This window comes from Sorghum bicolor, chromosome 9 (assembly GCF_000003195.3).
Source record: "Sorghum bicolor cultivar BTx623 chromosome 9, Sorghum_bicolor_NCBIv3, whole genome shotgun sequence".
NCBI lineage: Eukaryota > Viridiplantae > Streptophyta > Magnoliopsida > Poales > Poaceae > Sorghum > Sorghum bicolor.
This window is the reverse complement of record NC_012878.2, coordinates 3,674,595-3,746,683: the sequence shown is the minus strand read 5'-3', so window position 1 is coordinate 3,746,683 and position 72,089 is coordinate 3,674,595. Positions and strand designations below refer to the sequence as shown.

Below are 72,089 nucleotides of genomic sequence, written 5' to 3'. Positions count from 1 at the left end.
TTTATGTGTCATGAGTCCTCAGTCATTTATCTGAGCAATTGAGGTATGTCAACTACAAAATTAGTGTATCACCGAGAATACAGATGCTAAATATCTATAACATTATAACTAAAATTCTTGTTTGACTATATATAAAACTGTATTGTACAATAAATTGAAACTAATACGAAAAGATTCACCATAAGGCCTATAAATACTTGGCCTTGTGATTGCCATTTTTTCCATGCAAGCATCGTGTTTCATACATTAACTTGTTGTTTAGTACTCAACCCTCCCTACCCATGGATCCCAACTTGAATGGTGTGTGGAGCGGTTCTGAAATAGATATGGTGAGATCATTCATCGCTAGTCACAACACCAACAACACCTACACAAGTGACACAAACAAGAAGCATAATGACATTGTTGATGAGCTCCAAGCAAGGCTCCTAGGCAAAGAGAAACAACATCAGGTAACACAATTGTATGTTTATCTAGTATTTAAGATGAATACAATGTAGAACAACAACCAACAAGTTGTGGTAAGCAATGTTGTTGTGAATGATAACTTTGGTATGCCAACGCAGGATACAAATATGGAGAACATGGACATGTTTCATGGCTATATACTGGATGATGTGGTTTCCATGAATATGGTAGAGGAACCACCACGCAAGCTGAATTCTGTTCCAAAGAAAAAGAGGAAACACCCAGTGATAGCTTGGACTCATGACGAGCACAAGTAATTCATTTCTACTTTGTTCTTTTCAAATGTTCGTTACATCTTTATTTTGTACAAGTAATGAGCTAGTGGTGTATAGTATTTCATACCATGAGTCATTAAGATTTTGTTTTCACCGATACTGAGTGTACCAACAAGACATATGTTATCATCTAACATGTTAGTTATAAACCATATATATGCAGGAATTTCCTCCGCGGCCTTGAAGTGTATGGCCGTGGTAGCTGGAAGAACATATCTAGGTACTTCGTCCCCACAAGGACGCCAATCCAGATCTGCAGCCATGCACAAAAGTATTTCCAAAGGAAGGAGTGCACCACTAGGAAACAACGCTTCAGCATCAATGATGTTGGCCTCTATGACACAGAGCCATGGGTGCAAAAGAACTCTTCTAGTTTGGAGGCTCTTGCCTTTGGTCACAGTGCTTACAACACAAATAATTATGACATTGAGGGACAACATGCTGTCTTGAACAAACTCACACATGCTAGCGAGGTGAGCACGACTAGAGGTCAACACATAATAGGTAGTTCATCCAAAGATCCAATGATGGTGCAAAGTAACTCTCCTGGATGGGTGGGGCCCACCTTCCCTAACGGTGCTAACAACACAAACTACTTTGGGTTACAACATGATGCCATGAACAACCTTACATGTGTTGACCAGGTGAGCAATAACCAAGTAGCCACTTGGACTAGAGGTGAACAAGAAACAACTAGTCTTGTACCTCCAATGACGGTGCAAAATACTTCACATAGATGGGAGGTGTTTCCCATTGATGGCAGTGCTTGCAACAAAAATTACTATGTCTTTGATGGACAACAAGTTCCCATGAACAACATCACCGGGGGGCAACCATGGTGAGCAACAACCAAATAGTTACCTAGACAACAAATCAGTCTAGTTCTTCTATGGTTTAAGTGTTGGAGAGCGTTAGGAGCCACTAGACAACTAGTATTGTTAATCAATAATGGAGGTTGTCTATGATTTAGTATCAAAAGGTGGATGTAAAACTAGCTAGTTGAAGGAAATATATGGTGTTAAGTGCTAGTACTATTTCTATATGGGCTACAAAAAATTTTACTACTAGAATATTGCAATGAAATACTATCATGTGTTCTTGCCATATCTATGTGTTTGTTTGTATGTGCTAACTATATTTTGGATGTCCTCATGTTCTTTATTCTATCTATCAACTATATCTAAATGAATAGTTCTTTATTCTATATATCAACTATATCTAAATGAATAGCACAATAATAAGTTTGTCATGTGTTCGCTTGAGCTTATTAGACAAATCTGTCAGCCATTCAATAGTGTTTTTCTCTCACAACAATCATCGAATAATACTTTCTACCATGGCTTATTAGCCAAACAAACAAGGCATCAATTTCTTTGTTATAGATAAGTTTTTTTTGTATTTTTTCATAAAAGTTTGATTGCTTCATTAAAGATAAGGTTTCCAAAGAAATATTCTATAACTAAATAGGAGATACTCATTAGCTTATTTTACTGGCTTCTCTTTAAGCCACACCATGCTCTTTTGTTGCATCCAGCATCCAACCAACACTACTATAGAAAGTTATTCACTGTCGGCTCCAAAAACCCAATACCAACAGTTTTGGGCCCCATTGGAGTATGTCGGCCCTGATGGGTGACCATTACCACCAACGGTAGTAGTGAGCCAACGTTGATAGTATTTTACCACCATCGGACCAGCGTACCATACGGTGGTGACGATATCTTACCACCACCGGTTCGGCATACCAATCGGCATTGGTGATGTGACTTTCTTTGCTAGTTCGACATACTATCCGGCAGTGACAACATCTTAGCTCCACCGGTCCAGTGTACCATACGGTGATAACAACGCATCCTATAAGGTAAGCACGGGGCGACAACGTTGACCTATAAGCTGGCGGTAATGGAGGCTGATATATACTATCGGCGGCCAGACCAGAGCACTGCGCAAGAAGTGTTGTGGAAACAGATCTAAGGAGAAAAGATAAGAAGTTTTCTCGACTTTGGAAATTTATGAGGTGAGGAGGATATTTGACAACTTTCTATTTTTAATAAGCTCTTTTACCAAACAGTTGCTAAAATATTAAGAGAGGAAGTTATTTTACCAAACTCCTGGAGATTCCTCACCAGCATGGAGATGAAATTGCTTGCTCTTCTCTTTTGTGCTCTACTGCTGCGTCTGCCAACACCTTTGGAATTCATTCATGTACATAATGGTGGCGCTCTGCTGCCTTCACATGAACAAATCGACGCCATCTGAGAATTTAAAAAGAGGCCTCGATCCTCCAAACCCGGAAGACCGAGAGGGATGGGATGGTATGATGGGAGCTCGCTGCTCCTCAGAGTAGTATAAACAGAGCTAGAACATAGATCCTTCACCTGCACGTACAACAACCGCGATCAAGCTGAAGTTGAGCACCACTGGCACTAGGAAAATTTTTTCGGCACCTGCCGATAAATAAGAAATTTTGGACATTTCGAAAATTTCGGATGAAATTTAAATAAATTAAAATTGATTTTTTTAAAAAATTTGACATCATTTTACTAAAAAAGCTTTCTAATATATCACTCATCATAAATTTATATAATATTAATGAAATAACACAATATATTATTGCGGTAGTATAGCGGGCTGACGGTGGGCGAGCTGTATATGCTAGTGTCACGGAATATGTGAGTGAGAAAATTAAATAATTTTGAAGAAATTTAGGGCTTTGATAAGACTAGAAGATATGGTGGGTCATTTTATTGTTGTTTGGAGTAATTTTGAAGCGAAACATGAATTTAACCGAAAAATTTGACCGATACAAAAAAAATTTCGGACCTCACTGAAAAATGCGAAATTTCGGATATTTCGACGAAATTTCACCGAAAAAGAAAACCCTAGCTAGTCGTCTTGGTCGATCGATCTCTTTGTGCGGCAGACAGGCTAGCAAATGGAGGTGCTCGTCAAGGTTGGGCCGTGGGGTGGCCGCGGGGGCCACGAGCGGGACACCGTGGCCACCGCTGGCGTCGCGCCGCATCCGCTGCGAGGGGGCCGTCGACGCCATCTCCTTCACCTTCGTCACCAACGTCGGCAAGCACGGGCCGTTTGGTGAGCCGCGGCAGGGCACGCCCTTCAGCGTCCCACTGCAGAACGGCGCTCGCGTCGTTGGGGTTCTTTGGGAGGTCAGGATCCCTGCTCGATGCCTTGGGTGTCTACGTGCATCCGTAGTGACCAACCATTAGCGCGATCGAACAAGCTTTGTGTTGCGACTTGCATAAGGTTTCAGAACAATCACATGCCACTACTCATTTGCAGTCATCTGTATGAATTATGAAGTGTGCTTGAACTGGAGGAACGACGACTCTCCATGCGAAATATGGAATGCTATGTTATTTATTATTATAATATATGTATGGTGCATGATGGACTCAAAACAGAGCAAATGTGTTGAGAACAAGAACATATATTGCAATAATATAATACAGTTGTCCATGAAATTTCAGTATATATGTCGGAGACCACAAACCGTAATCTTTCAGAAGCATTAGAAATTTTGGGGTTTAGTTACGCTTGTAGAAATTTCAGAAGCATTAGAAATCTACTGTTATGATTATTAATGAATCGAACAATTGTGCAGCAGTGTCGACCTGACATACTCTGAAACTTTCGCAATGGACTAATAGTTTAATTATCCAAAAATCTGAACTAGGGAGCATCCTGGAGTGTGCGTGTAGTGTGGTTCAGGGCTTTAGTGCACTGGGGCCTTGCTGCTCTTGCACCTCCACCGGATCTCGACTTCCTGGAGCGGTGGCTCCAAACCCGCTCTTCACTCACGCCGGTGCTACGCAAGGGATTCGACTCCCTCGTCATCCTCATGGCCTGATGCCTCTGGAAAGAGCGCAATCGGAGGGTCTTCCATGGTGAGTCTCGCACCGCTATGCAGATCGCTGTCGTGGTCGCGGAGGAGGCCGACCGGTGGTTGCAGGCAGGGTTCCGCCACCTCGCCGCGCTTTCGGCGTCAGGGGCTGCTAGCTTTTCGTCGCATCGCGCCATCGTTTTGTAATCCTAGTTTTCTCTTCTTTGTTTGGACGGGGTAAAGACTGCTCGCAATAGTGTGCCGCTTGCTGTCTAGGCCGTTCGTCGTTTACCTTTGTCCTCTGTATCCAAACTCCCTTTCATTCTTAATGATATACATGCAGTGCATGGTCACGAAAAAAAAAATAGGGAACATCAGTATTGGTCTGAATGGTCTGAAGTTCTCTAAAAGCTAAAGATGTTGGAAAGACGAAGAAAGTATATATAGCATAAATGTTGCAATTTTTCTTTTGCAAAAGGAATAAGCCACTACCAGATAATTTTGTTTCTTAAAACCTAATTTTGTTTTCTTAAAACCTAATTACATCAGTTTGGATTTACCAGGTCATGGGATTAGCACTAACTATTTAATCCCTCAACTCTGAAATAGGACTAGCAGCTCGTCTGTTTGAGTCTCTAGCTATCTGCAGGTGACAGTGGCAGCAAATAGATTCATTAGTTCAGCAGCAGGCAACCTCTGCCATCACCATGCGAGGTATGTAGAAGTAGAACAGGAGCAGGGAGGTTTCAGTCATCAGTAGCTGGCTGCATCTTTGTTCAAAACTTCAGTTAGTTAGTAGCCCGTAGTTTGATTGAATGTAGTCCAGTCCTGGCAAAATCAGTTCCTTCACAGGGAAGTATTTAAGCCCTCCGCTGTGTACAACAAGACTAGGAAAGGTGGAATTCCAACCACTCATCGATAAAATTAGAGGGAGACGAACCATGGGCCAAGCCCAAATAATCCAACAAATCCTTGTTTTTGGATTTTCTTTTTCTCAACAGGGAAACAAACATGTAAAATATAGGAAACGGTGCCAGTCGGGACTAAGGATGAAAACGGAACGGAAATATTCCGTACCGACCGCTTTCGTTTTCTACATTATGATATCATTTTCTATATTATAAAACTGTTTTCGAATTTTGTTAAACATAAAACTTTGTCAGTTTCAGTTGGTTTCACAACCCTTTTTGTTTATTTTTTATACTCTTTAATTGCTAAAATATAGAAATATTCCGTACCGACCGCATTCGTTTTCTACATTGTAATTCCGTTTTCGACCGTTTCCGACCGTTTTCATCCTTAGTCGGGACATGATTTAATACATCCGTTTTCATCTCTAGTAGTAGACAACAAACGAGCCGGCAACCAAAATAGTTGTTATGTTCATCCTGTGTAATATCTGATTTTAAGAACAAAACCAGATATGCACCATATATGAGTCTTAGAAGCCAAATCTCTCATATAGCTACAAATAAGGGGTAATATCAAAAGACAATGCATAAAATATATAACATACATAATATAAAAAGATAACTTTTGATAGCAAATAGCGGATAGACAACTCCAAACTCCGGGTATTAACTTTTCTCTATAGGATCCAACTGACTGGTTGATCACAAGCCTAAACTTCTCCTGAGGTTTGGGGGAAATAGCAAGAGTGAGTCCATGTCGAACTCCACAAGTATAGCAACTAGACTGTATAGATCCCACAATCTCATGATCAATGTGACATAAATAATGTAGAGCATTAAACAATAAATAATGAGCATATTAACACACAAGAATCATCACCCTTAATGTAGATGTCCCCAAGGCCGCTTCTGACCGTGAGCTCGGCTAGTATACTAGTTTTAAACACTCTGCAGAGGTTGTACATCTTTACCCATGAGTCATGATTTACCCTTTCGCCCGAGGCCCGTCGACCTTTTAACCCACTACCAAGGAAGGTCGGCAGGAATCACTATGAAGCCTTTCAAAAGTTCGTCTAACATGTTAGGGCCGCAAGGTTTCCTTCGCGAGCAGATATAGATACCCCTTCCGAATGGCACAATGACGCGCAGCCTATACACATAGGGACAGGGGCTTGCACTATACCCGTGTCGGTTCAGCCCCTCCGCCCTTTCGGGTAACCTCTAACAAGCTAGAAAAGGTCTTCATACTGAGCTAAAGCCAGAGCCATTATAGCCCTCATGGTTGCACTGTTGTCCCGGGTGATCACGTACAGATAAATCCTCAAGTTGTTAAAAAGTCATTTTTATTGTTTATTACTTAACATTAATCTAGCCACAGGATCATGGTCACAGAAATAAAATCCAAATGCTATACTTGCCTTAATCCAAATGCTCTTGTTGATCTTGCTAGTTGTCTAAGATTCCAATCTTGATCACTGAAGCACTCTTGATCACCACGAATTGCTCACCGGCTAAACTCGATCATCGCTAACACAAACAAACGGAGAAAACATACACGAAGCAAACAAGGCTACAATTAGAACAGTACACCAATCATATAAAAACAGTAGGAAAAGTTTATAAAAAGATTTTACGCATCGCTACGATTCCACGAACGTAAAGATCACGAAAATCGGAGCTAAAACGGAGAAGTTATGAATTTTCTAAGATTTTATATAGAAAAGTAATTAATTAATTAGGGTCACGAAAATAAAAAGTTTCAAACTGAGAAAACAATGTTACTAACATGTAGAGCTCATTAAAACAAACCTAACGCAATTTGAATGGGTCAAATCGGAGTTAAAATGAATATTTTATGGCCAAAAGAAAGTCAGTGGCAATTCTGTAAATAGTGAAAACGTATTTTTAATCTAAAATCGAGCTGTTTGTATTTTCCAAACAGAAAGATAAAGTGATTGGGGCTTACGTTGGTGGACAGGGAGTAGGTTCACCGGTAGTGACGCTTTCTTGGAGCTACAGCAACGCCGGAGCAGCCGACCGTTCGTAGATGTCGTGTATAGGCGAGACGATGGCGATCACGTTGTAGAGAAGAAAATATAAATTTTATTTTACTACCTTAGGAATTCTTAAATTAGAGGCTTCCTATATGATAGTCTTTGATGTGCTTTGCCTAAGGGTTGGTACATATATATATAGGGAGAAAAACTCCCCACCTCCACATCAACTAGCGATATGGTACTAATTGATTTGCAACCTTCATCTTTACTAATAAGCCTAATTAATTATTAAAGCCCATTAGTAAATAACTACATGGTTTTTGGGATTTATTATGGGCTTTGACGTTGGAAAAATAATAAGAGATTTATTATTTTTCGGAATTAATTATTTTTTTTGATAAAATAATTCTAGAAAAGTTTAGAATTAGTAGTTAAGCCACGAAAAATACTCCAAAAGCTCCAAAAATTCGGGAAAAATTCTCAGATATATTATAGAACATGGGGAACCCGAATAAAGTTTTTGGAGCTCATGATAAGATTATTTAGAGCATCTAAAAATTAGATCATGCTCAGAGAAAACTGAGAACAGAAGATGGAAAAATTCCCGAAAAGTTTGTAGAGAGTGCTTGATGGACGAGGAACTAAAAGAAGTGCTTTGAGTGACAAAGAAAATATTTTAGGAGGCTCCTAATAAAAATTTGAGCTTAGAAACAAGGAATTTGGTTGTAAATAAAAGATAAATACGTGCCGAATAAGGAAGATCGATCTACTAAATGTATTTTAAATATTTTTCTTCCTATCAACACATAAAGGAGCAACAAGCATCACATCAAAACATATGCACCAGCATGTATGCATAATAATATTGCTAAGCCTTATGATAAATTTTAATTTAATGAAAAATATTATTTTTTCTATATTTTCATGAGCACAAAAATACAAAATTAAATAATTTTATCTATATTTCAAAAGGAGTAAATTTTAGAGTGTTACAATTCTACCCCCCTTAAGATGAATTTCGTCCTCGAGATTCGGAAGACGGTTATCAAAGAGACGTAGATTTTGAATCTTGTTCACTTTCTTGAGTAGTTATATCTTCATAGCAATGATTCCACTCTCTTACTTCAAGTAGCCTCTCAAGTATTCCTAAAATATTGACGAGACACCTAGTGTAGTAGGTACGATCCTTCTTTAACTTATTTCTCCTATTGTTTTTAGACGCTACACATCATATAGTCTTTTAAATTCGCTGTACCGAGTCTCTTGATCCAAGGTTAGTTTCATCACTAAGTTCCAATTATCGGTACCTTTATCACAGTTAAGTTGCTTCACTCTCACACTATACATACAACTCTGTAGACTTTGGTGTCATCTGATCCTCATACACAACTCTTAATCCATGAGTATCAGTAATGGCATAAACCTCCATTGGTATTAGCACACTCCAAATAGAATGATATCTTGAAACAAACCAACATACCAAGCACTTGATGTCCTTGTAGATGTTCCAGTTATTAACCACTTCTCCTTGTAGTTCTTTAATTGGGCTACCCCCCTTAAGAAAAGTCAACTAGGGGAGCAAGAAAGGTAGTTTGCATACTTTCCAGACAAGTTAAAATTGAGAACTTATGACATCCCAAAGAACTTATGTGCAGTGGAGCAAACAGGTATCCTGAAATTTCCTCGCGATATGAAAAATACCAGCGTAGTAAAATAGGTATAACTCTTATTCTGTTAATCCAATAGAGTTGCAGATTATATCGTTAGAAAACTTATAAAATTCCCTACAACTTTCATGTAGAAGTCCTCCTTAGGTTCTGTCTTTAAGCATAGGTAAAGTAACCAAACATAATATCCTTCCTGATAATATCTCAGCAAAGGTGCAGTAAATTCCAGAAATTATATCTCGACCTACTTAACTCATCTGGAGATGATTCTTACATTTTTGAAAAGCTTAGGAAATTCTCTACAACTTTCGTATACCATGTTTTCCCAGATTCTGTCTTTAACTTGGCCGAAAATAGGGAATACCAAAACTGTCCAGACTTTGATACAGAACATAAACATCCAATTGTAAATATCATATCTCCGGTTCTACTTAGCCAAATAAGTTCTAGCTTATACCGTTGGAAAGCTTAGCAAGTCATCTATAACTTTTCTATAGAACACTTTTCCAAATTCTATAGTTATATTTATCTCAAACAGCAAGTTCCCGAAACTGGTCCAGATTCTGGACAACACATCTGTATCATCTTGTGATTTTTGTAACTTCCAAACCATAATAGTTATGAGGGTGATTCTTGCGGTCAAAGAAAGATCTTGAAGTCTAGTTGTTCCCAGAAAAATATGATAAACTTTGCATGATCGGACCTTTAGATACACCAGCATTATTGCAAACTGCTCCAGAAATCAGCAAGGGATAGAAACCAGAGATATCCAAACCCAACTACTTATTTCATTAATCCTTATGCCTTAGGTCTATAAACTAATGAAATTGTGAAGTAATTCCACAAGATCATTGCAATCATTACAAAGATCTAAATCAAACATAAGCATAATAACAAACCAACTAAGCACACTTCACTCAACTTACGATATTATCGTTCTCTTCATTAAGGGCAAAGATCCTAAAACTTATGTTTCAAAGACGCAAGAAGGGGGTAAGAAAAGGTTCTAATAGCATACTGAATCAAAGAGTAAAGGTGAGAACATATACTTTTAAAATAAGCAACAAGGTGGAGACAAATAACAAGGATAGGGATATAGTATGGATGAAAATACCAAGGTTTATAGAGCAAGGATTTTATGACAATTCCAAAACCTTAAGACGACAAATTTCTAACTAGGCTTGCGTCCTACAGTCAGCATTGCTCTGATACCACTTTGTAATACCCGATTTTAAGAACAAAACCAGATATGCACCATATGTGAGTCTTAGAAGCCAAATCTCACATATAGCTACAAATAAAGGTAATATCAAAAGACAATGCATAAAATATATAACGTACATAATATAAAAAGATAACCTTTGATAGCAAACAGCGGATAGACAACTCCAAACTCTGGGTATTAACTTTTCTCTATAGGATCCAACTGACTGGTTGATCACAAGCCTAAACTTCTCCTGAGATTTGGGGGAAATAGCAAGAGTGAGTCCATGTCGAACTCCACAATTATAGCAACTAGATTGTATAGATCCCACAATCTCATGATCAATGTGACATAAATAATGTAGAGCATTAAACAATAAATAATGAGCATATTAACACACAAGAATCATCACCCTTAATGTAGATGTCCTCAAGGCCGCTCCTGACCGTGAGCTCGGCTAGTATACTAGTTTTAAACACTCTGCAGAGGTTGTACATCTTTACCCATGAGTCATGATTTACCCTTTCGCCCGAGGCCCGTCGACCTCTTAACCCACTACCAAGGAAGGTCGGCAGGGATCACTATGAAGCCTTTCAAAAGTTCGTCTAACATGTTAGGGCCACAAGGTTTTCTTCGCGAGCAGATATAGATACCCCCTTTCGAATGGCACAATGACGCGCAGCCTATACACATAGGGACAGGGGCTCGCACTATACCCGTGTCGGTTCAGCCCCTCCGCCCTTTCGGGTAACCTCTAACAAACTAGAAAAGGTCTTCATACTGAGCTAAAGCCAGAGCCATTATAGCCCTCATGGTTGCACTGTTGTCCCGGGTCATCACGTACAGATAAATCCTCAAGTTGTTAAAAAGTCATTTTTATTGTTTATTACTTAACATTAATCTAGCCACAGGATCATGGTCACAGAAATAAAATCCAAATGCTATACTTGCCTTAATCCAAATGCTCTTGTTGATCTTGCTAGTTGTCTAAGATTCCAATCTTGATCACTGAAGCACTCTTGATCACCACGAATTGCTCACCGGCTAAACTCGATCATCGCTAACACAAACAAACGGAGAAAACATACACGAAGCAAACAAGGCTACAGTTAGAACAGTACACCAATCATATAAAAACAGTAGGAAAAGTTTATAAAAAGATTTTACGCATCGCTACGATTCCACGAACGTAAAGATCACGAAAATCGGAGCTAAAACGGAGAAGTTATGAATTTTCTAAGATTTTATATAGAAAAGTAATTAATTAATTAGGGTCACGAAAATAAAAAGTTTCAAACTGAGAAAACAATGTTACTAACATGTAGAGCTCATTAAAACGAACCTAACGCAATTTGAATGGGTCAAATCGGAGTTAAAATGAATATTTTATGGCCAAAAGAAAGTCAGTGGCAATTCTGTAAATAGTGAAAACGTATTTTTAATCTAAAATCGAGCTGTTTGTATTTTCCAAACAGAAAGATAAAGTGATTGGGGCTTACGTTGGTGGACAGGGAGTAGGTTCACCGACAGTGACGCTTTCTTGGAGCTACAGCAACGCCGGAGTAGCCGACCGTTCGTAGATGTCGTGTATAGGCGAGACGATGGCGATCACGTTGTAGAGAAGAAAATATAAATTTTATTTTACTACCTTAGGAATTCTCAAATTAGAGGCTTCCCATATGATAGTCTTTGATGTGCTTTGCCTAAGGGGTTGGTACATATATATATAGGGAGAAAAACTCCCCACCTCCACATCAACTAGCGATATGGTACTAATTGATTTGCAACTTTCATCTTTACTAATAGGCCTAATTAATTATTAAAGCCCATTAGTAAATAACTACATGGTTTTTGGGATTTATTATGGGCTTTGATGTTGGAAAAATAATAAGAGATTTATTATTTTTCGGAATTAATTATTTTTATTGATAAAATAATTCTAGAAAAGTTTAGAATTAGTAGTTAAGCCACGAAAAATACTCCGAAAGCTCCAAAAATTCGGGAAAAATTCTCAGAGATATTATAGAACATGGGGAACCCGAATAAAGTTTTTGGAGCTCATGTATAGATTATTTAGAGCATCTAAAAATTAGATCATGCTCAGAGAAAAGTGAGAACAGAAGATGGAAAAATTCCCGAAAAGTTTGTAGAGAGTGCTTGATGGACGAGTAACTAAAAGAAGTGCTTTGAGTGACAAAGAAAATATTTTAGGAGGGTCCTAATAAAAATTTGAGCTTAGAAACAAGGAATTTGGTTGTAAATAAAAGATAAATACGTGCCGAATAAGGAAGATCGATCTACTAAACGTATTTTAAATATTTTCTTCCTATCAACACATAAAGGAGCAACAAGCATCACATCAAAACATATGCACCAGCATGTATGCATAATAATATTGCTAAGCCTTATGATAAATTTTAATTTAATGAAAAATATTATTTTTTCTATATTTTCATGAGCACAAAAATACAAAATTAAATAATTTTATCTATATTTCAAAAGAAGTAAATTTTAGGGTGTTACATCCTGCATGTATTCATTGACTCAAAGATTACGGTCCTACATGCAGTAAGTCTGCCCAGCTTGGTTTGGCTGGTAGAGAGAGCCATGCTCTCCTCGTCATCGAACCAATCACACCCCATAGTGCATGGTTTGGCACCCACCTTCATAATATTGGCTTTGGAATATTATAGGTATCTTTGTTTTTTATGCTTAATTCACTTTTAGCTAATCTTGATAGAAGCTTATAATTACTAATATTTGCTTTCTTAGCCACTATTTCCAGGCTGCTAATCCTTACTCTTTTGTCACCTCTTTCATTTTTACGATGCGTTTCTAGAGTTGCTTTTAGATATGTACACAAGATTTGAATGGATTGCTTTGATAGAAAGATCAGAGAGCATGATTGAAAAAAAGAGGGTAGGATGTCGATAGGGGTGACCTCATCATCCTTTGTGAACCGTCAGCGAGATGGATCCCGGAGTCCCCCATGAGAGATCTCGGGACTCCCCCGCATCGGAGAGAGTTCGAATCCAACCAAGGTCCCATGTCAGCCTCTCAAAGGGGAGAGAATGACGTGGAGGGGCGAGACCACACCAATTGGCTCATTGTCATCCACGAAAATTTCGAAGCTAGGTCAGGGATGAGAGAGCTTCGAGATACAGAATCCAAAATTCGAGCGAGGGAGAAGAAAGGATTTAGGATTTCTAGGGACAATTGTGGTTCTTTCCCAACTCAAAGTAAACTTCAAGCGAATCTAGGGGTCTTGAGCGACATGCGACGACGATGATAGCGGTTAGAATAGGTGCATAGCTAGCGATAGAGTGTGGCTCTTGGTGGTACGGGGCAACGTTAATTGGTTGGGGTGGGCGACAACACTAGGCTAGTTAGGCTGCCTATTGGGCCTTGGACGATGGTGTGCATTGTTTGTTGGGCTAACCAAAAAACTAGATTCGCACTTGCCATTATGAAATGGATGTGAGCCACTAGAATGCATTTTGGGGAGTTTGGGAGTCATTTAATTCCTAGGAAAAGAGCCGACCCTGTTTCCACTTGTGCCCATGCCTCTGTTTTCTTTTGCCCGCAGGTTCGATTAGAGGAATAGAATGCACTTGAAAACAGATTGTCCTGGGGTCTTCTTTCTCCTCCTATCATTCCATCCTCCCTCCCAACGTAGCCAAGAGCAGCCTCATCCCTAGCACCAACAGCCTTTCCTTCCACGCCTCAACCTCCCCCCGCGTTCGCTAGTGGCACCACCCCATGCCTCGTCCTCTCCCGCGTCGGTGCGGCACCACGCCCAACCTAGGCATCACGGTATGCGCCGCCACCACCCAAGCACCTCCCTTCAACCATCAAGGTGCCTGCCACATCGCCGCATGTCGCCTATGGCATCTTGGTGAGGAGGTCCACTGGTGCAAGCTGTCAATACCGGGAAGGAGCAGTTCGATGGGGGCCATCCATAGAACTGGTAATGAAGCTCTTCTCCCTCTTGTTCTTTGTAAATACCGACTTTAGCCATAGCGGTGTGGGGTTGTGGGGCGGCGCTAGCCTAGGGTGGCCTAGGCACTGGTAGAGTTCCCAAGTAGCCAGGCACCTGGCCGGTGCATAGTCTTCCCTTTTGACATGGAAGTGAGAACTAGGCCGAGTTGGGCACCCGTCAGTTGGATCTCTTCTTGTTCCTTCTCCATGATCGGAGTGGATAACATAAGTCTTGAGACCACTGTCTAGTAAACAGAGGTGGTGTTGCTAACCCTAAGAGGGAGTAGTGCTAGGATAGGACTGTAGTTGAACCATGGTCATGTCTAAGTAGGACTAAAAATCAAAAAAATTGCCAAATTTCTTAGCGAGATCCTCAAGCGCGTTGTAGTTGGAGGAGCTTGATCCATGGAAGTCTCCATGAGGCGACCTTGGAGCATGCTGGAGTCTTCTTCCATGAAGGTCTAGGAACCAAAGGTGTGGTTGATCCCACCGACAACGTGTTGTTGATCTTTCGGTCCATCGAGCTTTTGATCATCTTTTTACCAAAGCCCCTACCTAGCATGCTAGCTTTTAGTGTCTGATGACTAATAACCTTGTTATGAGGTTACTCGGAACAAGGATTGGTGGGCTTTAGTGTAAGAAAAAATTAATGGTGTATGCGAGACAAAGATTTATATTGCTTCAAGCCGCTAAATAGCATAATATTGTCAAATAGAGAATTTGATTGTTTGTTTTACCAATTCCCATGTCACCCTTGTTTCTACATCCACATAGTCACCAAAACTTGTGAAATTGATTAGAATTAATCATTATGATTATGGTGGATATCATTTATATTCCCATTTAACCATACTTGATGGTATGAAAAAAGGAGTTCTCAGGACCATCAACAACACATTTAGGTATCACACTATCTTTAAAATAATTGTATGAAGAATAAATTCCAGGAACACATGAATGTAATTACTCTACTCAAAAGCATTTTATTTGCTAGGCAAAATATAAGCAATAATATGGAAATATCGAACACACTATAGATTAGTTTAGTTTCTTCCTCAAATGTACCAACCTATAGCCATTTGAACACAAGATGTGTGGAATAATGTGAGTGCCTGTCATGATGAGTGTAGGATAAAACATACATTGGTCAAACCTTTCTTCCTAACTCACTTTTCACATTAACATTATTTATGTGGTACAACACACCTGATAGATTGGTATTCATACATGTAAAATATCATGGGGTTCAATCCATATAGATATAGATATAGATATAGATATAGATATAGATATAGATATAGATATAGATATAGATATAGATATAGATATAGATATAGATATAGATATAGATATAGATATAGATATAGATATAGATATAGATATAGATATAGATATAGATATAGATATAGAGGGAGAGGGAGAGAGAAAGAGGCTTGTACCTAGTGTAAAAAGTTGACTTCCAGTCTCAAGCTTCTAGTATATTTGGACATCAGATAGAAATCAAAACTAATAAATGTCAATCACAAGGAAAGATATGCATATATGATTTGATCAATTCAGATTCATTTATTTATTAGAAACACATTAATAAAGCATTTGGTTAGACATAAAGTAACGTGATTAAAAATTACAGACACACCACTTTATAACCACTAACAATGGAGTCAACTGATAGTAGAAAATTGAGACATTAGTGTCCTTCCAAACCTGTGTGCTCCAAAATAGTGGTATGGCCTATGCATATCGTAGGTGTTGGATTCATTTGATTAAACAAGAGAGAAAAGTGTGTGATGTGCAAACATTGTTTGATATAGATATAGATATAGATATAGATATAGATATAGATATAGATATAGATATAGATATAGATATAGATATAGATATAGATATAGATATAGATATAGATATAGATATAGATATAGATATAGAGGGAGAGGGCAAGAGGCTTGTACCTAAATTTAAAAGTTGACTTCCAGTCTCAAGCTTCTAGTATATTTGGACATAAGATAAAAACAAAACTAGTAAATGTCAATCAGAAGGAAAGATATGCATATATGATTTGATCAATTCACATTCATTTATCTATTAGAAACACATTAGTTAGACATAAATTAATGTGATTAAAGTTGCAGACATAATGCTTTATAACCACTAAATATGGAGTCAACTGATAGTAGCAAATTGAGACATTAGTATCCTTCCAACTTGTGTGCTTGAGAATAGTGGTATGGCCTACGCACATCCTAGCTGTTCCATTCGTTTTATCAAACGTGAGAGAAAAACGTGTGATGCGCAAATATTGTCTCCTTATGAACAAGAGTTCCTCTCTGAAGCACGGCCTCGAGATCAAGTTGGCTTTCCAAAATTAAGCAACTAACCAACCAACCTAAATTGCACACCCGTATCAAATCACAATTAGTGTATCAAATCAGATTTCTTTAGTGAAACTAGATATTATGTTACAATGAGTTAGTTTTGCATGTCATGTATCCTTGGTCTTTGATCTTAGAAATTGAAGTATGTCAACTAAAAAAATAGTGTATCACAAAGAGATGAATATAGATGCTAAATATCTTTAGTATTATGGTTAAAAAAATCTTGTTTGACTATATATATAATACTTTATTATACAACAAATTGAAACCAATACTAAAAGATTCATCATAAGGCCTATAAATACTTGGCCTTGTGCTTACAATTTTCTCCACCAAAGCATCGTGTTTCATCATACATTAACTTGTTGTGTAGTACTCAACCCTCACTACCCATGGATCCCAACTTCAATGGTGTGTGGAGTGCTTCTGAAATAGATATGGTGAAGTCATTCATCACTAGTGACAACATCAACAACACCTACACACATGACGCAAACAAGAGGCAAAATGAGATCGTTGATGAGCTCCAAGCAAGTTTTATAGGCAAAGAGAAGCATCAGGTAATTCAGTTGTATGTTCAACATGTAGTTGAGATGAATACAACCTAGAGCAACAACCAACAAGTTGCGGCACGCAATGCTCTTGTGAATGATAACTTTTGTATGCCAACATAGGATACAAACATGGAGAACATGGACATGCTCCATGGTTATATATTGGATGATGTGGAGGTCACGAAGATGACAGAGGAACCACCACACAAGCTGAATACTATTCCAAACAAAAAGAGGCAAAATGCTTGGTCCCAAGACGAGCACAAGTAATTCTTTTTTCTTTAATATTTTTGAAATGTTTTTATACAAGGAATAAGCTAGTGGTGTATTGTATTTCATACCATGAGGCATTGAGATTTTATTTTCAGCAATATTGAGTGTATGAACAAGATATATGTCATCATCTGACTTGTTAAATCTAAACCATATATATGCAGGAATTTCCTTCGTGGCCTAGAAGCATACGGACGTGGTAGTTGGAAGAACATATCTAGGTACTTTGTCCCCACAAGGACGCCAGTCCAGATCTGCAGCCATGCACAGAAGTATTTCCATAGAAAGGAGTGCACTAGGAAACAACGCTTCAGCATCAATGATGTTAGCCTCTATGACACAAAGCCATGGGTGCAAAAGAATTCTTCAAGTTTGGAGGCTCTTGCCTTAGATCACAATGCTCACAACACAAATTATTATGGCTTTGAGGGACAACACACTACCTTGAACAAAGTGGCACATGCAAGTCAAGTGAGTAGTAGACAAGTTGCTACCTGGACTAGGGGTCAGCACATAATAGGCAGTTCATCCATAGATCCAACGATGGTGCAGAGTGACTCTCTTGGATGGGAGGCATTCACCTTCACTAGCGGTGCTAACAACATGAACTACGATCAATATGACTTTGATGGACAACATGGTGACATGAACAACCTTGTATATGCTGACCAGGTGAGCAATAACCAAGTAGCCACTTGGACTAGAGGTCAAGAGACAACTATTCCTTCTGTAGCTCCCATGACGGTGCAGAATAGTTTGCCTAGCTGGGAAGTGCTTTCCTTCACCAACAGTGATTACAACACAAACTACTGTGACTTTGATGAACAACAAGTTGCCATGAACAACATCGCCAGGGGGCAACCATGGTGGTCAACAACAAAGTAGTTACCTAGACAAGAGATCAATTGTCAACAACCGGTTTATTCTGTTGTTTTAGAGATGGACTAGGAGACACTAGACAAATTGTCCATCAGTAGGGGAGGCTTCCTTCATAACCACTAGATGAAAGTGGACTATATATATGTTTGCTAGTTATCTATGATTTAGTATCAAAAGGTGGATGTAAAACTAGCTGGTTGAAGACAATATATGGTGTTAAGTGCTAGCACTATTTATGTATGGGCTACAAACAATTTCATTACCAGAACATTGCAATGAAATACTATCATATATTCTTGTCGTATTTGTTTGTTTCTTTGTATGCATTAACTACATTATGGATGTCCTCGTGTTCTTTATTCTTTATATCAACTACATCTAAATCAACAGTACAATTATAAGTTGGATTTATTCACCAGAGATAAGATTTGTTGTATTTTTTCATAAAAGTTTGATTGCTTCATTGGAGATAAGGTTTGTTTCCAAATAAATTAACAAAGATAATAAGTTATCATGATTTCCATTATGCATGTTATATATATGCATGTCCTATTTGGATTGTGAACAAATTGAGTACCACATACGATTGAATCAAGATTTAGGAACCAGGAAGATGAGGTAATTCACAAAGATTGATAAAATAGATATACATAAATGCTTGATAATCGAGCTTACACGATGCACAGATGATTATTCTAAGGGGTCTATAACATAAACAACCTCCTTGTTTCTATATAGTTCATGAACAAGAATTGTTTTCAATACATAGTTTATACAATTGACTTTATTGATTTTCGAAAATGTGTAATACCACCTAATTTCTGTTCAACATTCTACTTTCAATATTATTTTATGTTGTGGCATTGCAATGCGAGAACTAGAACAAATTGTGTTAAATCCACCTTCCAAATGCACAAAAACATTAGTAGTCAATAAGGGAATAGATCCCTCATTCATTCTAAGAGAAAAAGTACCATTTATTTTCCTTCCTAGAATAGACATTGCCCAAAAGAACTAGCTACACAACAAGTGATGGTTGCCACATATTGGCAATTTAAGTGCCAAGTTTAAGTCATTCTCTCAGACGTGTTAGTTGCAAAAAGATTCTAGATGAACCAGCACCATGTATAGAAGTGATCAATTTTGTAACAGGAATTATGTTCATTGAAGTTGTGTATTATTTTTTTCTATGTCTGACCGATAAAAGATCAAACCAAAGACTATATTGGTCTGGTTCACTTACCAGAATAGCATACCAATAAGGATAAGTTATATATCACTTACCAGAATCATATATCAATTACCATAAAGAATCTCAAATGTTTACTTATAAGAAGATTGCACGCGCCAAGGTACAACTTGGAGAAGACACTGATAGATTTGGGCCTTTCTCCACAGTCCCCTCACTCTCTCCCTATATTTTGTATACTACTACTAGAGGAGGGCTTCACCCATGAGTGAAATTTGTAGCTTTTCCTTTGTTGTCATGACTTGAGAGTGAGGGGTAGGGGGTATTTATAGCACTTTTTGTGTGGGCTCACGGATCTTGGTGCTCTACACTACCTTCACTAGATCAAATTGCCATCAATCAATGGTGGAGATTAAACCAAGTTGTGTTTCTTTGAATGTTGACTTGAGGAGAGGTAGTGGAAGTGAACAATAGAAAAAGGGTGGTTGGGCAACGTCCTTTGGGGGTCGGTGACCCCCACTTGCATGTGGCCCCTCCTCACTTGGTTGGGAGGCTTCCTTCTTCCTTCTAGTGTGTGTAGAATATGGTGGGCCACTTGGATATCTTCACCAACACATCACACACGCACGATTGTTGCTCACCTACTTAGACCATACAATTGCTTGCTCGTGTGCTTGCATAGAGCGACAAAGCGGAGTGGCTACTTGTAATACCCGATTTTAAGGATAAAACCAGATATGCACCATATGTGAGTCTTAGAAGTCAAATCTCTCAAATAGCTACAAATAAGGGGTAATATCAAAAGACAATGCATAAATATATGACGTACTTAGTATAAAAGAGATAACCTTTAGCAGCAAACAACGGAAGATAACGTAGAGGCTTGGCTTTTAATCCAATACACAACGTGATGGTATGTAGAGCTTGATATGGGTCCAAATTTCCTTGCGAGCCACGAGAACAACCGTTGCGGTGGCCCGCTGGAGATAATTAAACAAGAGCTGATCTTGGCCTGGTTATTGGCTTCTTGGATCATGACATCAAAGACTCTAGCCTAGGGAACAAAAGAAATAAATAAAAAGAATAAGATATATCAAGTGTCAATGAGAGAATGGTAGCGGGCCTTGATCCATTGGTAAAAGAGTAGATTGGTTGGGACAAAGAAGCTCGTCGGAGAGTTTGTCAGAAACCTAATTCGTCAAAACTTCGGCGTCGAGGACAAGATGGGCATATATATAATTATAGGGTTCGTGGTCTGTAGAAAAATGAGATATTTTATTATTATCATAATTAATGAATTATGAGATTAAAATAAATTCCAGAAAAATGCTAACATAATTCTTGAGAAATTTTAATAGATCGGTTGATGGAAGATGAACTCAAAGGAATGATTTGGAGCTGAATTTGAGGATGTTGTAAAACTCCATATGAAAAGATTAATATCGAGAAGGTCAGAACTTGATTTAAAAAAACGACAGAGATACACAGAAGATAGACTAATGACATACTCAAAACGTTTACTCACTCACCACACAAAGTTATGCAACAAGCAAGCATCACATCACATCAACAAAAGCCCATCAAGTTAATTCGGAACAATTTGGAAATTCACATTTTTTCTATAACTAATTTGCACTAACTCAACTAAACTAGACAAATCTTATACAAATATTAAATTCATTTTTTTGTATTCATTTAGTATTTTCTATGCACAACCCAAAATTGAAAATTTTAGAGTGTGACAATTCTACCCCACTTAACAGGAATCTCGTCCCGAGATTCTAAGAGACTAGGAAGAAGGATTAAACAGATCATCAAGATTGTTATGAGAATTTTGATGAGATATGATTTAGGAATTTTGGATTAACAAAAGTTGATAAAGATGTCTAAGATTAGTTTTCAAGATTAATTCGGGATGTATGACATGAGACTAAAAGATTGAAGATCAGCATAAGTGAACAAGAAAGATCAACGAAGGTTAGAAAGACAAACAAAGGTTGATCACCGCGTCTTCACATTATGAGGTTTAAAGTCAAAGAGTAAAGATCAATAAGAGATAATAAAAGATAAAGATACATCTTATAGTGGTTGGAATTTTATAATTCAAGACTTATGAAGTTTATGATAAAAGATTATAAACTAGCGAGGATTGATATGGAGAATGAAGATTGATTTTTCAAGATTATTTCGAGCTCTATGATGAGAGATGATAAGATGACTGTAGACTAACAAGGGTTAAATAGAAAATACTTGTGGGTCACAAGAAACACAAAGATCGTTGACAAGAAAAGTATACCAGAAAGGTGAAGTTGACCTTTAGGTTGTCAAATTATAAGGTAAATGATAAGGGGCAAAAACTAAATAGAGTATAAGATAATGATTGATGATAGAAAAGATGAAGTTTGCTGTATAAGAAAGATGTACAAGAAGGATAAGATTGATCATTAGATCAACCTAAGATAGATGACAATTGCGGACGCTACCCCACTTAACAAGATTGAGCTACTTCTCAAGACAGTACCTTCCAGATCTCCTTCGAACCACAAGAACAGAGACGACACACATGCATCACACAAACAAGACAAGCACACAACACATCATCGATTCTATACGGGTTTCTTCAATAATGGTGGTCATCCTAAACGGCAGATTAGAGATGATGAAAGGTTCATACTTTTAAATGAGGTAGGATCAGAAAACCTTTAGTAAAATTACATAAAAAACAAAGGAGTTAGCAGTAATAGCTCAAAGGAAGCTAGCAAGGAGGGGATACAACGAGACAAGGATTGAGAAATAATCAAAGTCAAAGAGTCAAGGGATAATAAAATAGTTTAATACCAAATTAGACTTTTCTAATCGGCCTGTACTACCTAGGCATACGTCCTACAGTCAACACTGCTTTGATACCACTCTGTAATACCCGATTTTATGGATAAAACCAGATATGCACCATATGTGAGTCTTAGAAGTCAAATCAAACATATAGCTACAAATAAGGGGTAATATCAAAAGGCAATGCATAAATATATAACGCATTTAGTATAAAAGAGATAACCTTTAGCAGCAAACAACGGAAAATAATGTAGAGGCTTGGCTTTTAATCCAATACACAATGTGATGGTATGTAGAGCTTGATATGGGTCCAAATTTCCTTGTGAGCCACGAGAACAATCGCTGTGGTGGCCCACTGGAGATAATTAAACAAGAGCTGATCTTGGCCTGGTTATTGGCTTCCTAGATCATGACATCAAAGACTCTAGCCCAGGGAACAAAAGAAATAAATAAAAAGAATAAGATATATCAAGTGCCAATGAGAGAATGGTGGCGGGTCTTGATCCATTGGTAAAAGAGTAGATTGGTTGGGACAAAGAAGCTCGTCGGAGAGTTTGTCAGAAACCTAATTCGTCAAAACTTCGGCGTCGAGGACAAGATGGGCATATATATAATTATAGGGTTCGTGGTCGGTAGAAAAATGAGATATTTTATTATTATCATAATTAATGAATTATGAGATTAAAATAAATTCCAGAAAAATGCTAACATAATTCTTGAGAAATTTTAATAGATCGGTTGATGGAAGATGAACTCAAAGGAATGATTTGGAGCTGAATTTGAGGATGTTGTAAAACTCCATATGAAAAGATTAATATCGAGAAGGTCAGAACTTGATTTAAAAAAACGACAGAGATACACCGAAGATAGACTAATGACATACTCAAAATGTTTACTCACTCACCACACAAAGTTATGCAACAAGCAAGCATCACATCACATCAACAAAAGCCCATCAAGTTAATTCGGAACAATTTGGAAATTCACATTTTTTTCTATAACTAATTTGCACTAACAAAACTAAAAATCTTATACAAATATTAAATTCATTTTTTTGTATTGATTTAGTATTTTCTATGCACAACCCAAAATTGAAAATTTTAGAGTGTGACACTACTCACACTTGCCTGCCTCGGGGATGATGGTCCAATGTGATGGCATCTTGTCTCTATGCATGTGTGGCAGCATGCCATAGAGAAGGAAAGGGGATTGAATTGCATGCCATAGGAAGAATTATGTTGCACTATACTAGGAGAACTTATGTAGGAGAATTAATACTACTATCTAACAATAGTGCTTTGTCATAGAATTTGATCGATAAATTTAAATAAACATAGTAGTGTGAATATGTTAGGTTCGTGGCATAGGGGGTGGCATTGGGCAAGGGCGACAACAGCGCTAGGGCTGCAGCGACATGTAGGAAGGAGGGGGCGGCAGCAAGAGAGAGAGAGAGATAGGGAAAGAGCTTTCGCTCGTCTAATACTTGATTCATTTGGTTACATATCCCAAAGTATTTATAGTCCTCATGGGATTTGACTTCCAAGCAAACTAGGAGATCCTTATCGAACACAAATTCTCCTTTCCATCTAACAAACTTGACTCCCTAACTTAACCAACTCTTTCAGAAAACCAACTAGGACTCGATATGCTTGTTGTAGATAATGATGGAAGGGTCAGCGACGGCGGCGGTGGTCATGGTTGTGGTGCCCCTCCCCTTCCTTGGTCACACGCCCCTAGGGCAGACCATGTGGCCAAGCTACAACAGTAGCTATGGCGGAGACTCCCCCTCCTTAGGCCCTAGTTGGTATGTTTTCTCCGCCAATGAGTATGGCCCGTGTTGGCCATGTGATAGTACTCCCTCCTTCTCCACTCGACACGTTCTCATGCCAAAATAGGACCCACTCATTGATGTTATCTAGTGGTAGATCTCCTAGCGATGGAATGGACTCTAAGTAGCATGCCATGTGGCAATCAAGGAGGATGGTGAGGATGATGCTCTCGTGTGCCCACAGGGGTGCAAACTCGAACCAGTACTAGAGGTTGCCGATGTATCTCAAGAGGTAGTAGATGATGTCACTGGTAGATCAAGTCTATGTGTCTCCTCATGCTACATAAGAAGACAACATGGTAATGGTGCTAGGAAGTGAAAGCAAAGCGTCACCTGTCAAGGGTGATGAATTCACGTATGTGGTTGTTGATTATCATTGACAAACACATTAGTGGTGATGTCATGAGATCTAGCATGGAGTCAATGACGAAGGCCCTAGAGTTGCATTTGTCTGGTGAGATGCGGTGATCGACAGAGCCTAGGAGATGGTTGATGTTGACATTGTCCACGTGGATAAGTAGACAACCGAATGTGTTGAAGAAGACCACCATTGCCGCCGCTATGGGGTACCATAGCAACCAGGGATGACCCAAAAGGATGTGTGAGGTCACTCTAGTGAATTGTCTTCCCTGTGTCAGTGGTACTTGTGCTCCTAATGCCAACAACTCCATGTTGGTGGAACCATCGTGTTGTAGAACCTAGAAAAGGTTAGGGAGCAAAGTCGATGTTGCTGGTAAGTAGAAGCGCCCATTGAAGAAGATGAGGCCTTGATCCATGGACCAAGCCTGTATGGCCTGACCCTCCATGATGGCCATGGTGATAGCATGAAGCTTTGCTCTTTGATAGCCTAGCACATGTGCATAAAGATGATGTTGTCTGGATCATCGATGTGGTTGAGGGAGTTGGGAAGGCAAGCTCTCTGTGACCTATTCATCACATTATGGGGATGATGTGGTGGGGAAGTCCATGCTTCATGTACCATTGCCGGGGGCAGCAGGAGTGCAAGCACTATTGTTGGCACCCAACGATGAAGAGAGGCGTGGAAGTTGTGTGTGTGTGCGCATTGTAGAAGTAGAGTAGCTCCATGTTGGTGAAGTTCTAGGTAATATGCCTAAGGCTACCTAGCCAAGGCATGCCAAGTATGATTTTGACATCATTGCCAATGTGTATTGGTACGTGGAAGGATGCTTCGTAACATGGAACCTCGTTCTCGCTTCCAATGACTATGGTTGTGTTGATGTGTTGCTCTTAGAGACCAATGGAGCAGGCGATGTTGATGTCGATGATGTTGTGTGTCGATCTTGAATCAACCAACACAAGGATGCTTGTGCCATCACTACAAGAAACCTATGGTTTTCTGACATACTTTTTATGTCAAAATATATAGAACTTAAGGTTTTTGACATTCGGTTGACAAAAATTCAAACGTCAAAAAACCCGCGTCACAATGTGATTATGTGACATTTGTTCATTCATTGTCACAAGTTTATGACATTGGATTTTAGTGTCATATAGGTTTATGACTTTGGTTTATCATCATAAAATCTTAAGCCTTGCCACATGGGCAAATGCCACAAGGATCAAAAGCTATCATGGCAGGAAAAAAACATCACAAAATAAGTCTTGGCATGCTAAACGCCACATAGCAGGCAGCCTCTTCATGGGCCACAAGATTTTTTGGGATGATATTTCCTAGCCCATTGTTTCATTTTTGTTTTTTATTTGGCCCATTTTTTCAGCCATTACAATTTTTTTCACCCCACACAATTGAACCCATATATTTTTTCAGCACAAATATTTTAGCCCGTATAATTTTTTCAGTGTGCATATTTCAGCCCATATATTTATTCCAGCCCACTCAATTCAGCCCATACAATTTTTTTCAGCCACCAAAATTGCAGCCCATAAAGTATGCAAATCATACAATTGCATTCATATAATTTTCTGCTCGTACAAAAATCAGATTCAAATGAATCATCTCCACATGATTGCTATGTCGCAAGCACTCCACAAGTCCTAAAATGCAATACATTACATCCATCCACTAATTCAACATACATAGTCTCAATGTCTTAAATTATAACTTGCTACTATAGCAGCAATAGCATAGTAGCAACAGCGGTAGCAGCACAGAGTAGTGATAGCACCAATAGCGCAGCGGCCACCAAAATAGCATCCTTTGCCTCCCAAACACATATGTTGCCAAAATGAGCCTAATTCAGTTAGACAGCTGAGGATTAGGTGATGCAAACTTACTGCCAAACAAGGTCTGGAGGAAACCTTGGATTTGAAGGTCTTGCTGCTTTGGCTTCTTAGTTTCTTCTTCGTTCTTCCTTGCTGCTTCTTCATTCTTCCTTGTTGCCTCTTTCTGATCCTCTAATTGCTTCTGCACGTCAGTATTGGACTGTAGACTAAAGCCTATCGATCATCATCATGAGGCTGTTGTCAGCCTCCTCCAGGTCATAGTCATTGATGGCAGTCATGTCAAAGAGCAGTTTGCACTTGTTGGCACATGCAAACGGCTCATCACAGTTGAAGCAGAGGCCACCGTGACGTAGTTCTGCCATCTCTTTAGCGGTTGTGTGAGAAGTTGGTGCCACAACACCCGTCATTTCATAGCCGATTGGTCGCTGTAGTTGTGGTCATGGCTGCCTTTGGTGGAGGAAAGCACCTGGACTTCAGAGCTGACGCCTTGTTGGCCTTGGCGACGACCGCCAAGCGCTGCGTATATGCTCGTGCGAGTGACATGGTCATCTCCATGTCCTCTAGATCAAGCACCTCGATGTCTGTCTTTAGTGGTTCTAGCAGTCCGGTGGTGTAGATGTTGAATTGTTGGTGCTCATTAAGGTTGTCGGCATGAGCCACATGCACCAAGAAGCACTCCATGTAGTAGTCGATAGTGCTCGTCTTCCTCAAGGAGGCAAGCTTGCCTAAGGGTTGCACCTGGTGGGAGGATGTAACATCCCTGATGTTACGGTTACTAAAACTGGATCATGTCATCACGAGCATTGCATTGCATATTTGTTAAGCACATTATTATGCATCAAATTAAAACAAGTTTATTTTGAATGCTTGTGCTTAGGAAAGTAAAGAGTGCTTATGTTGTGAAGTGATGCTTGTGTTGGTTGTTTAATCCCTAGGGTGGTAGATTTCCGAGAAAATGGGGGGAAAACCTTGATTTTAAAACCCTGGATTTGCCCCCTTTTGTGCAATTCAAAAACCAAGCAAAATTTGAGGTGGAGTTCAAAAGCAAAGTTGTAGATCTTGTCAAGATGTACAACTTTGGTGTTTTGAGTTTTTGAAGTTTCAATACAAAATTCAAAGTAATTTTGAAAATACAGATTTCCAAAAAGTGTCCCCTTTTCCAATTTGAATCTCCAATTCAAAATCTATTTGGAATTTTGAAATGTGACCAACATGAAAGTTGTAGAGCTCAAAAAGTTGAACAACTTTCATGTTGGGAGTTTTTCAAGTTGTTATGGAAAATCAAAAGTAATTTTGGAAATTCTGATCTGCCCCAATTCAAAATTTTGAATTTCCTTGAATTGAGTTTTGAATTTCAAACTGTTTTGTTAAAATCACCAATTTCTACTCAGATTTAGCTTTCGTCACCAAAAGGAGTTTTGTAGCTTGTAAAATTCTGCACAACTTTCATTTTGGTGGAGTTTTGTCATTAGTTCAAAATTTGGGCGAATTTTGCAAAACCACAAAATGGTTGGATATGGCTCGCTACAGTGCTCGAGCAGGGGGGATGCTCTGCCGCCGGGGCAGAGCCGCTGCGTCCAGCGCCGCCACGCGCCTGGCCACGCAGCTGCTTGGCTGCGCGAGCCCGCCATGATGTGGACGAGCCCCCAGCATGCTCATCCACTCCCCTCGGTGATCCCACTACACGGCCGCCTCGTTTTTCCCTTTTCCGCCCAACGCCGACGACCCTGCTGCGCCCCCAAATTTACCGCACTCGATCCCTCTCCAACTCAATTGAGCACTCCACAACGTTCGCCACACCCTTGCGAGCTCAGTGCATCCCCTAGCTCTTCCTCTAACCCGCCCAATCGCTTGGACTCTCTGTTATTCTCCAACTCCGGCCGGGACCGCCGCCGTGAACCCTCTCCGTGGCCAAGCCGTTCTTGAAGGTAGCACGCCATACTAGCAGGTGTTCCTACTTCCTTTTGTCACCCAGAAGCTCATGCGCTTGCTGCTTTTCTTTGGACGCGAGCAGGTTCACCGGAATAACTCTGCCGAGCCCAGAGCGCCCGCCCGACGACACCGCCTCCGTCGCCAGCAACCTCGGCTACCTCCTCGAGCCTCGCAACGTGAGCACCACACTCTCTCACCCTCGTGGAAGCTCTCTAGCACGTCCATTTGCGCTCTACCGAGCCCTAGTGGCCGGTCCGCGGTCGGCTATGGCGGCCGCCCGCCATTCGCGAGGCCGAGGTGGAAGGGAGAGAGTAGAGCACGATTGAGTGTTGGCAATAGGTTCGCAAAGGCGAGGCAAGGCTGGTGCGCGCGCGCATGGGCTAAGACCCTCGCCAACGGCGGCCGGAGCCGTGGCAGTGCCGCCGCGCGTGAAGAAGAAGGAGCTGACGGGTGGGACCTCCCCGTCAGCGTCCCGCAGAGAGTGGAGGAAGGAGGGTCTGACGAGCGGGACTCGCCCGTCAGTGACCGCGTGAAGAGGGAGAGTGCGCGCAGCGCCCGTATGGGTCGGCCTGCGGGCCTTTTTGCTGGGCCTCTCCCGGTTTCAATTTGTTTTCCTTTTTCCTTTTCGATTTAAAAGTGCTTTATGTTTGATTTTGTGTAATAAATTATGTACTGATCCAAAAATGATGAAACTTTTTGTGTAGGTTCTATGAAATAAGTAGAACACAGGAAAAAAATATTAGGTTCTATTTTTTCTGGTAGTTTGCATGTGTATAAAAATTGCCTCTTTTAATTAGCAAATAAAACTTCTATGAATTTTAATAATTTAATTGTATGTCTAAAAATCACCAAAATTTGTGGGATGCCTCTGAATATTATTCCCTGGCTTCACACAAAATTTGGTGGCATTTGGATAATGTTTGAATAAAATATTATTAAACCCTTAATTAGTAATTAAATAATAATTCTAGAATAATTATATGATAATTAGTTTAAATTCTCAAAATTAGGGTTTGAGTGATTTTAGGATTGGGTGATGACCTGAGGTCATTAACCTTGATGACCTTTTGCATTTAATTATTGTTTGGTATTAATGTTTAATTACTGTCATTAATACTTAATTGAAAGTTAATTAAGATAAAAAGAATTAATAATTAGTTAATTAAGAATAATTGTGGATTAAGAGGAATCTTAGTTTACAGATGCAACCTCTTGGGTAAAGACACTAAGATGATAAACAATTTTAATTATTGATTAGTCTGTGTTGCACCGGGAAGGAGAGTTGTACTCAACTTGGTCCTTCCTAAATATCTGTCATACGCATATCATGAGCATCCATCATTTTACGTGTAGTGCACGTGACCGAAGGAGCGACCGTTGAACCGAACCCCAAGGTCGGTGCTCCGTTCGAGGAAGTAGGATCCAAGACTTGGGAAGTCTCCGAGGAACCCTCTCAGCTCCGCAACCAAGGCAAGCCCCGGATGTATTAACCCCTCCTTGAATGTTTTAAATCTTTTATCACTTATGAATTGAAAATGCTGCATTAGGTAGTTGAGAATTGGGTTAACCTACTTGCTGCATTTACTACCTTGATATTTGTTATCCTGTCGTTGACACCTATTTTATTTTAAAATCACGTAGTAATGCTTAGCCCTGCTACTAGATAGGTTTTCAAACAAGAAAGTTTGAAGGGTTGTTGTGGAATACACTTATGGTCAATGATGTTTCAATTTGAGACCGGTCGGTGGACTTGCTTTAAGAATGGAGTCTTAAAGTAGTGTCTCCAACTATGTCGGTTAAGGACCGGTCCGTTGATGGCCTGCTGGGTTGAGAATTTATAGTACTAGCCACTTGCCCTCGGTAAGCCCGGTCTTGTGATCCCTCGACGCGAACAGCTACTCGCGCACTGGGCGTGGAGCGATGGCGAGAGTAGCGTGTACCCACCTTACGGATCTGAGATGACCGGGAAACATCTAGATTGGCTGTAGGATGGTGGAGTACTGTGCTCTCGGGTGTCGCGAACCTAGTCAAATTTGGGGAGAGCTCGATTTGGGTTGACATATGCAAGATTTGGTTCTACATATGGCGGGTGGTTAGGAACTCCAGCTGGATTGCTAAGCGATTCGAATCGTCGTTGCTCCCCGATTGGGAGACTCAATTCCTTCGACCCTCATCGTAGTTAATTATGCAACTAAGTGATAAAATGAGGAAGGGGGAAATGTCTCATGAGGTTCGGATCCCAATTCCCAGACTCAGAGTGACATGAAGTTATGGCCGTTGGATAGATAATACTTTGATTAAGGACTAGGAACTCACAGACTTGTCTGTGAGAGGCAACTAGATAGACTGTCCTCGAACTCCTCGACCTTTTAAGGAGAGGAATTCACGGGTAAAACTTGAAAGTAAGGATGCACTATTAGTAAGCTTTTTAGCAAAACACTTTGGCTCCTTGCTCAGCCACTCCTTGTCTACCCCAAGCCTGCATTCCTAATTTCTCCTCTTTTTTCCGCCGGGTAAGTCTTGTTGAGTACTCCCGTACTCAGGGTTTTATAACCCCTGTTGCAGGTGAAGTTCAGGAGCCGACATGTTTCGGACCCTGTTGTGTGTCCGTCGTCGAGGTTGATGACGAAGAAGAGTGAGCGTGACCCATGGGCAGGGTCTGTAAGTTTGTAATCTGTGTACTAAAATTTAAGTTGCTCCGCTGGACCTGGCTTGTAATAACACTATACTATTTGGAAGAACTCCTTTTGTAAATTAAGTTATGTAATACTTCCGCTGTTTTACTCTAAAATATTATTTTGGTCTTGTGTCGTCTGTGATACTGCAATGTCTTCGCAACGAGTGATCCTGGTGTTAAGGTGGCCACTTGCTATCCTGTAAGGGCGAGAAGAAGAAGTTCTCGTTAATTGACCATCACTAGTGGTCAGGACGAGTTCGCTTGATACGCCACAGGTAGCGGTGGAATGAGCGTCCTGAGATGCTCATCGGACTTCTAGAGTGGGAGGATCCCCGGCATCACCGTCAGAGGTCCTTTGGACAATGACATGTGTCGGTGGGCCCAAACACTTAGGAGGTTCTGCCACAGAGGACCGAAGCATTTGTTGATGCGTTGGGCGAAGGACTCCTAGTCCATCACGTCATTGTCCTATGAAAGTCTTATGTGTCACTGTTGTGCGGTACCTGTCAGATGGTAAGAGGCGTACCATGTTTTCTCGATCTCGAGGGTCCATTGACCCTTGAAGAATCGCTCACACCAGTTGATCCATGGGAGGAACTCCTTCTTACCGTTACAAGTGACGAAGGTGAGCTTGTGCGGGTGGATCTCTAGTGCAGGGAAAGCGCTGGGTACCACTCCCTTGGTTGGATCTCTGGTTTGGGCTTCTTCTTGCAGAAGAGCTTGGCCTCTAGTTTGGTGGCAATCTCTGGTATCGCTTGCATGTTGGAGTTGTCAGTATGCGCCTTGAGGAAGTCGCAACCGACTTTCTCCATTGTGTCCCTGGTGGCGATCTCCAGCTTGATGGCGAGAAGTTGTGTCTCACGCTCGATCTCCCCGGCCACCTCCTTTGCTGAGCATCTCTACTCTATGGTGAAGAGGCGGACATTAACATCGACGAGTTGCATGTGGACGGTGTCGATCTTGGTGACGACGTCCTTGGAGAAATCGGCAAAGAGCTTTTGGATCTCTGCTAGATCATCCATTGCAGTGGCGTGGGGATTGAATTGGTCTCCGAATAATGGTGTTAGGGTCATGGCATGAGGGGAGGGCAGTGGCGCTGGGCAATGATGACAGCGCTAGGGCAAGGCGGCATGCAGGGAGGAGGGCATAGAGAGAGAGGAGTTGGCGGAGTGGATCTATGCGCAGCGGAGATGATGACCGGATGACCGCGCTTCGGGTGCAGTTGTTGTGGTGGCTCCGACAATAGCCGTAGGGCAGTGACGATGGTCGTAGCAGGGAGGATGGCATACGCAGGAGAGACGGTGCCACATCAAGCTCACGGTGATGGTGGAGCCACGAGGAGCGGTGCTGGGTGCGAGTCCGTGAGATGGCTGCTGGGGTGGCCAGGTGGGAGAGGATATGGTGGAATTTTTTTAGAGGGCGGGGATGAGCTTTAGCACCGGACAAACAAACCGTTATAAATTACACTATTCTATGATGAGTTTTTATAAGGTCATGATTGAACTGTCATATATCACCATATTTCTTGTAGAGGGAAAGAGCTTTCGCTCATCTATTACTTGATTCATTTGTTAAGCAAAATATGATATTTTTATCGAATATGGATTCTCTTAACAAACTCGACATTCTAACTTATTAACCAACTCTTTCCAAAAACCAACTAGGACTCGATGTTGTAGATAACAATGGTAGGGTTAGCGGTGGCAGCTATGGCACCCCTCTCCTTCCTTGGGCACACACCCCTTGGGCAGGCCGCGTGGCCTAGCTGAGGCGGCGGCTGTGGCGGCAACGCCCCCTCGATCCCTAATTGTCTTGTTTTCTTTGACGATGAGTACGGTACGTGTTGAGCGTGTGACAGGAACTCCTCTAGTACTCCCTTTTCTAAAAAATGCACACATCTCAAAGCAATCAATTTAATAAATTAATATTTTTATTATTTTGTAATTGGGTCCTACATGGGCCCAGCTCGAGGCCCGCCTTGATCCAGAGGGAACTCACGTTTGTCCAAGTCTCCATCTTCACGTCGTTGTTTCCCTCGTGGCAGAACTCAAACGCGTCTATTGTCTGCTCCCTCCTCCGGTCCCTTTTGGCGGCACGAGCCAAGTGCAACACCTCGTTCCCCCTCATCCCCTGATCCCATTTGCTGGCAACCGGCAAGGTGGTTCGGTGGCGCCGTCATCGCCAGGGAGGAAGAAGAAGCCCCCGCGAGCCGTCGAGAGCTACCGGGCCACCGGCCGGGGGAGGCACAGGCACCCTCCCGCGCCCTGCCGCGCCACCGGCCAAGAGATGCTTGTCCGCGCCAACGAGCCGTCGGCGCCCCATGAGCCGGGAGCCGCCAGATCCAACACCGGGAAGTGAATATTTGGGCCTTGGCACTGAAGAAGGAGCGAGGAGGGGACATCTTCGCTAGCTCCTATACCGCAGAGAAGAAGACACTCTCGTTCTGCAGATTGCTGCTGCTATCTGAAGCCTTTGTGCTCTTCGCTTCACTTCCCTGTTGAGCCATTGTCAGAATGTCCACTACCTCCGAGCATCTGCCTTCTTGTTGGAAACATTTGTCTGCTTGTTCGTAGGTAAAGTATTGCAGGCACATCTTCTCTGACTCGTTATGGCTGCGAACGTCTCGTTTCTTCAGATTCGGTCTTGCATTGCACATTTGAACTTGAAGATTTAACTAGCAATACTCTTCTACGTTCAGCAGCATCCTAGTGTAAGTACCTTAGCTGGGGACGCCTTGCATCAATGTATTTTGCAATGACCAAAACATCGCAGATATTAACATGGTTGCCTTTGTATGCAGCTGCTACATGCTATCTTAAAGACATGCAAGCTTGTATATCTTAAGGCTTGTTTGGCACGCTCCTCTCCAGCTCTGGCTCTGCCCCTGCTAAGCTTTTTTTTGGAGAAGTCGTTTTCAAGTAAAAAGCAGAGATTGTCCAAAACGGCTCTAGCTCCTCCATCGCAAGGAGTCGTGCCAAACACCCCCTTAGTACCAAATGAACCAATGACATATACCTTGCTGATCTTATGCAATGCAAGTGGTAGTTGTTTCTATCTGCAATGATGGCCAGAAATCTGAAACTAGTTGCAGGACAAAAGATATAAATGTACAAATGGCATTGTGCTTACATGCTTGTTGGTAACAAAATAGGGTTCTTACTTGTTTAGTTACTAGCCTAGCTAGGCCATAGAATAGAACGGCCAGAAATCTACTTGTAATTTTTTGCCACTTTATATTCAAGATCCTGATTCATAAATTTGGAGGTGGTGTGCTTAGCAATTAATTGTTGAGTATGTGAGTAATGAATTCCGGGCGTGTTTGGTTGCCAGCCCAAACACGCCACGCCTAACTGTGGCTGCCACAGTGAAAAGGTTGCTGTTTGGTTCTCATTTATGTTTTGGCTGCCACAGCTTTCTACCTTGTCGTTTTGCTCTCTGTACTTGTCATCTAGTGTGTGGCAGAGTGTGGCAAGTGTGGCGGAGCTTTTGGCCGCCTCAGTTGTGGCGAATGTAATTGTGGCGTGGCCAACACTGGCCTCAAACCAAACAGCCCCTCCATCTCAGAGCCACCTAACCTGCTAGCTCCCGGCTCAGAGGGGCGCGGGCGGGCGCCTACCCCGGCCGGTGTGGCGCCCTACGTCGTGGGAATCTGCTGGCAACCAGCAAATAATGGGATCAGGGGAGTTGTTTAGTTGTAAATTTTTTTGTAAAATGGACATAGTATTTGACAAATATTATCCAATTATAGATTAACTAAGTTTAAAAAGATTCGTCTCGCAAACTACAGACAGACTATGCAATTAGTTTTTTTTAATTTATATATTTAATGCTCTATGCATATACTAAAAAATTTGATATAATAGAGAATCTGAAAAATTTTATAAAATTTCAAAGGAACTAAACAAGGTCAAGAACTTCGGTGGATCCTCACGCTGGTCAATGGATGACCTCTAAGGAATGTGCACGGACTCCCCTAAAAAGAAGGAATTTGCATGGACATGTGCATTGCGTACTCCAGGAAGTGAACGAGTCCATGAATATTCGTACCACAGTTTTGCATGGCGCCATGCGAATGCTTAGGCTCCCGAAAAAGTTAATTATGTCCATTGAAGGGATGCCTCGAATGCCCCCATATGCTTTATTTATCGGACTTTTCACAAAACTATCAAACTAAGTTTTACTCTTTTTTAACAATGTTGTTTAGATCTGTTTTGTCAAAAGATAGGTTAAAACAGCAAAAGCTTTGGCAAAAGAAGGGAATTAAGGCCTTGTTTAGTTCCAAAAAATTTTGCAAAATCAATACTGTAGCACTTTCGTTTGTATTTGGCAAATCTTGTTCAATCATGGATTAACTAGGTTTAAAAGATTCGTTTCGTAAATTACAGCTGCATGTGCCACAAAATTCGATGTGACGAGTAATCTAAAACTTTTTGTAAAATTTTTTGAGAACTAAACAAGCCTAAGGCCAGTCTCAATGGTCCGTTTCAATGCACTGTTTCCAAAACAAATCTGCTGACAGAGCATCAATAAAACGAACAATGAAACAACCTCCACAATGCATGAGTTTCACCTTTATGTTTCCTAGGCTGGACAAAGTATTTAATTACTGCAAAATGATTGGATCACATGCAAGATGGTGAAACGATTTAATCCTCAGTGGGGATTTCATCCTGTTTCACCGCGTGGTAAACAACACCAGCGAAGTTTCACCATGGTGAAACTACTTCCTTCTCTCTCCTCTTCGTTTCATGCAACAAGTACAGTTTTGCTGACATGGCGCTCTGCATGACATCCTGATGAAACTCCCGCTAAGACTAGCCTAAAACACCACCAAAATCGATTGCTCTTCCTCTGTGCTCTACTACTGCAGTACACTACGGGAGACAGACGCTTTGCCGAGTGTCAAAAACACTTGGCAAAGGCCCAAATACACCTTTGCCGAGTGCCACACTCGGCAAAGAGCACACGGCAAAATTCTGGTCGGCAAAGAAGTCTTTGCCGAGTGTTTTTTATCGGGCACTCGGCAAAGGCTTTGCCGAGTGCCGACACTCGGCAAAGAAAAAAAATGAAAAAAGCCGAAAAAATAGAAAAAAAAAATTTTTTTGGGAAGGGCTGCCCATCATCTAGCACCTGCTAGCGGTGCCCTCCACGTTTTTCTCAGCTTTTTTTGTACAAAATCCACAAATAGGGCGCGAGCAGGATTCGAACTCGTGAGCTTGATCTCAAGGAGCTCCCTCCTTCACCACTGCACTACACCGTCGGTTGTGATTACATTATGTTTTGGTTCCTCATATATGATACTAAATCATATGTAAATTGATTATTTGAGTCTCTAAACGATTTCAAATCAAAAAGTTGTCAACTATAAAGTTTCATAACTTTTTGAGATCTATAATTTTCATTTAGAAAGTTTCTCCATCCGAGGTCGTTTACAAAATTTGAATTTCAAATTTGAGAAATTTAAACGTAGTTTTTGCATGACAACTTGATTTCAAATCAAAAAGTTATCAACTACAAAGTTTCATAACTTTTCAAGGCCTACAAAGTTTATTCAGTCAGTTTTTTTATCTGAGATAATTTCAGAAAATCAAAATTAAAAATTTTCAAATAAAGACGCAGTTTTAAATTGATAAGGTAAACTCAAATGAAAAAAATGTCAACTGTAAAATTTCATAACTTGTCAAAATCTATAAAGTTTATTTTGGTTGTTTGATCATTTGCTCATCTGACATGGTAATTCTAATATTTTTCACAAATCTTTTATATCTCTCTTGTAGTTCTAGGAACTATAAGAGAGAGATTAAATTTGTGAACAAATTTATTTTCACTTTACCAAATGAAGAAATGGCTCAAATAAAGATTACAGATCATGAGAAGTTATACAACTTTGTAGTTCAAAACTTTTTGATTTGAATTTGTTTAGGGCTTCAAATTTTGATTTGAAAATTTTCTTTGCCGAGTATTTTTTTTTTTGCACTCGGCAAAGAGGGTCTTTGCCGAGTGTCAAAAAACAACACTCGGCAAAGAGGGTTCTTTGCCGAGTGTAAAAAAAACACTCGGCAAAGAAGGTCTTTGCCGAGTGTTTTTTTTTTATACTCGGCGAAGAACCCTCTTTGTCAAGTGTTTTTTGCCGAGCGTTTTTTCTTTAGCACTCGGCAAAGAAGCTCTTTGCCGAATGCCCGAAAAAAAAAACTCGGCAAACCATTACACACTCGGTAAAGAGCCGGATTCCGGTAGTGGTACTGCGCCTGCCGACCCTTTGAAATCCGCGCACATTATGGTGACGTTCTGCTGCAGCGCCTTCACATGAACCAATCAGCCTCATCCGAGAATTAACACACAAGGCCTCGAGCCTCTAAACGCGGAAGACCAACTGACCGAGGGGTAGGAATTAGGATATTGGGATGGGATCGGAGCTCGCTCCTCATCAGTGTAGTATAAATAGAGCAAGCACTCCACGTAGTACAACAGCCGATCGATCGATATGATAGATGATCTGAAGTTGAGCACCACTACCACTACTCGTCTTGGTCAATCCATCATCGCCTCGTCTCTCTCTTTGTGCGGCAGATCGACTGGCTATCGAATGGAGGGGCTCGTCAAGATTGGGCCGTGGGGCGGCCGCGCGGCGGCCACGAGCGGGACATCGTGGCCACCGGCGTCACGCCGCATCGTCTCGAGGGCAGTGGCGGACCCAGAAAATTTGACGAGCCTGGGCGACAAAGAGTCTAAAACTCTAAATAGCAAGCACATAGAAACATATGGTACAAGTAAAATATGACAAGTTGACAACGAACCTCATTACTCTTAACCAAAGTCATGTTGCAACATATGTTCACATCATAGATATGGAGAGTAAAATTTAACAGAAAAAAAATCACACGCTAGTTCCTAACTACGAAGCATACGGCTAGGAGGAAGTTGCATCTTTCTAGTCTTCAAATTTTGAAACCGTCGAAGAATAGTAGCTTCTTCAAGTGATCTGAATAGTTCTCGCTCAACATAGCACACCATCAAGTTGTTGAACCAATCATCGGCAATCTTGTTCCGCAATTTAGACTTAATAATTTTCATTGCTGAGAACAACCTTTCCACAGTAGCAGTTGATACCGGCACTAACAATGCCAATTCAATGAGCTTGTACACCAATGGAAAAACTAAATGCTTTTCTGTTGCAACCATCTTTGTGGCCAAATTTTCAATATCTGTACAATTAGCAAAGGCAGCATGTCTCCTCACTTGAAGAACATATGTCTCAAGTTGTTCCCTTATTATTCCACGGTCATGATCAGAGAAATCAGCATCATATATTTCAGCAAGTCTTGCAAGCTTGTTGACATCAAACTTGGAGAAAGAGTTACTTGGATCAAGACAAGAGAAGCACAATAATACCTCCGTAGTTGCTTCACTAAACCGATTATTCATCTCAGCACATATTTTGTCAACAAGAACATAGAAAATTTCAGCACGATAATGATGAAGATTAGTGACAGTAATTCCATCACGCCTTGAACGACCCCTCACTGGTATCTCTGCAGACATATCTGGGACTACAATACTCTTTGCTACACAAAACTGTTTTGCTTCTTCAAATAAGTCATCCCAGCCACTTTCTCTCAAGGTGTTCAATCTAGACTTCACATCATGAATAAGCTGCATAGCAATAACAATATTGTAAGTACTAGAAAAAAGAAAATATCGCAGCCAGTAAGTTATAAGTACTAGGTTCTAACCTCAAGTGCAATAACAATATTAAGACCCTTTGTTTGAAGGACACGTGAGAGCTCATTTGTGATACCAAGCAACTTTAACATAACCACAAGAATAAAAACAAACTGAAAACACTCCATTTTTTGTATCAAACCAGCTGCTTGATTTGGTACTCTACCATCTTCATGGACTATACGCAACATCTCTATCACTGAGTCCCACATTTGATACAAACGAATCAAAGTAGTATGATGTGATCCCCATCTTGTATCCCCAGGTCTAGTAAGGTTGGTTTCCTGATTTAAGCCTCTTCCTGTTGATGCCTCACCAGTTTCTGTAAGCCACCAAATTCACCTCTCATATTTGAAGCTCCATCATATCCTTGCCCCCGTATACGAGAAACAGATAGCTTGTGCCTGTCAAGAACTCCAAATAATGCTGCGTTTAGTGAATCAGCTGTAGTTTCTCTGACATGTACAAGCGCAAGAAATCGTTCGATGACATTCCCTTTAGCATTCACATACCTGACAAACAACACCAATTTAATTACTTAAATAAAACAGCAATAATTCTAAAACTACAGTAGCACATCTCAAATACAATGAATCAGCTACTAACCTTAAAACTACCCCCATTTGCTCTTTAACTGAAATGTCCCGTGATTCATCAATAAGAACAGAGAAATTTCTATCACCAATCTCTCCCATAATTGCTTCAGTTACCTCTTCTGCACAGCATCTTGCAAAATCCTTTTGAATTTTGTGGGAAGTCATCTTGCAATTTAACCCACCATGGTCGTAGGCATATCTAACTTCTTCATTGTTATCTTTTAAAAAATCAACCAACTCAAGAAGATTTCCTTTGTTCAAAGAAGAAGAAGACTCATCATGCCCACGAAAAGCTAGCCCTTGCTTTAAGAGATATCTTGAACAACGTAAAGTAGAAGTTAAACGAGTGTGATACAATTCCTCAGATTGTTTACTAGCTCTGTTTAATACACTCGATACACTTTGTCTTTGATTTTTAAAATCATCGCAGTTTTGAACACACTTGTTATGAGCACTGCCCACTCCACCAACATGTTCAGGTAATGCTTTATATGCATGTTTCCAATCTCTCCAACCTGTTTTACTAAAGCTATCATGACCAAAATGTTCTGCCCTTCCCGGTTGCTTGAAAAGAAAGCAATAAAAGCAAAAACCAGCATCTCTGGACTCACTATACTCTAGCCAATTATATTTCTTATACCATGATTCAACAAAACCTCTATAATCACCAATCCCAAATTGTGTGCGGGGAAAAATCAGATTTGTTGGCTGTGTTCCCTTCAATATATTCTAACTTGGTCTTGAATTTCAGGAGCATACTCACTGATTTGTTTTCTAAGAGCTGGATCACAGAGAATTTCATTAGGATCAAACTCACTAGTTACATTGCCGATACTTGGTTGCTGCTGATCTGGATTTGGCACACCATCACGTGGCTCTTCCAAGTTTGAGTTTCTCTCGGATTGATGAATTCCAGTGCCTTGATTCCTTGTATCAACCAAAAAACGCCTCATCCCTGAATCAAATTTCAGAATTATAACATCAATTAAATGCTGAATGGAACGAATGAACCAAATCACTAGCTATCAAATTATTCTGAAATTACCTGCTTGGCTAAGTTTCCTCTGACGGTCTGCCATTGCTACTAACTGAGAAGACCAATTTAACACTCGCTGCTGAGAGATGCACCTCTAGTTGCTTGTCGTCAGGTAATAGCAGACCGTGGAGATGTGCAGTCGTGGTGCTCTGGCCTCCGGCACAGCTTGCACCTTGCGGTAGGTCACCGGTCGCCGCAGCGCTTTGCTGCTTTCCTTGCCAAAGGCAAAAGGGATCTGAGGGAGTGAGGATGAACCGATGAAGGCAGGAAGTCAGGAACGACACTGGTAGTGATAAAGGCCTGAGCAGCTGGGAATCGAGAACGTCGCGAACCTGTTGCCATGGCTGGTGATTCAATCTCCGGGCGCAGTTGATTCTAGGGATTTGGGAGCGCCGCTGCGGCCACCAGTCTTGCCATCGAGCGTCGCCTCGCTTCCATCATGCATTTACGGCGTGGCTGCGCTCGGTCCCAAATTGATCGTAACAGCCTGGGAGTAGTAGTGGACCTTAAGGGCCCAAAGAAGATGAGCCCGGGCAGGAGCCCAGGGTCGCCGGGCCCTGGGTCCGCCTATGCTCGAGGGCGTGGTGATCCGCTGCGCGGCCGCCGTCGACGCCATCTCCTTCACCTACGCCGGCATCGACGGCACGTCGCACAGCACAGGGCGGTGGGGCGGCTCCGGCGGCCAAAAGCACAAGGTCAGGTTCGCCGACACGGAGGTCGTCAAGGAGATCTCCGGGACGTACGGCGCTTTCGACGGCCACGAGGCATCGTGAGGTCTCTCACGTTTGTCACCAACGCCGGCAAGCACGGGCCGTTTGGCGAGCCGCGGCAGGGCACGCCCTTCAGCGTCCCGGTGCACAACGGCGGCCGCGTCGTGGGTTTCTTTTGGAGGTCAGGATCCCTGCTGGATGCCTTGGGCGTCTACGTGCATCCGTAGTGACCAACCATTAGCTCGATCTACTCATTATATTTCTAGTCATCTTCTGTACGAAGTGTGCCTTAATTACTTGGATGAACGAACACTCTCCATGCGAAAAATGGAATGCTATGTTATTATTCTGTATGATGCATAAATGTTGGAAAGATGAAGAAAGTAGCACAAATGTTGCAATTTTTCTTTCGCAAAAGGAGTAGCTGTGAAGCCAGCACCAAATAATATAATATTGTTTCGTAAAAACTACTAGCTAGTTACAGTGCGCAGTGCTAGCAATACTAATGGATTTACCACATCAATAGTGCCCCCCTACTTCCTACTCACGATTTAGGCCTTGTTTAGTTTCTTATAAATTTTGTAATTTTTTCAGATTTTCTATTATATCAGATCTTACTAAATATAGATTAAAAAATAACTAATTGTATAGTTTGTCTATAATTTATAAGATAAAATTTTTTAAGCCTAGCTAGTGTATGATTGGATAATATTTATAAAATACAAATAAAAATGATATAATATCTATGTTGTAAAAAATTTTGCAAGTAAACAAGAGGTCCGAGAGTCAAAAAAAAAACCAAATCCAGTATACCCCTCGACTTCCCTTCTGTTGGCCCCCTACTTTCTCTCTCTAGTGACTGAATCGGTCTTCTTCCCCATGACGGCCCAAACGCAACTCTGCCTGCTCTCTAGCGTGATTGGCCTCGCCAGTGGCTGTGGCAGCGGCAACGTGGCTCCCTGGCACGGCAGCTGGGCGGTGGCACAGCACGGCTCCCGGCCATGGCAACGGGTCCCTCCTGGCGTGGTGGCTCCGAGGTGCGGCGGCCACAGCTCCCTCCTCCTGGCGTGGCGTGGGTGGCTACGGCTCCCTTCTCCCAGTCCGGCGGTGGTCGACATCTCCGGGCACGACTGGCGCGGCCACGATGGTCCTCCACGTCTCCGGTCGCGAGCAGCGCTAGTGCAGCGGTCCACCACGGCGCCCAGCGCAAGCGCGGCCGTCTTTCTCCACGTTGCAATCTTCACGCCGGCCAAATCCGTGATCCAGCGAGGCAGCGACTTCCCCGGCCACTTCCCCAGACCCTCCAATGGCCACTCCCCCGGCGCTGGCTGGTTCCCATGGCCAAGTTCGTCTATGGCGATGGAGAGGATGACATACCCTCCTATGGCCACTCCCCCGGCAGGATACAGTGGGTATTCCGGGTAGGAATACCTAACTTTTTTATACACTATATATATATATATATATATATATATATAATACATTAGCATTCTTATATTTAGCAAATTAATTTTTTCTCTCATTTTTTAGTGTATCTTTGTATTTCTTTTTCCACATAGGTGCTATATTAGCTCGATTGCCAAAATTATTCTATTTTGTTATTTCTACGAATGAAAATCTAATTATTTATCTCCAGACCACATGCACATGCCACCAAATATTAGTACAAATCATATTTTATTTCCAAGACAAATCGGAATATACGCATGACAACATGTATAACAAACTATTCTTTTCGTTTGAGTGAACAAGGCACGAGTGGGAGGCAATTCCATAATCCTCATTCCTAAATCTCTAGCCCTAGCCGGGCGGCACTGCTGGTTTCCATTGTCCTAAGCTCCTAGCGGCGCGGGGCGTGCAGCGCGGGCGCGGTCTCTGTTTCCATGCTACGCCTACGTGGCGACCGGTAAGGGCGCACGTCGCTCATGAGGTTAAAGGCAACAGTTGAGTGGTGGCCCACCAGACATCAGCAAGGGAATACCTAAGATCTAAATCCTGGCTCCGCCACCAGCGGTTGGTTCCCATGGCCAAGTTCGTCATACCCTCCTATGGCCACTCCCCCGGCAGCGGTTGGTTCCCATGGCCAAGTTCGTCTATGTCGACGGAGAGGATGACATATGCCAACCACACATCATTGACTATTAAAACGAATTTGGATAACATGTTTTAGGTAGTATTGTTGGAGCCAAACTATGGGCCATGCCTAATTAATCCAACAAATTATGTCTTGTTTTTTGAATTTTTTACTCAACACGGAAACAAACATGTGAAATATGGAAAACGGTGCAAGTCGGGACATGATTTAACACATCCGTTTTCAACTCTAATATTAGACAACTGAAGGATCGGAAACGGCGAACAGAGGAGGGTAAATGGGAGCCTCAAAATTCTTTCGAAAAATTTGGCCACTCTTCCAAGATCACAGCCAAGCACAAACAAATTCTGAACTAAAAAATATTCAAGTCAACTAGTGACGAGAGAACCTAGAAAAATTTCTTAAAGTAAAAGAAATTCAACGCAACAGACGGAGACCATGCAACTCCGAGCTCAAATGACCAAACTGCACATCAAACAGAAAATCATGGCTGAAGAAAACAGACTGAAAAATACCTGAAAAGTGTTCATCAGTCTCCAAAGACTAAAACTGGGACATTTTTTTTGGTGCGGTTTTGGTTTTCGTCAGCCTGCCGTCGGTCGTGCGTCCGCAGCGGAATTGACTTGGAACCCCCCACCCCCCTCCGTAATCACCTCCCCCTTTCCCACCGTGAGCACCAGCGCCCCCGATCCCACCCCGCATCACCGCCTCGCGCACCAGAGCCAGCCCCCGATCCCCTTCCTCCGTGATCTGCAAATCCCTCGTCGCCGGTGGCGTCGTCCCTGGTCGCCGGTTGCGTCGCGGGAGGAGTGTGAGTCCTCTTCCATTCACTCGCCTTCTCCCCTCCTTCTGATCCCCTTCCCTTCGTCCCTGGTCGCCGGTGAGTCCCCTTCTCTTTGCCTGGGGGAAGGCCGCGTGCACGCAGCCAGTCGACGAAGCAGTCGGTGGCAGATTCGTAGGAAGGGTCCAGCGCGGGGGCCGGCCGCGCGCGGGCCTCCGATGATGAGGAGGGGAGGAGGGTGTCGGCGTGGCAGGCGGCGAGGCGGAGGCGCGGACGAGGGCGCGGGCGGGGCCTGGGGAGGCGGCGCGGGGAGGATGGGCGTCGTGGGGCTGGGCGTCAGCGTCCGCGGCGCGTCCCGATCTCTTCGCGTGGGCGTCGTGGGGCTGGGCGCCAGCGGCGGCGGCGGCCGCGGCGCGACCCGTCTTCGCGTGGGCGCCGTGGGGCTTCGCGTGGGCGTCGTGGGGCTGGGCGTCAGCGTCCGCGTCTCAGCCGCCGCCGCGGGGGAGTCCGCGCTGCGCGCCATCGCCGTCTCCCCTCCTTCGGATCCCCTTCTCCGCCGCCGCCGCAGAGTATGTGTCACACGAACGGCGCCTGCTGGCGCTCCTCGAAGTAGGCGCCGGTCGGCCAACCGGCGGGGAGCAGCGCCACGGCCACCACCCTGCTCCCGCCTTCCTCCGGCGTGAGCATGCCGAAGTTGACGGTCATGTCGGTCTTGACGAAGCCAAGGTGCACGCAGTTGACACGCAGCGCGGGGTGCTTCCGCGCCAGGATCCGCGAGTAGGCATTCAGCGTCACCTTGGACACCATGTACGCCGGCGAGAAACCAGCAGGCCACCACCCTCGCGCCTCCACGGTGCCGCCCTCCAGGTCCTCCACGAACATGGCCAAGCACTGAGGACACATTGAATAGCTTTGGGTCCAGGTCCTCCAGCGTCGCCTTGAATAGCTTTGGGTTGGGTACCCTGAGCTGGCCAAGCACTGAGGACACATTGACTATCCTTCCGTCGTCAGAGGACAGCAGCAGAGGTAGAAATGCTCGGATGACTTGCTTCGTGCCGTGGTAGTTTATTCTCATGCATTTCTTCCCAGCATCACAAGTCTCCCGGAGGCACCATTTCATCAACTGTTGGAGCCTCTGATTCATATCCATGCCGCTAAACTGTCGCACGCATCAAAAAGCAAAAGGTTTTCAGAATCTGGCATCCATGCAATTTGATGATCTGAAGATGCAGGCCGTTCTAATGTTAGTTGTCAGATGAGAGTATAACTAAGTAATCAGGGTTGAAGTTAGTGGTTATTTAAATCTGGAAACATGTAATGCCTACAAGACATATATAAGTCCGGGAATTTCACTGTAAAATATATGAACCAACAGAAAAATCACACATTGCCAGTGAACTGCTTTTCTGATTTTCAGTAAGAATCTATGTCCTAGCCCCCAGGCTACCTCACACATTGCCTCCTCTCAATATTATCTCTGTCAAACTTATGAGAATGCTTACTTTTATTTGTAAAATCCAATTGAGGTGGACTTTATATAAATGTGTGCCACAAAGAAAATGTGTGCCACAAAGAATGCCTACAAATGTGTGCCACATAGAAAATATAGATAATGAATACAAGAATATTCAGTTACTTGGTAAAGATTATGCTCTGGATTATGGAGAATTTCTTAGATGAAACCATCATCTTTGTCTGCAGACAATGTAGTAAAATTAGGAAGATTTGCTTCAGCAGTCATTGATTCCAGATCATCCCACGTGGTTAGCTCTTGAGCATTCTTGTCTCCAGGTTTGAACTGTTGTTGAAAAAATAATTTTGAGACAACATATTGACCATCTCTCTCATCCTCTCCAGTGCCTAGGTTTAAACTGGTGCATTAAGAAGAACCATCTTGGACTTTTTCCCTTCCTTTTCTTCTTGCCTACTCAATTAAAAGAGTGAGTTCCTGAAATAGAGAAAAAATAGGATAAGTATTTACTAACTCTTTACAAAGTATTTCGTTACAATTTGTAAATAAAGATAGTAACACTGTTTTTTGCTACCTCAATATTTGCCTCTGCAATGTGAGCCTAGATTTTAATCTTTGTTATTTGCTCAATGATTTTTTTAGATGTTAAATAAGCATGGCTGAATATTCAGTCACCTGCGTTTTAATGAATTACCATGACTTAATATTCAGGTGTGTTCAGTTTCTTTTATGTCTGTGCAATGTAGTAGGGGTGCATCCTAAAGGTTCATGAATTAATCTAAGCTGGCTGCATGAATGATTATAGGGCTAAAAAATTCATAAGTAAATGGGCTAAAAAATATAACAACACCAGTTTGCCTGACTACTTATGTACAAATTCATTTAGCACAAAAACTTGACTTGCAGAATTAAAAATGACTATAGGTAATTTAGTTCACCACCTGCCATTCATATATATATTGAATTGGGTTGCCATTGTTGGTGTAGAGGCATTCTGAACTGGCTTGCCATGCTGACATTGCTATGGCTTTCACTAGCCATTTACACCTTGCTGGCAGAAAGGCCAAAACCAATCCATCTTTTGAATGTTAATTTTGTTATGTTTGATCTCATTTTATTTATGGCCGGAGAGCCTGTAGCGACACCCCCCGGCCTGGCCCTGTATCCGGTGGGTATGATCTGATATCTGATAAATGAGATCTCTGTCTCTATTCGTCTGCTCACAGTGACTTGTTTGTCCTATTGATCGCCATCTGGTTATATCGGTATTCGGATAAGGATGTTTTCAAATGGAAATTTAAACGGGTAGAAAATATTGCAGATAACGTAGATGGGTAACTAACTCAAAATCACCGTTATTTGCAATAACAAATACCTATGATTTAACTATTTCTATATATTGCTGATCATGAATCTTGCTACAGGTACTTAAGTGGATTTTTTATCCTACAATATATGTCTACATGGAATAGACCAAAAGCCACGCATATTTATATAGTGAGTATAACACTTTGTCTAAGTTTTTGTAAAAGTTTTTTTTAACAAAATGTAGTATTACCCATGCAACACACTAATTTTTACATATATACTTGAATGTGTGACAGGATGGTACGGAGATGCGGCGGAATTTATTTGTGGATTTATTGGCACACGAAAGAAATAGATATCGGAGATATCTTCCTGTCGATATTAAACATTATCTTAGCCGTATCACGGAAAGATCTATAAAGTAGAATTTGTGAGCCTATAACATCGTGCTCTCTGTGACCGTGTTTAATTTCACGAACTTTGTTTCTTTAAGTCAAATGTAACTTTATAGTTGGTATTTAAGTTTTATTATAATATTATTATCTTATTGTGCGATCCGTAAATTTTAAATAAAAAATGTTAGTTATCCCGTAGCAACGCACGGGCACGCTACCTAGTGAGGAATAAAGAACAGAGATGGAGGAATTGGTCTCCACTCTACGCAGCTGCAGAGAAATATAGGGCCTTTTTGGTATACCTCACAACAGCTGTCAAACACTTATTTCCAAAACAGTTTCATAGGTGAAGCTGTTTTTCTCCTCCTCTCACAAAGACATAAGTTGGGATGAAGCTGAAAAAAGTAGCTTATTGCAGCTCTCTTCCTCATTTCTCTCTCTCAATTATGCATGAAGTAGTTGGTGAAGCTATTTTATCAAACACTTTTTCCAAAACAGTTCAGCTTTATCTAGAAAGTCATTTATAAAACTACTTTTTAAAAAAACAACTTTACTAATAAAATTGATCGGAGCCAAAGAAGCCCATAAATTGTCCACTAGACTCCACTGTCGAGAACCAGTTTGGTCCACAACGCACAGCTGAGGAAACACTTCAACGAACAGAGAGAGAAGCACGAACACAATTTCAACCAAGGCCTTGTTTAGTTCCTTAAACTGAAAAGTTTTCGGAACTGTAGCACTTTCGTTTGTTTGTAGTAAATATTGTCAAATCATAGACTAACTAAGGTCAAAAGATTCGTCTCGTGATTTACAGTTAAACTGTGTGATTAGTTTTTATTTTCGTCTATATTTAATGCTTCATGCATGTGCCGTAAGATTCGATGTGACAGAGAATTTTGAAAACTTTTTGGATTTCGGGGTGAACTAAACAAGGCCAAAAAAAATTTTGCTTCAGAAGACGACAGATACACAGAGGTCTTGTTTAGTTCCCAAAAAATTTTGTAAAATTTTTCAGATTCCCCGTCACATCGAATATTTAGACACATGCATGAAGTGTTAAATATAGACAAAAATAAAAACTAATTATACAGTTTGGTCGAAACTGACGAGACGAATCTTTTGAGCCTAGTTAGTCCATGATTGGACAATATTTATCAAATACAAACGAAAAAGTTACAGTGTCGATTTTGCAAAATATTTTGGAAACAAGTTCAGACTATGCCACCGACCAATCAAGAGTGCAAGCACAGGAACCAGAAAAAGGAATTTCTCGACACCAGTGCCTGCTTGGCTCAGGTCTTGTTTAGTTCCGAAAAGTGAAAAGATTTCGCTACTTTGTTTGTAACAAATATTATCCAATCATAGACTAACTAGGATCAAAAGATTTGTCTCGTAATTTACAGCTAAACTGTGTAATTAGTTTTTGTTTTCGTCTATATTTAATGTTTCATGCATGTGCTACAAGATTCGATGTAACAGGAATTTTGAAAACTTTTTAGTTTTCAGAGTGAACTGAACAAGGCCTCAAGATCGACAGACTGCAGGAAAAGGAGCCAGCGCTGGTAACTCTGCTGCAGAAATCCCATGCGCCTCCAACCAGTGAAGAACAAAGACCAACGCACAAGACGAACACAGGAGCGCTCGGAGCTACTGATGGACAAACCACCTGGTTGCCTGCACAAGCGAACGCACGAGATCTCAGACTCACGGCGAGCTCCGATTGGCTGGGAGGCGCTCAGCGCTGCAGCGCTGCTGCTATTTCTCCCGCCCCTGAACTTGATGAACAGAACGACTCGCACGAACAGAAAAAAGCGCTTCCAAAAATCGACTAGAACTCAGTGAAACCAAAAGGAATCACTCCTAAACTTTGCACAGATGAAATTCGATCCGGCATGAACTCATCCCCAAGAAATCATCATCTGAGATGATCCCAAACTTCGAAAAATCGAGATCGAACCCATCAATGAAAATGGAGAAAACACTTAAACACAGTGAAGACAAACAGATATATGCCACGAATTCCAGAGGCCACGAGGAGGATTCGACCTCCTTTTCCATCTCACAAATCTCAGCAAATACAACAAAAAAAAATTCAGTTCATAGACCTCTCTAGAGAAAACAAAAAAGAAGAAGAAAAACTACAGACCCTAGAGAGAGGGAAAAAGAGAGTGTGAGAGAGGTGAGGGAGATGTGGGACTCCCACAACTTATTTATGAGACATATTACATATTTCCCAAACGTCCCTAAATATTTTTAAACAAACTAGCTAGCCAAAGGGGATTCTAGTCCAACTCGACATAACCTAGATTTGACGGCCACCGCGCCCTTCATAAGGTAGCTTAGCCTCGACGCTAACTCATCGATGCCGCCACATGTCGTCCATTCCTTGGAACCTTCACTCAGGTTTTGAGGCCCAAACCCGCGAAACCTGTCGCGAGTTGCGTACTTCATACGCTTCCCCGCCACTCGACACGTGTCATCGCCGTCCTCGATCGGTCGGCCCGTCAAGTCCTCCTGAGCCTCGCTCGACTCGCGTCCGCCGTCTTGACTTGGTCAACACGATCACTCCCGTGTACACTTGCACTTGTCGATGTCCCAGATGTCAGCCACTATGGCTGGTCACCCGGCCTCCTAATCCGTCAGTCTAAGCCTCACGTCCGCCCTTCACCGCTCGAGATCCATCGGCACGACACGTCTCTACTTGACCTTCTCCTCGCCGTCGACCACTGCCTCTGTGCTCCACATCTGAACACCACAAGCCAAGAGACACGTTGCACACATAGCTTTGGTCATGGTAATGTTAGTCACCAACTCGATCTATTCGTGAATCACGTTGACAATCACTCATCACAAAACGAACCATAAGAGTATTTCTCGACCTTGTGTTCGCAACAACAAACAATCCGGCAACCAAAAACAATTTATTATGTTCATCCTGCATGTATTCATTGAGTCAACCAAACATTAAGATTAAGTTACTACATGCAGTAAGTCTACCCAGCTTGGTTTGGCTTGTAGGAGCGAGCCATGCTCTTCTCGCCATCGAACCAATCATACCTCAAGGGTTTTTGATGTTTAATACACTTTTATCTATTGTCGATAGAAGAATTTATGCTTTCTTGGCCACTATTTCCGGGTTGCTAATCCTAACTCTTTTGTCAATAGAAGGTTGTCTTTTAACCACTTTCATTTTTACCACGTGTTTCTAGAGTTGCTTTTAGATATGTATACAATATCTGAATCTATTGCTTTGATTGGAAAGATTAGAGGGCATGATTGAAAAAGAGGGGATAGGATGTCAGTGGGGGCGATGGCGTCATCCTCAGCTAACCCGAGTGGGAGAGGTGCATCATCAGCGAGATAGATGCCAGAGTCCCCCATGAGAGGTCATGGGACTCCCCCATGTTGGAGAGAGTTCAATTAAAGCGAGGACCCCATGTCAGCCTCTTAAAGAGGATAGAGTGATGTGGAGGGGAGAGACTGCTCCATGTGGCTCATTGTCATCCATGGAAATTCGGAGCCAGGTCACGAATGAGAGGGCTTTGAGATCTAGAATCCAAAACTTGAGCCATGGAGAAGACAAGATTTAGGATTTCTAGGGACAACTGTGGTTCCTTCCTAACTCAAAGTCAATCTAAAGCAGAGCTATAGGGCCTTGAGCGATGAGCGACGATGATGATAGGGGTTACAACAGGCGCAAAGTGAGCGATAGAGTGCGGCGTGTGGCGTTTGGGGGCAACACTAATAGGTTAGGGTAGTAGGTGACAGCACTAAGCTAGTTGGGCTTCCTATTGGGCCTTGGATGATGGGGTACATTGTTTGTTGGGATAACCTAAAAATAAGAAAAATAGTTAACATATAGGACATTTTTGCACCATCTAAATATGAGGAAATACCGTCATTATGGGAAACTAGAATCTCTATATGTCCATCCCTCAAACTGGATTCACTACTTGCCATTATGAAATGGATCTAAGCCACTAGAATACATTTTGGGGAGTTTGGATGTCATTTCATTCTTAGGACAAAAAGTTGACCCTTGTTTCCACTTATGCCCCTGCCTCTTGTTTTCTTCTGCCCGCAGGATCGACCATAGGAACAGAACATGCTTGAAAATGGATTAGCTTGCGTCTTCTTCTCCTATCATTCCCTCCTCCCTCCTAACATAGCTGAGAGCAGCCTCATCTCTTGCACCAATAGCCTTGCCTTTCACGCCTCAACCTTCCCCTATGTTCTTTGGTGACACGGCCCCGTGACTCACCCTCTCCCACACCAACGTGGCACCATGCCTCACCTAGACATCATGGTACACGAAACCGCCACCCAAGCACCTCTCCCTACGCCATCGTAGTGAGGAGGTCCGCGCATGGTGCAAGCTGTCAATGGAGAAAAGGAGCAGTTCGATGGGGGACATCCAAAGGATTGGTAATGAAGTCCTTCTCCCTCTTGTTCTTTGTAACAAATGCAAATTCCATCTTGGGCCATAGTAGTGTGGGTCTATGGGGCAACGCTAGCCTAGGGTGGCCTAGGCATCGGCAAAGTTCTCGAGTAACCGGGCACCTAGCCGGTGTGCAATCTTCCCTTTTGACGTGGCGGTGAGAACTAGGCCAAGTTGGGCGCTCGTCTGTTGGATCTCTTCTTCCTCCTCCTCTGTGATCGGAGTGGATAGCATAAGTCTTGTGGCCATTTTCTAGTAGACAAAGACAATGTTCCTAAGCCTGAGAGGGAGTCAAGCCAAGCTTGGACCATGGTTGAACTATGGCTTAGAAGCTAGCTAAACCTAGTCATGTCTGAGTATGAATCGAACTGCTTGAGGTGTTTTTGTGATTGAGTAGGACTAGAAATCAAAAAATTGTCAAACTAATTCTCAAGATCCTCTAACACGTCCTGTCGACCAAGGAACAACATGGAAGTCTCCACAAGGTGACCATGGAGCATGCCGACTTATCTTCCATGAAGGTCCACGAAATTCATTGATCCCGTTGAGAACATGTTGTTGATCTTGAGGTCCATAGAGCTTTCGATCATCTTTTTGCCAAAATCCCCTACCTCGCACACTAGATGTCAATTTCTACAAGGATGGGTGGGCTTTGGCATAGGCTAAACTTACCAGTGAATGTGAGACAATGATTTAAACTAGTTCATGCCGCTAAACAACATAGTGTTTTCAAACTAGGAATTTGGTCACGTGTTTTATCATGTTCCATGTAACCCTTTTTTCTACATCCACACAGTCACCAAAACTGGTGGAATTGATTAGAATTAATCCATATCACTATGATGGATGTGATTTATATTCTCATTTAAGCATACTTGATGATATGAAAAAAGGAGTTCCTGTGACCATCAATAACACATTTAAGTATCACACTATCTTTAAAATAATTGTATGAAATATATACTCCAAGCACAAATGAATGTAATTACTCAACTCAAAAGCATTTTGTTTCCTAGGAAAAGTATAACAAACAATATGCAAATATTGAACACACTATAGATAAATTTAGCTTCTTCCTCAAATGTATCAACCTATAGCCATTTGAATACAAGATGTGTGGAATAACGTTGGTGTCTCTCATGATGAGTGTAGGATAAAACATACATCATGGAAACCTTTTTTCTAACTTAGTTTTTACATTAACATCATTTATGTGGTACGACGCACGAGATAGACTTGTATGCATACATGTAATATGTCATGAGGTTAAATGCACTTTGTACATGATGAAATCACCTAGGATAGATATAGATATAGATATAGATATAGATATAGATATAGATATAGATATAGATATAGATATAGATATAGATATAGATATAGATATAGATATAGATATAGATATAGATATAGATATAGATATAGAGGGAGCTTGTTTCTAAAGTCAAAAGTGGACTTCTAGTCTCAAGCTTCTAGTATATTTGGACATCAGATAGAAACAAAACTAATAATTGTAAATCACAAGGAAAGATATGCATATATGATTTCATCAATTCACATTCATTTATTTACTAGAAACACATTAATAAGGCATTTGGTTACACATAAAGTAATGTGATTAGAAATTATAGGCACAACGCTTTATAACCACTAAATATGGAGTCAACTCATAGTAGCAAATTGAGAAAATAGTGTCCTTTCAACCTGTGTGCTCGAGAATAGTGGTATGGCCTATGCACATCCTAGGTGTTGCATTTGTTTTATTAAACATGAGAGAAAAATGTGTGATGCGCAACATAGATATAGATATAGATATAGATATAGATATAGATATAGATATAGATATAGATATAGATATAGATATAGATATAGATATAGATATAGATATAGATATAGATATAGATATAGATATAGATATAGATATAGATATAGATAGAGAGAGAAAGAGTTTTGTACCTAAACTCAAAAGTTGACTTCTAGTTTCAAGCTTACAAAACTAATAGATGTCAATCACAAGGAAAGATATGCATATATGATTCACATTGTTTTATTTATTAGAAACACATTAGTAAGACATTTGGTTAGACATAAAGTAATTTGATTCAAAATTGCAGACACAACGCATATAACCACTAAAGATGGAGTCAACTGATAGTAGCATATTGAGACATTAGTGTCCTTCAAACCTATGTGCTCAAGAATAGTGGTGTGGCCTATGTGCACATCCTAGGTATTGCATTCATTTTATAAAATTTTATTGTACAATAAATTGAGACCAATACTAAAAGATTCACCATAAGGCCTATAAATACTTGGCTTTGTGCTTGCCATTTTCTCCATCCAAGTATCGTGTTTCATCATTGACTTGTTTAGTACTCAACCCTCACTACCCATGGATCCCAACTTCAGTGGTGTGTGGAGTGCTTTTAAAATAGATATGGTGAGGTCATTCATCGCTAGTCACAACACCAACAACACCTACACAAATGACCCAAACAAGAAGCACAATGACATTGTTGATGAGCTCCAAGCAAGGTTCCCTGGCAAAGAAAGGTATCAGGTAATTCAATTGTATGTTGACCTTGTAGTTGAGATGAATACAACTCAGAGCAACCAACAAGTTGTGGCAAGCAAAGCACCTGTGAATGATAACTTTGGGATGTCAACGGAGGATACAAATATGAACAACATGGAAATGATTCATGGTTATATACTAGATGATGTGCAGACCATGAAGATGGTAGAGGAACTGCCTCATAGGTTGAATATTGTTCATAAGAAAAAGAGGCAACACCCACCCATAGCTTGGAGTCATGACGAGCACAAGTAATTCATTTCTACTCTATTTTTGAAATGTTCATTACATATTTAAGGTTAATTTTTTGTACAAGTAATAAGTTAGTGGTGTATAGTACCTCATAGCATGAGGCATTGAAGTTTTGTTTCCACCAAATATTGAGTGTATATATGAACAAGACATGTTATCATCTGACTTGTTAATTCTAAACCATATATATATATATATGCAGGAATTTCCTCCGTGGCCTAGAAGCGTATGGCCGTGGTAACTGGAAGAACATATCTAGGTACTTCGTCCCCACAAGGACGCCGAATCAGATCTGTAGCCATGCACAAAAGTATTTCCACAGGAACGAGTGCACCACTAGGAAACAACGCTTCAGCATCAATGATGTTAGCCTCTATGATACAGAGCCATGGGTGCAGAAGAACTCTTCTAGTTTGAAGTGTCTCACCTTCGGCCATAGTGCTTACAACACACATTATTATGACATTGAGGGACAACATGCTGTTTTGAACAAACTCGCACATCCTAGCCAAGCGAGCAGTACACATGCTGCCACCTGGACTAGAGGTCAGCATGTACTAGCCGGTTCATCCATAGATCCAACAATGGTGCAGAGTAACGCTCTTGGATGGGAGGCGCTCGCCTTCACTAGAGGTGCTAACAACACAAATTACTATGACTTTGACGGACAACACAATGCCATGAACAACCTTGCATATGTTGACCCGACGAGCAACAACCATGTAGCCACTTGGACAAGAGGTCAACATACAACAACTAATTCTTCTATAGTTCCAGCGATGGTGCAGAATACTTCTCCTAGCGAGGAGGTGCTTTCCTTCACTGGGAATTCTTACAATACAAACTACTATGACTATAGTGGACAAAATGTTGCCTTGAATAGTGGGCAACCATGGTGAGCAATAACCAAGTTCTTTTATAGTTTTAGTGATGGCGAGGGTGCCACTAGACAACTTGTATTGGCCATCAATAGGGGAGGCTTCCTTCATAATCACTGGAGTATATGTTTGCCGGTTATTTTATCATTTAGTGTCAACAGGTGCATGTAAAACTAGTTGGTTGAAGACAATATATGGTGTCAAGTGCTAGTACTATTTCTGTATGGGGCTACAAAAAATTTCACTACTAGAGCATTACAATGAAATACTATCATGTGTTATTGCCATATCTATGTGTTATATATATTTTGGATGTCCTTGTGTTCTTTATTCTAAATATCAACTATATCTAAATGAATAGTACAATATTATCTTTGATTTCTTCATCAGAGATAAGGTTTGTTGTATTCTTTTTGTAAAAGTTCGATCGCTTCATCAGAGGTAAGGTTTCAAAGAAATGAACAAAGACAAGAAGTTTCGTGATTTCCGTTATGGATGTTATATGTATGTAATACCCTAAAAATTTAACCATAGACTTTTTTGTTTTCTAGAAAATATGTGGTTTCATATTTTTAAATTCATTTTTCATGTGGTTTAATGGAATGAATTTGTAGTAATGTTTTGCTTTTCGGAAAGCGTAAAGAGTTAAGTAACTTACTTGGCCTTCTAATGAGTGACAATTCTTCTTCTCTTTTTTTCCATTCCCTCACGCTTCAGCTAGCCTCCCTTGGCCACCCCACTTTTCACTGTAAGCTCTCTTTCCAGACTCTCTCTCCGCCATGGCCCCTCTTAGTTGCTTGAAGAATCAACAAAGGAAGATGCAAAACAATCAACAAGAGGTGATAGATCGAGTTTTCCCCACTGTTCTTTTAGCTGTTAGTCCAAGAGAAAACCCTAGGTGAGTATCCACACCTACATGCAGTAGATAAAATCTAGGTGCACATGTGTTTCTAGTTAGTTTTTTAGAGTAAAGTGTACCATGGGTCCTCAAACTTTTGGAACAATCACCTAGGTCCTCAAACTAAAAACAACTATTTGGGTCCCTAATATTGTCAACACGCACCAACTATCCAAAATCTACCATGCTAGCGCCAACATCTGACGTGGCCATGCCACATAGGCACCTAGAAGCGGGGGCCATGACAACTTCTCAAAAATACCTCTCACTTCTTTCTCTTTCTCACTCCAAGTCCATCCTCCACAGCCACCGTGCCCTCCCAGCTCGCCACCGATGCGCGCCTCCACGTCGCGCCCACACCAGCCCTCTCCTCCTTTGCTACCTCCTGGAGGCCAGGACCGACGTCAGCCTCGACACCTTCAAGCTGGTCGAGCCTAGCCAAGGTGCTGAGCCTGACCCGAGCGCTGATGGCGATGGCACGGCAGAGCTCATGCTCATCCAGGTCATGCACTTCATGTGCGGCTCCCTCGTCATGGACAGGCGCACCACCACTTTGTCCTTGCGTGGAGCTATGCCCCCCGTGGCGCCGTGCTGGACCAGCCCGCGCCGACGGTGACCATTTGCTTCCGGCATCGTCAAGATTACGCCATGGCCAGCAGCACTACTAACATGGGGAACCGCCTCTCACGCCCCATGCGTCAGACCCGGATCGGATGGGTCCAGCAGCTGCACCGTGTCCACCACACCACGTCGCCGTGCTCATCCTTCCGGACTTGTCCACGACTCCATAGAGACCCGTCTGCTGCAGAGGGGTGCCATGGTGGCCACGTTGGGGGAGGGGGAATATGTCTGTAGGACCTATGCAGCCACGCCTCACCTCATTCCAGGCACTCAACGGCCACCGCAACAGCCACCTACAGGACCACCACGGCCTCCAGGTAGGCGCGTTAATGGCACCGCGAGGTGGGCGCCACCGAGGCCACCGACATGTCGTGCACGGCGTGCTCTGTTTGCCTCTCTTGCAGGATCACTGGAGGTCCACCGACGCCCTCCTCCGCACCTATAGCCGCCTCTGCGCTTTTGCCCAATCCATCTAGCTCCTCTTCCACTTCATGCAGCTCCTGCTCTCCTGTACCACTACCCATCATTAGCAGGTCGCCAGTGCGAGCACCAGGATGCCCACACTTTGAGCGTGGCCAGGAGCCTAGAGCTGCACCCGGACAAAGTTTTAATAATCATAAAAATACAATTGCCTCAAATCAACAGTATGATAGTTAAAAAAATGAGATACTTGTTGCGGCAGCAAGATTAAAGCTTGGGGCTTCGATTGATTGCATTAGGTAAAAATCCATGGCAGCTTGGTTATCTTTCACTTTGCTCTCAAATATTGTGTATGCATATGAATGACTGGCGTCTAAAACTGAGAAAATATAATAAATCATTGTATTTTCAAGTTAATGCCCTAGATAAAACTTTTAAGTGACCCAATTCATCCCTCCTCTCTTAGGTCACATATGAACATTTTCTAGGACCATCCACTACGGCAGAGCAGAGCTTTGCGGAGCGCTTGAAGGTTTGCCGAGCGCAATATGCCGGGTGCTCGGCAAAGCACCTCTTTGCCGAGATCCAGGCACTCGGCGAAGCCGGCGCTCGGCAAAGAGGCATCTGGGCGCTCGGCAAAGAGCAGCACATGGCATAGAGGCCCTTCGCGAAGCGCCGAGCCCTCAACGAAAAAAGACACTCGGCAAAGACCATTCTTTGCCGAGGGCCAGGCTTTCGGTAAAGCCAGCCCATGGCAAAGGTTTAACGTGGTACCTGCCGTCAGCCTTTGCCGACAGCCCTCCGTTTGGCTCTTGGCAAACACGGCCTTTGCCGAGAGCCATATTTGGCTCTCAGCAAAGATTTTTTTTATTTTTGCCTCCAAACTTTTTTGTTAGTCCTTATACATTATTTGAAAGTACTTGTTACAATTTGGCACAATTTTCAATATTTTGATTATATTTCATTAGTTTATTTAATTTAATTGCATTTTTCAAATAATGCTAGTTTGAACTCTAGGTCCATCAAATCATAGAATTTCAAAATTCGAACAACCCAGGCAGGCCAACGAGCAAGGGGGACCTTCGCCGTCGTCACATGGCTGGCCCATCTTGCCACCTCAAGGGCCATCTCAGTGAGTATAGCGCTCGTAGTTTCATGTCTTCTCTTGGTGATGGACTTCGACTTGAGATAACCTTGTTGTGATGCTTGTTAGTTATTTGAACCACTCTTGTGATGCACTTATGCCGATGGTGTGGTGACGGTGTATCGAGTACTGTGACTTGTGGCGACATGTGGTCACAGTTGTGATGTATTGTGCTATAAGTGATGTTATTGTGATATATGTGCTATTATGATATATATGGTGCTGGATGTGGTATATATATATATATATATATATATATATATATATATATATATATATATGAGATGCATGTGATATATATGTGATTTGTTCTATTTGCAGTGAGCGAACCCAAAAACAAAAAAACAGAATCTGGTGGTCGCTTTGCCGAGTGCCTTTTGCCCTGGCACTCGACAAAGCTGCCAAGATTTTGACCCCGAGCTGAATTTCCTAGCTTTGCCGAGCGCCCCGGCCCAGGCGCTCAGCAAAGAAATTCCAAAACTACCCAAAAATTCTTTGCCGAGCGCTTCGCGCACAGGCACTCGGCAACGAAACTCCAAAACAAAAGTTTTTATCTTTGCCGAGTGCCCCTTCGAACAGACGCTCGGCAAAGAAATTGCAAAAAAAAAATTGATTTTCTCTTCGTTGAGAGCTACTCTGACAGGCGCTTGGCAAAGACTTCATCACGTCTAGTTGTGTGGTGATGGTCACTTTTCTTTGCCGAGCGCCGCCGTGGCCCTCGACAAAGGCTTTGCCAAGTGCCCGACGGAAGGCTCTCGACAAAGATGCCTTTGCCAACACTGTTCATTGCCGGCAAGCCTTTACCAAGCGTGGTACTCAGCAAAGCCTTTGTCGAGGGAAAACTGTCCTTTGCTGAGTGGCCCTGGCGCTCGGCAAAGCCGCCGTGTGCAGTAGTGATCGATTCCTCTAGAGCACAACCGACCATTTGAGAATGTTTAATGCCCAAATTCTCATTTAGCCCTTCAATTAAGCATTTATTAGTACTAGTACTAGTACTAGCAGTATGCCCATTGTTGACGGTCACTAATGCTTATTTTTATCCATTAACTATTGCTTGATATGACATGATATGAACCACAAAACATAGTTGTAGGGTTTGAAAATAACGAGTTCCACGAGTTTTGATGAATCTATGTTTTAAGGAGTTAAACTAGAAAAGGACCAGAATCACCAAATAAAAGTATCTCAAGTGAAGAATCTGAGTACACCATTGCAGAGAGCTCATCGATACGATCAAGACGAACATATCATTTGCCATATTTGGAGCACCAGAGAGAAAGTCTTCGATAGATACGACTCGGAAGACTCTAAATGACCCTAGAACCATCATCATAGACTAGGGACTAATTAAACCGACAAGATTCCATAGCTCTATAAAATAATCTTTTTCCAGAGATTTATCTAGAAGCTATAAAAGGAAAGAATCTATCCACGATATGACTCATTGCGCAAACGGATCGGAAAGTGGCACTAGAAGGACGTGAAAGACACTAGAAGGCACAGGAACAAAGCGGAGGCTCGGCGGTCCCACCTATCGTCCCCCTTCGCGTGACGGTTTCCAACCAACGTCTATGATGCATCTTGACCATTATTTCAAGTCGGTTTCATCCGAAGGCTGTGGTTCATCCCACCGGTCTATATAAGTAGAGGCAGACCCCCCCCCATAGAGGCATCTCCTTCATTAGCTACATCCAGAGCAGAAATTAGGGTTTCATCAAGTATAGAAGTAGAGGTCCCTCTAGATCTTCTAGTTCTAGTTCTTCTTGTTTATCTTCTAGTTCTAGTTCTAGATCAGCTAGTTGAAGTTGTCTAGTTCATCATCTAGTTGTAAACTAGAGATCAGGGACAGAGGAGAGGAGAAAGCTGAGAAGGAGCTATTTCTCAACATTTAGAAGAGAAACAAACGTGTTTTATATAAACATATAAAAATGTATCAAATCTTATCAGGACATAAATGAATTAACATTGAGCTAAGACATTAAACACTTAGAAGAGAAACAACCTCATTTCATATAAACATCTAGAAGTCACATGTGCAACATGCTGGTCATTTAAATGCCAAAGTTAAGTTCTTGAAAGGACTAAGTTGCTACCAAATTATGATTGAGCTATCTCTTTTATGAAGTGATCAGTTGCTAACTAAGCTTACTTTCTTGCATTATGTTGTATCATTATTGTATGGATCATTACCTTTCTTTTCATTAGGAAGTTGTTCTTGAAGGAGTGAAAATTGCTTCATGTCTTTTCCCACTGGGAGTCACCATCTAACATTTTATGAATTGCCCTTTGATAAGAAGTAAGATGCTACCTAGTTTTAGTTTTGTTTTTTACAAAGGTAGCATCTTTCCCTTGTCAAATTTAACTAGAGATCAGTTCATTCAAGTTGCAATTATGTCTTGATAAAGTCAATGGTAGAATTAGTTGAAGAAACCATATTACAGGTTGAGAGCGAGGGAGAGAAGCAAAGAGAAGAGAATCAGAAAAATGGCATGTAATGTTATAGGTATCCAGCCACATCATCTTTTTTATCAAAGTACGATAGACTGAATTGATATACATGCATGATTTCCTTCCCTTTTGTCATGACTGGCATATGTGCCTATGATCCTTGCTGAAATTGATATATCTTGTCTCTTTTTTGTTTACATGGGATACAAATTGTTTCCTGAAAGGTATGTTTTTCCTTCATGTCAAGAGTAGTGCAGTACATACAAATTAACTTGATGTTTCTTTAGTTCCACTTTGCTAAAATGATTGCATTTCCATTGTATGCATATGAATGACTGGCATCTAAAATCGAGAAATTATAATAAATCATTGTAAAATGTTAAAAAAAGTCTAACTCAGGTTTAATTGGGGTCTATCCACCCCTGATAGGGAGGATAGTCTTTGACTTAGCCAATTATAAAAAAAAGAGCTTTATACCATGACGTCGCAGACAATTCGGTGTGGTCACCCTGCCAGTCTTTTTTTTCGCGAGCATGCTTCACATGTATATCATTAACAAGGAAATAGATGTTTTTGTTAAAGCAGACCCCGATCAGCCTAGTATGTGAGTAGCACACTACGGCAGAGCAAAGAACACCTTGCAACCGCAGGAACAAACGCTGCTGCTGCTATCGCTAGAAAGGATTACACGGTGACCAAATTAGCGACTTTTTTTGGTCAACTAGCTTGACCGGACGCCCACAGCGCTGCGAGGTAGCAGTAGCCCGCCTGCGACCACCGGTCAACTTCCTCATCAACGAGAACAACCAGAGAGCGGCAGGGGTACTGAGGCACCGTGGAAGATCCTCTGGTTTCACTGCTTTCCAAAGGCACCAGGCTCCCAAGATGATGAGGGAGTCAAAGCCTTTTCGTGTCGACGACGTGAGCAGCGTGCGGGACGAAAGCCACCAATCGAGGAAGGCAGAACCCGGCGACAGCGTGAAGCTGGCGAGGCCGATGGGTTCCAGCACTCTGAACCAAACTTCACGGCCGAACTCACACTAGCCTGGCTGTCTCCTGCTCCTGGTCACAGAGGGCGCAGACGTCGTCGTTCGGTTAGTTCTATCCAGCAACAACTGTTGGTTCTAGTGTAAGCTGTGAAATTGTGTGTCCACAAACGATCAGCCAGGGGGCGCAAACAGTCCACAGGTATCTATCTAGATCCCATAACGCAAAACCAAAACTCTGGTTCTGTTAGTTAGTGCTAACAATTGAGCCACAGATGTCAATCCCCAGGGAAATCAGTCGATGAGTACGAGTCGTGACCTGTGCAAAATTGGGACAAATTCTGGATAGCGCCAAAGTTTGAACAACAGACTATCCACATCCCAAGGGTGGATGGTCCGCGTGGTGCATTTTCTAGAAGTTCCAGTTTCTATAGAATGTTAGCTTTGCTGAGGTGACAACAATTTCTTATTTCTTGTACTACGGACGGTTCGAGCTCTGTACCACGAATGGTCCAACAGTCAGTTCACTGTGAACTCTGATAGACATTTAACATGAATATAGTTGTTGGTTTGCATGCGGACCAACTGGATTTTGTATTGCGGATGGCCCATGAAATCATTGCTTTCACAAGAAAGTCTTTGCAAAGGCTAGTAACCAAGTGAGCGATATATATACTAATATACACCTCACTTGGCCATGAGGGAGGTCTCTCTTCACACTTGGCAAGCTTCTATGACATATTTGAGCCTTCTTTCACCTCTCTCATACGCATTGCTTAGAGGTCGCATTCTTGTGAGGTTGAGAGCATCCTAGTGCATTCAAGTGTTTGAGCTTTGTGTCACTAGGGAGTCTTCACATAAGTGTCATTGGCATGTTACTCTTGGAGATTGTTATCTCCTAAATAGCTTAGAAATTGTGGATCCATGGAGGACATCAAAAAGATTGTGAAGGCACCCCGGTTGTTATAGTGAGAGCCTTTGTGCTGTACTTGCAAGAGTGGTGAAGACCAACTCTAGTGGAATCGAGGTGTGGAGTGGTTGTTGTTTCTATTGGCTCAATAACAAGTGGTGCCTCAAAAGAGGAGCTGCAGTTGAATATTGGATCCACCTCAATGTGAACTAGGATGACTAACAAGTCATCGATATCACAGAATAAAATCGTTGTCTCATGTTCAGTTATTTCTTGAGCTCAATTTAATTGCAATCTACCTTGAGCACTTTACATCTTACAAATTGAATTGTTGCATATAAACCTAGGCTGCAAATCTTCACCTAGTGATATCATAGTGTAGGGGCTCTATTGTGTTATGAATCAAATTTGTCCAGTGTTATGTTTTTTTGTTTGAACCACCTATTCAACACACCCCCCCCCCTAGTCAGTATCCTGGATCCCATAGTAGAGCATCCTCCATAGAAAATGAGAAATTGCCAAAAAATCATCAGCTAGAATTATTCGAACATATTTGTATAAGTTGTAATTGTCCACTACATTACACCAGATGAATTTTAATTTTCTCACGCTCATACTATATTAGAAATAAAGGCAAAATAGTAAATGCAATATCACAAGGAAAGATATGCATATGTATAGGATTTGAAAATCTCACAAATATTTATGTAGTGGCAACACACTAAAAGGTATAAACCATATGTTACTAATTAATATCAGCATCGTAGTAATGGCACTTCATTACCACTGACAATGCATGGAGTCAACTAATAGTAGCGAAACCAGGCATGAGGTCTTATCATCCTGTGTGCTCAAGAATATAATATCAACAAAAAATAAAGTATGACCATATGCAAATCCCGTCATTATTAATTAGCATGCTACGCACACACGACACTATCTGGAAGCGCTGCACTAGATCTAGAGTTTGTCCTCATCTGTAGTCTAAGTCCACTCTTGGGTACGTATGTGTATGTATACACTATGTGTGTGTACATGTCCACCATATTGCTCACAGCAGTGTAGTATTTCTGCTGCACAAATAATATGGATCTCGAGGAATGCACAATTGTTGCATTTGGTTTATCGCATGTATTAGAGAGATAATATGACTGACGTGCACGCATCGCGTTCTTAGTTCAAAAATGAGCAGGCGATCGATCAGGCACATAGAACTGCAGTCCTGGCCTTGGGTTTGGGTGCAAATGATCATTAATTGTGTTGGGTCTCTTCCTTACAAAAGGTATATATTTATTTATTTTGTTAATAGTAGACAACATTGATATTTGATCTTGCGTATCCTAGGCCATCGACATCTCACTCTCTTATGTAGATTATATTACATTATCCCTAAGATTTTTTTTTTGCGTGAGCAAGTTACAAACGCAGACGCATCCGCATGACTCCATATCTTTGATTTTACCATTTAAAATTCCATGTTTGACTTCAATTCGTGTCAAAGTCAGATGCACAATTAATTGAAACCAGGGCAAAAAGATTCACCACAAGGCCTATAAATACCTAGCCTTGGCTTGCCATTCTTCCCATCCCAATAGCCCACTTCGCAGTTCCTACTACCAATTGTGTTTTAGTACACTCAACCCTCAAACCCCATGGATCCCAAGTTCAATGGCGACTGGAGTGCCAATGAGATCGAGATGGTGAGATCAATCATAGCTAGTCACGACGCCAACAGCAGTTGCACCAACAACAGGAATGCTAAGCACTATGGCATTGTAGATGAGCTCCATGCTAGATTCCCAAGGAAGAATAAGCGTCAGGTAATTGACTTGTATGTTGATCTTGTGGTTGAGATGCTAAATGCAATGGAGATGAGCAGCAACCAACTGCCTATGATGAGCAACGACCTTGTGGTCGACAATTTTGGAGTGATGGTGGAGAACCCAGGCATGCACAGCATGGATCTGTTTCCTAGTTACTTAATAGATGAGATGAAGGCAAAGAGGACGGTGGAGGAACAACACCATAGGCAAGTTGTTGTTCCTCAAGAGGACAAGCAACGCGCAAGGAGGTTTTGGACTCTGGCTGAGCACAGGTCATTGATCTTTGCACTATTTTGAAAATTCTTATTTCTTTCATGTTAACTATTAGTATAATTATTAGAAATATGGTGTGAGGAGTATTAATTGATTAGCCTGAGACGCTAAGATATGATGTTTTTTTCACTTACCACGAGATCTCTATTCTTATTTCACTAGTTTATTTATGTTAAACCCTATGTATCTCACTACAGGAATTTCCTGCTTGGCTTGCGAGCGTATGGACGTGGTAATTGGAAAAACATCTCCAAGGACTTCGTCACCACTAAAACGCCAGTGCAAGTCTCCAGCCATGCACAGAAGTTCTTTCGTAGGCAGGAGAGCACCACAAAGAAGCAGCGCTACAGCATCAATGACGTCAGCCTCTATGACGCTAAGCTATGGGTGCAGGACAACTCCTCTAGCTGGGAGGCTTTCACTAGCAATGCTTACAACCCATACTCTTATGGCTTTGGTGGCCAGCTCACCATGGACAACCTCACACAGGTTTATTCAGCCAGTCAGGCGAGCAACAACCAGACACTCACCTGGACTGGAGATCAGCAGACATCGAGTCCTTCTGCAGCTCCTACGACGGAGGAGGATGGGACCCAAATGGAATGGACCAATTATTATTAGCTTGGAGACTGTGTCCCTAAGTGGTGAATAGACATGAGCAACATAATGTAGTAGTTGCTACATATGGTTTAGTATATCCTATGATGCATGGACACCTATCTCGTTGAAGACAATATGTATGGTAGTTTTAAGTGTTTGTACCTCAAATAGTTCCATTGTCATGCACTTTGCAATGAACTAGTATCAATGTGGTCCCATTATATGTATGTGTTCGTTGGTTTGTGTTAATTACATACATCGTTGTTTGTCCCCATATTCTTTGATTCCTAACTTAATTATGTTTCCTCATTTGTTTTTATGTTTTACTATGACATGTTTTGTTAATTCATCATGCAACAAGATTACCAAAGAATTTAACAAAGGGAAACACAGAACACCATAATTCCATTGTGTTTTTGTCTATATATAATCACAAAACTCTTAATGATAGGAGTATGAACCAGTTAAATCCCATTTCTAAAATTGAATCCACTTCTAGAAGGAAGATTTGAGATCTATGAATATGAGGTAACTCAATGAGATTAAAGGAGTGGACCTAGATGCATCCAGTCATAATAGTCAAGCATAGATAGGAGAAAATCCCTAAACTATAAATCCTCGGTTTCTTCTTCAATACCCACAATCGGTGTGTACGCATTTATTAATTGTCATTTTAACAATCTACTTTCCATTTTAGGGGGAAATTCATGATATCCCCTATTTGAACTCAACCTTACTTTCATGTTGTTATCCTACATCCGGTGTGAAAGATAGAAGAGATTGGGTTGTTTCCTTACAATTTCATAAAATATTTGTAGGACATATGGTGTAACGACCTAGTGTGCACTTGACACATAAGCATGATCATCATGAGCATTGCATCATAAAAATCCATATTTGCAAAAGGAATATAGATTATGCATTGCTAAAAACTAGTAATTTTGAGCATTGGTGAATGAGATGGTCGGAGTTGACTGATGGTCTGACGGTTGCTTTGTCATTCTGTTAGCCAGAGTTTGTGCTCTAACAGATAGTCCAATCAGGACATTGGATATTCACCAAAAACATGTTGGCGGCTTGGTCACGTAGTTTGTGAGGTGTTTGTATCAACCTCTCCGTGGACCCACATGTCAGTACAAATGTTGTCACACCCCATAGCAGCACCAATGATGCACCTCCACTCTTACTCTTCCCAAATAATTAATCCATACCAAATTATAAGACGTTTGACTTTTTTAACACCAAATTTGACTACTCATCTTATTCAAAAATTTATGAAAAACATCACTTTTTAATCGTGGCTTGGTTTATTAATAAAAGTTCTTTAAGAATAACTTAAATTTGACTGTATTTGCACAAATTTTTTGAATAAGACGAGTGGTCAAACATAAGATCAAAAAAAGTCAAACATCATATAATTTGGAATAGAGCGAGTACATCACACATCTCTTTTTCTCGAAGTAAGAAAGGAGAAGGAACCAAGGAAGAAAAAGGTGAAAGGAGGAGGAAAAAGATAGGAGATCCCTAAGGGTAGCAGCCCTATCCCTCTCCCTTATTTATAGGGTAGAGCCGGGTGAGCTCCCACCCTCTAACTTGTGGAGAGGAGCAAGAAGAAAAGGGGAAAGAGGAGCCAACCCAATCTCTCTACACGAACCTACGGCCTGCCACCCCCAACAGCCCACTAATTCTTCATTAAGTACTTAAATAGCTGTGCTTATTAGTTAACTTATAAAGGGCTGGCTCCCCTCAATTAGAGCCCAACAAGTGCTTACAGCCCACTAAGATTCAGTCCAATTACTGCCTACTTGCACGGCTGCATCCAGTTCCAATACAGCGTGACGTGTGCGACTCTTCGTCCTCCATCTGCAGTTCACATTTTGACTCGTTGACTGCTCAGCTTCCACAGGCAGCAGGCAGCAGGCAGCGCCCAGCAAGACGAGCAGGAGCAGAGGCCGTTTCACCGACACGGGCAGACGGTGAGACTCCGAGTTAGGCCTTGCTTAATTAGATTAAAAAAAAGGATTTAGAAACTATAGCAGTTATTCTCTAACTATGCACTAACTCAAAAGATTTATTCCCCGAATTACATGTAAACTATAAAATTAGTTATTTGTATATATATTTAATACTCCGTACATATGCCGCAAAATTCGATGTGATAGAAAATCTTGAAAATTTTTAGGTTCAGGCCAGAGCCAGGCAAGCTGCACACTTGTTTAAAATTTCTAATTTATTTAATCTAATCACTTGATCTGTATCTCAAATAGCCAAATCCCCTGTAGTTCGGTGTTTTAATAATCTATCTATCCCTAATACTAAATTACGAAAATTTCACTCCGCCACCACCAATCTATCCCCCCGTTCGGAATCTGTCCGCCTCTTCCGATTGGCTTCAAACGTTGGTGGAGGGTGAAAAAAGAATAAAAGCTTTTTCAAGATTCCCAATGTAAAATCTTCTATATACATCAAAATACGTTGAGAATAAAGAAATATAGGGTCCTAAATGCAAAATGTTTGTCCTATTAGTTTATTTTTCTTTTATTCTTTAAATCGGCTGAAAATTAATAAATGCGTAGTAATTCATAGAAAAATCTAAAAATTACAATAATATCATGGTTATCAATAAAATAAATTATGGACTTTAAATTTTATAAAAAATAAATATAAATAGATATGTAATATTATGTCACTATTTTCTATGGTCATTTGATGTTTTTCTCCCGTTGCAACGCACGGGCATATTTGCTAGTCTTAATGAAAATACAATTGCCTCAAATCGACACTATGATAGTTAAAAAAATGAGATACTTGTTGCGGCAGCAAGATTAAAGCTTGGGGCTTCGTTTGATTGCATTAGGTAAAAATCTATATATGGCAGCTTGGTTATCTTTCACTTAGCTCTCAAATATTGTGTATGCATATGATTGACTGCCGTCTAAAACTGAGAAAATATAATAAATCATTGGAAAATGTTTAAAAAAGACTAACTCAGATTTAATTGGGGACTATCCACACCTGATAGGGAGGATAGTCTTTGACTTAGCTAATTTTAAAAATAGCTTTTATACCATGTCGAAAGGGTGTAGCAGACAGTTCAGTGGTCACTTGCCAATCTTGTCCAGCAACAAATGTTGGTTCTGGTGTATGCTGTGAAAGTATCCACAAACGATATACTATCCCATAACACGAAACCAAGTCTGGTTCTGTTAAGTGCTAACAATTTGGACCACAGATGGCAATCCCAAGGGAAATCCATCGACGAGTATGAATTGTGACCTGTGAAAAATTGGGACAGTTTCTGGATAGCGCCAAAGTTTGAACAGCAGACTATCCACATTCTAGGGGTGGATGGTCCGTGGTGCATTGTCTAGAAGTTTTAATTTCTATAGAATGTTGGAGTTGCTCAGGTGGTAGCCGAGTGGGGGACTTATTACTTGGCCATGAGAGAGAGGTCTCTTCACACTTGGCAAGCTTCTATGACATATTTGAGTGTTCATTCACCTCTCTCTCTCATACACATTGCTTAGAGATCGCATTCTTGTGAGATTGAGAGCATCCTAATGCATTCAAGTGTTTGAGCTTTGTGGCACACTAGGGAGTCTTCAAGTAAGAGTCATTGGCTTGTTACTCTTGGAGATTGTTATCTCCTAAATAGCTTAGAGATTGTGGATCCATGGAGCACATCAAAAACATTGTGAAGGTGCCCTGGTTGTTCTTTGTGAGAGCCGTTGTGCTCTCCTTGCAAGCTAGAGTGGTGAGAGCAACTCTAGTGGAATCTAAGTGTGGAGTGGTTATTTGTTTCTAATGGCTCAATATCAATTGGTGCCATAAAGAGTAGCAGTTGGACACTGGATCCACCTCAATGTGAACTAGGATCACTGGCAACTCATCGATATCACAGAATAAAATCTTTGTTTCATGTTCGATTATTTCTTAAGCTCAATTTACTTGCTATGTACCTTGAGCACTTTACATCTTTGAAATTGAATTATTGCATATCAACCTTGGTTGCAAAACCTTCACCTAGTGATCATACTGCAATAGGGGCTCTCTTGTGTTATGAATCAAAAGTTAGTATTACGATTTTTTTTATTTGAAACCACCTATTCACCCTCTCTCTCTCTCTCTCTAGTCAGTATCCTTGATCCCGCAGTAGAGCAACCTTCTGATAAAATGAGAAATTACCAAAATCATCAACTAGAATTATTAGACCGTATTTGTATAAGTTGTTTTTTGATGAAATATTTGTATAAGTTGTTGTCCATTGCACTAGATGAATTTTAATTTTCTCACGCTCATACTATATTAGAAATAAAGGCAAAATAGTAAATGCAAAATCACAAGGAAAGATATGCATATCTATAGGATTTGAATATCTCACAAATATTTATGTAGTGGCAACTATAAACCATGTTACTAATTAATATCAGCATCGTAGTAATGGCACTTCATTACCACTGACAATGCATGGAGTCAACTGATAGTAGCGAAACCAGGCGTGAGTTCTTATCATCCTGTGTGCTCAAGAATATAATATCAACAAAAAATAAAGTATGACCATGCAAATCCCGTCACTATTAATTAGCATGCTAAGCACACGACACTATATCCGTAAGCGCTGCACTAGGGTTTGTCCTCATCTGTACTCTAGGTCCACTCTTGGGTACGTATGTGTAGTGTACATATACACCATTGCTCACAGCAGTGTAGTATTTCTGCTGCACAAATAATATGGATCTCGAGGAATGCACAATTGTTGCATTTGGTTTATCGCATGTATTAGAGAGATAATATGACTGACGTGCACGCGTCGCGTTCTTAGTTCAAAAATTAGCAGGCAATCGATCTACCACATAGAACTGCAGTCCTGGCCTTGGCTTGGGTGCAAATGATCATTAACTGTTACATCGATCTCCTTACAAAAAATATATATTTATTTATTTTGTTACTAGTAGACAACATTGATATTTGATCTTGCGTATCCTAGGCCATCGACATCTCACTCTCTTGTATGAGCCATTGAAGGATGCTGGACAATTACTATGAGATTATATTAGAGTATCCCTAAGATATATTTTTTTTACTATGAGATTATATTAGAGTATCCCTAATATAATTTTTTTGCACGGCCCAGTTATAAACACAAATGCGTCGCATGACTCCATATCTCTTTGATTTCATCATTTAAAATTTCATGTTTGACTTATCATGTCAAAGTCAGATGCACAATTAATTGAAACCAGGGCAAAAAGATTGACCGCAACGCCTATAAATACTCAGCCTTGGCTTGTCATTCTTCCCATCCCAATAGTCCACACTTCACAGTTCATACTACCAACTGTATTTTAGTACTCAACCCCCAAACCCCATGGATCCCAAGTTCAATGGTGACTGGACTGCCAACGAGATCGAGACGGTGAGATCTATCATCGCTAGTCACGATGCCAAAATCCGATGGAGCAACAACAGGGATGCTATGCACTATGGCATTGTGGAAGAGCTCCATGCAAGGTTCCCAAGGAAGGATAAGCGTCAGGTAATTGACTTATATGTTGATCTTGTGGTGGAGATGGTAAATGCAATACCGATGAGCAGCAACCAGCTGCCTATGACGGTGAGCAACGGCCATGTGGTCGACAATTTTGAAGTGACGGTGGAGAACCTAGGCGTGCACAACATGGATGAGATGAAGGCCCAGAGGATGGTGGAGGAACAACACCACAGGAAAGTTGTTGTTCCTCAACAGGACAAGCAACGCGCAAGGAGGTTTTGGACTCTGGATGAGCACAGGTCATTGATCTTTGCACTATTTTGAAAATTCTTGTTTCTTTCATGTTAACTATTAGTACAATTATTAGAAATATGGTGTGAGGAGTATTAATTGATTAGCCTGAGACGCTAAGATATGATTTTTTTCACTTACCATGAGATCTCTATTGTTATTTCACTAGTTTATGCTGAACCTTGTGTATCTCACTACAGGAATTTCCTGTTTGGCCTTTGCGCGTATGGACGAGGTAATTGGAAGAACATCTCTAAGGACTTCGTCACCACTAAAACGCCAGTGCAGGTCTCTAGCCATGCACAGAAGTTCTTTCGTAGGCAGGAGAGCACCACAAAGAAGCAGCGCTACAGCATCAATGACGTCAGCCTCTATGACACTAAGCCATGTAGCAATGCTTACAACCCATACTGCTATGGCTCTGGTGGCCAGCTCACTTCCATGGACAACCTCACACAGGTTTATTCTCCCTTCCAAGGCCCTGCCAGTCAGGCGGGCAGCAGCCATACAATCACCTGGGCTGCGGGTCAGCAGACGCCGCTTCATTCTTCTGCAACTCCAGTGATGGAGGAGGATGGGACCCAAATGGAATGGACCAATTATTATTAGCTTGGAGATTTTGTTACTAAGTGGTGGATGGACATGAACAACATGTAGTAGTTATTACATATGGTTTAGTATGTCCTATGATGCATGGACACACCTATCTTGTTGAAGACAATATGTATGGTAGTTTTAAGTGTTTGTACCTTCAAATAGTTTCATTGCCATGCACTTTGCAATGAACTAGTATCAATGTGGTCTCATTATATGTATGTGTTTGCTGGTCTATGTTTATTATA

At 41.5% G+C, this 72,089-nt stretch overlaps 5 protein-coding genes, 1 long non-coding RNA gene and 3 pseudogenes across 7 annotated transcripts; 6 read left to right on the top strand and 3 right to left on the bottom strand.

The window, feature by feature from the left end:
• On the top strand, positions 282-4,611 carry LOC8069470 (annotated as a pseudogene).
• On the top strand, positions 17,073-18,674 carry LOC8069469 (annotated as a pseudogene).
• On the bottom strand, positions 37,665-38,982 carry LOC110430250. Its single transcript, XM_021447569.1, has 4 exons — positions 38,974-38,982; positions 38,819-38,890; positions 38,173-38,738; positions 37,665-37,797 (listed from the first exon to the last, which is right to left on the bottom strand). The coding sequence occupies exons 1-4, from the start codon at positions 38,980-38,982 to the stop codon at positions 37,665-37,667; spliced, it is 780 nt and encodes a 259-aa protein (XP_021303244.1).
• Positions 38,959-41,783, bottom strand: LOC110429989. Of its 2 annotated transcripts, none has more exons than XM_021446768.1 (5): positions 40,772-41,783; positions 40,449-40,674; positions 40,221-40,358; positions 39,414-39,654; positions 38,959-39,211 (listed from the first exon to the last, which is right to left on the bottom strand). In XM_021446768.1, the coding sequence occupies exons 2-5, from the start codon at positions 40,480-40,482 to the stop codon at positions 39,097-39,099; spliced, it is 528 nt and encodes a 175-aa protein (XP_021302443.1). In that variant the 5' UTR covers positions 40,483-40,674; positions 40,772-41,783; the 3' UTR covers positions 38,959-39,096. The 2 variants fall into 2 exon arrangements, with proteins under 2 accessions (XP_021302443.1, XP_021302442.1); XM_021446767.1 differs by having other exon boundaries at positions 38,959-39,319; positions 40,772-41,769.
• Positions 44,170-45,190, bottom strand: LOC8068754 (annotated as a pseudogene).
• Positions 45,972-47,351, top strand: LOC110429984. The gene is made up of 3 exons (XR_002447145.1): positions 45,972-46,830; positions 46,921-46,993; positions 47,101-47,351. It is a non-coding gene; the product is annotated as an uncharacterized LOC110429984 (long non-coding RNA).
• On the top strand, positions 54,030-55,363 carry LOC8068215. The gene is made up of 2 exons (XM_002440522.1): positions 54,030-54,463; positions 54,667-55,363. The coding sequence occupies exons 1-2, from the start codon at positions 54,030-54,032 to the stop codon at positions 55,361-55,363; spliced, it is 1,131 nt and encodes a 376-aa protein (XP_002440567.1).
• LOC8068214 (transcription factor SRM1) lies at positions 64,356-65,694 on the top strand. The gene is made up of 2 exons (XM_002440521.2): positions 64,356-64,864; positions 65,063-65,694. Exons 1-2 carry the CDS (start codon positions 64,422-64,424, stop codon positions 65,484-65,486), a joined length of 867 nt encoding a protein of 288 aa, XP_002440566.1. The 5' UTR covers positions 64,356-64,421; the 3' UTR covers positions 65,487-65,694.
• Positions 70,786-71,987, top strand: LOC8075952 (transcription factor SRM1). The gene is made up of 2 exons (XM_002440520.2): positions 70,786-71,255; positions 71,448-71,987. The coding sequence occupies exons 1-2, from the start codon at positions 70,834-70,836 to the stop codon at positions 71,854-71,856; spliced, it is 831 nt and encodes a 276-aa protein (XP_002440565.1). The 5' UTR covers positions 70,786-70,833; the 3' UTR covers positions 71,857-71,987.

Bases quoted from the DNA above. Each gene is read 5' to 3' on its own strand.
- LOC8068214 (XM_002440521.2), top strand. From the start codon at position 64,422: ATGGATCCCAAGTTCAATGGCGACTGGAGTGCCAATGAGATCGAGATG. The intron at 64,865-65,062 runs GTCATTGATCTT...ATCTCACTACAG, and splicing joins TGGACTCTGGCTGAGCACAG to GAATTTCCTGCTTGGCTTGC.
- LOC8075952 (XM_002440520.2), top strand. From the start codon at position 70,834: ATGGATCCCAAGTTCAATGGTGACTGGACTGCCAACGAGATCGAGACG. The intron at 71,256-71,447 runs GTCATTGATCTT...ATCTCACTACAG, and splicing joins TGGACTCTGGATGAGCACAG to GAATTTCCTGTTTGGCCTTT.
- LOC110429989 (XM_021446767.1), bottom strand. From the start codon at position 40,482: ATGGCAGACCGTCAGAGGAAACTTAGCCAAGCAG. The intron at 40,359-40,448 runs GTAATTTCAGAA...AATTTGATTCAG, and splicing joins GAGGAAACTTAGCCAAGCAG to GGATGAGGCGTTTTTTGGTT. The intron at 39,320-39,413 runs GTTAGTAGCTGA...GTTGTTTGTCAG, and splicing joins CAAATGGGGGTAGTTTTAAG to GTATGTGAATGCTAAAGGGA.
- LOC8068215 (XM_002440522.1), top strand. From the start codon at position 54,030: ATGGATCCCAACTTCAGTGGTGTGTGGAGTGCTTTTAAAATAGATATG. The intron at 54,464-54,666 runs GTAATTCATTTC...ATATATATGCAG, and splicing joins TGGAGTCATGACGAGCACAA to GAATTTCCTCCGTGGCCTAG.
- LOC110430250 (XM_021447569.1), bottom strand. The intron at 38,739-38,818 runs GTTAGAACCTAG...ATTGCTATGCAG, and splicing joins ATATTGTTATTGCACTTGAG to CTTATTCATGATGTGAAGTC. The intron at 37,798-38,172 runs GTTGTTCTCAGC...TTTGTCGCCCAG, and splicing joins TCAACTGCTACTGTGGAAAG to GCTCGTCAAATTTTCTGGGT.